The sequence below is a fragment of the Cupressus sempervirens genome, chromosome 10, assembly GCF_028749045.1.
Source record: "Cupressus sempervirens isolate cs-2001-9-10 chromosome 10, ASM2874904v1, whole genome shotgun sequence".
NCBI classification, from domain to species: domain Eukaryota; kingdom Viridiplantae; phylum Streptophyta; class Pinopsida; order Cupressales; family Cupressaceae; genus Cupressus; species Cupressus sempervirens.
The window spans coordinates 813,479,760-813,551,848 of record NC_143127.1 but is presented as its reverse complement, the minus strand read 5'-3'; the positions used below and the strand labels follow the sequence as shown (position 1 = coordinate 813,551,848).

At 35.3% G+C, this 72,089-nt stretch overlaps 2 pseudogenes; both read left to right on the top strand.

The window, feature by feature from the left end:
- The first annotated feature begins 17,596 nt into the window (after positions 1–17,596).
- LOC149536424 (glycine dehydrogenase (decarboxylating), mitochondrial pseudogene) lies at positions 17,597–61,081 on the top strand (annotated as a pseudogene).
- A 1-nt stretch (position 61,082) lies between these two features.
- On the top strand, positions 61,083–61,711 carry LOC149536423 (glycine dehydrogenase (decarboxylating), mitochondrial pseudogene; annotated as a pseudogene).
- The last annotated feature ends 10,378 nt before the right edge of the window (positions 61,712–72,089 follow it).

Genomic DNA, 72,089 nt, shown 5'->3' with positions numbered 1-72,089 from the left:
TGTGATAACTATGAGGGGTCAGAAGTTCTAGAGAAGAAGTGGTCTCGGCCATTGTTTTAGAAAGGGTTTTTTTTTGTGTTTTCTGATATACTGATATAATAACATAAATAAATATCAAAATGCCCCTCACAATGCAATAAACCGAACCCCAACTTACAAATAGATTGCGTAAATGAGATAAGAGCAAAAAAGCTTCAAATACAAATAAAAAATACCTGGTACCAAATACTGGTGAAAAGACTAAGAATCTGGAAAGTGCTCAAAAAGAGCTTTCCGCTGCTTTTTTCGGATAAAAAAATGGAGCTATAACGAAGAAGTTATACCCCCCGGAAGATAGAAGTCATCAACAGAATTCAAATGCCAAAACAAGTATCAATCTGGAAAAAAAATCCAAAAATTCCTTCTACATCATATCTGTTTCTAAATCAGCTTTTTGACACTTTTTTCAAAATTGAAAAAGACCCCCGTATGCGAGAGTTATCGCAAAAAAATGGCAAGGCCCCTCATTGGCAATAAAAAATAATATTATATATATATATTTTAAAATAATTAAAAAAAAACATGCCACCACTGCTGGCGGTGGAGCGGAGCTCGAGTGGCTCAACGCTATGGTGGAGTGGAGCTCAGCCCTGAGCTGAGCGGAGGTGGTGGAAAATGGCGCCGAAAAATGACGCTAGTAAAAATGCCACTGGGTACATGCCGAGAAATAGGTTTGTGAGCCAAAAAATGCCTTCCCCTATCGAAAAATGGGTTTATAGGCCAAAAAACTGCATACAACCATTTTAAAATTTTTTTAAAAAACAAATATCACCTCAAACTACGTGCAAAAGGTCGTACGACCCTGCAAGGCAAAAAAATTTTGCCTGCCGAAGCAACATTGTCCAAATCGGACAAACTTTATATGGAAATAGGGGTTTTGACACCTTTTGGATCCATTTGTGACATCTGTTTTCCCTCAATCTGCTCCAAAAAATAGCAACCCCCTTGTTTTCTCAAAAAATACCCAAAAAATTCTAGATCTATTTTGTCAAACCCTCGTTCTCCTTTTTCTGCAAATAACGAACAAGTTGCAGCAAATCTAGCTCTGATATCATGAAGGATTTTATCAACACAAATCCACAAAGCCTTCAAATACCTGCATGCAAAAACCTGTCACAGAAGAAAAAGACAAGAGAAGGCAAAGGGTTTTGCTCTGAAAAATGTGCTAATGTATTTTTAGAAATGAAAAAGATAATAAAATACAAAGGAGATCAATCCTTATAAAAGGAGATCAAAACCCTAAAAAAGGGTAACCTAAAAGGAAAAGCTATTTAATAATTAATAATCAATTATTAAATAGAGATGCAAAAGGTGCATAAAGTAAAATCTTAAGAAGGGAGTAAAGCAAATTTAATAAATGAAATTAAATCAACACTTTACTCTAACATTAGATTTCTAGCTGTTGGGATTGGCAAGAAAGAAAGAGAAATAGTTTTCTATGATTGCGTGAGACAGCAAAAGGCCATGGCATGTGTTTCACTGTATGGATCACTTTTTGGCAATAGAGATAGTAATATGGTAGAGGATAAGATGTTATTCCATTTTTGGCACACCACGCGAAATTGAGCAATGAACTCCAGTGGTAATGTTGAAAATATTATTTCCAGTATATGATCTGGGCATTCAGACCAAACAGAATCTTCCTCTCTGCTCTCATCGCCAATGAAACCCTCTTCTTTCTCTTCCATCACATTCATCATTAAATCAAACATTTCTCCAATTGTATCTTCTTTCTCAATATCGCCCATGCATTTAGTATCCATTAATCTCAATATGTGATCCCTGGAATGAATAGGTCAGAAAAGATAATCGACACTGATATAGTTGAATCACCTATATTGCCATTCTTTTCTCTTCCCTGAGCCTTAATATAGGTATTCCCGATCATATCTTTCCCTAACCCTAAGTGTCCAGCCACCTCTATTCACCTAATTTGTTTTAAATTGTATTGTAATTAATAAAAATAAGTTGTCAAATTTGTTGAATCAGGTTGGTTGGATAGATATCTATATGTAATTTAGTAATATTTGTTTATTGAAGTATGATTAATATTATACCTCCTTTTAGTTTCTTATGGATAATTTATTCTAAAATTTTAGTAACTAGAGTGTTCTCATAAATTTTGTCTTCATTTTCTTAGAAATTTTATTGGAAATTTCATTTCAAAAGTGATCCATTAGAAACAACCAGTTAATCCAAAACCATAATTTCTTTATTATAATTATATAATCTAATTTACCTTGTAACTTCTAAAATAACTTTTATAATTTATTTTGTTAAAAAAATAACATAGATTTTTTTCTATTAGATATCGTGTACCAAGTAAAATACAATAGCAAGGACATAAAAATGATATATGAAGAAGTACTAGTTCTAGCCATTGTTGCTACTACTCTTGTTAATGGGGTGACCTCATTGATCTCCATAGTAGGAGTCTTCCTCTTGGATACTGTTGTTGTTTTCGATGTTATTGCTCCTATAACTGGGATTATAGGTTCATCTCCATAGAAAGAAAAATCCTCTTGAGTACTATTGAAACCAATGCCATGAGTGTCCCTAGTCAAGTTTGCTTGAGTAACTTGATAATTTTCACTAGATTCTACTACCCACCATCATTATATGAACTAGTAAGTTTGATAGCTGAAAGTCCTTGAAAATGATCATGTACCCTTCTTTGATTAGAGAAAGAGAATCTCTCCTTTGACACTTCCAAAATGGTCATGACCTACAACATTATGTGAAAGAGGGTGTATTTCATAGAAAACTCAGTAAGGTCCCATGACTTCATCTTGAAATACTTTCCCATTCCTTTTCTTTCAGATGAACCACAACACTTCATTAGTAAGGGAAAACCAAAAAGAATTAAGCTTTGAATCGAACTTATCACCAAAACCAACAAGGATTTTATGCCAAGATAGATATTGCTTATGATTCAACTTAACAAGGTTAACAAGAAACAAAAACCAAATCTTGCAAACGAAATTGCACTTAAAAAAATATTCTCAAAAATTCTAGACAATTACATAGAATAAATAATTGGTTGGTTGCCCAAAGGAAAAAGAAAATGACCAATAAGAAGTTTCTCAAGAAGCAACAACCATCTAAATAAACCTTTTTGGGCTCTACATGAAAATGTCAAAACAAATCAAGGTCAAATTGCCTTTTAGTGCATGACCAACTAAAGCGCTAGGCTTGATTGATTCTATTAATGATAGCCACATCATAATTTATCAAGTTATAGTTCTACTTGCAAGAAGAGTATTTTAAAAAATTACCATCATCCACTACACCTGATCAATATATTGACTAGTTTTGAAGATTTTGCAAGGACAGAACTTAACAACAATCTTATTAATTGAAGTATAATTTTTCATTTGAGATGAGCACTTGGTGAAGAAACAAATTTGTGAAGAGGGGGAGAATATAATCTCTTATACACAACATAGTTCAATCACCTATATTACCATTCGTACCCTAAATATATTTGTTCTTTAATATTCCCAGAGACTTAATATAGATATTTCCTATCATATCTTATCCTAACCTAAGTCTCTAGGTGAACCTATTCACCTATTCTATTTATTAATTAAAATCCTTTCTGCCCATAATTTTCTTTTTCCATTTTAAAAAAATAATTAGTTTTTTCCATTTTTTAAATAAGATTTTAGCTTTTAATTTTAAAAGCTTCTTTTACGTTTTACTAGTGTTTTTTTATTTTTATAATTTGTTTGACAAGTTAATCTTTATTTTTTCTTTATTTAAATTTATTTAGTTTATAATTTTTTTAATTAGTTTAATTATTAATTTTCAAATTTTATTTAATTCATAAATTTTCTTCCAAGTTAGACTTGACTAAAAGCCATAATCTAAAGTAATGATAGATATTGAGGTTCCTTACACTTAGATGGACTCTCGACTTTTGATAAGCTCGCAAGATTATTCTCCCATCAATAGAAAAATAAGTTAAAATAGTTTATAAAGAAAACAACAATCATCATACTAATATAGATAATAAATGGAGATTTTTTAAAATAATTATTTTATTCATACAGATTGAATATAAAGTAATAATAGTTTATAGTTTATTAAAAATCATTGTTGTTGACTTTTATTTTATTATTTAAAAATTATTTTATTGACAAGAAATTATATTTGAAAGTAATTTTGTTTATAGATAAGATAAAATAAGTAAATAAATAAAAGTTTACCAAGAGAAACATTTTATAAAAATAGCCACACCACTGAAAAATTTTTAGTCATGTGACTAAATTTGATCACATCCCACTATTTTTTTGATAATTTACAAATATAGGTGACTAAATGAGTGACTAATTTGATCACCCAATAAAATCATAAGATTAAAAAAATAGAAATGAATAAATATACTACCTAGGTATGGCCTTTAAACTAGATATATCTAAACCCTATGATAAGGTCATGTGTGACTTCCTATTTGCTATTCTTGCCAAACTTGGCTTTAATGAGAAGGTTCTTAGAATCATAAAAAATGTTGTGACTTCTATTACTTTCTTAGTGCTTGTTAATGGAGCCCTAGGAAAATTCTTCTCTTCCTCTCAAGGTCTTCATCAAGGTAACCCCCATCCCCCTATCTCTTTATTGTTGTAGAGGAAGTATTAAGCAAAAATTTAGTCTCTTTAACTAACTTTGGTAGAATTCAGGGCAGCAAGCTTGCCTCATGGTGCCTCCCTCAAATTTTATAGTTGTTTATGAATTATACTTTCTTATTTGGCATCTTCTCCTTCCATGAAGCTAGCGAATGGAATGAAACCCTAAATATGTATGCACTATACTTTGGCCAATGCATAAACTACCAATAAAGTAAGGTTTATTTATTTAACACTATTTCTAGTTTTTGGGAAAGGATTACTGGTATCCTTGGGTGCCAGGAGGTGACCCTCCCTGACACCTATCTTGGTCTACTACTCACTGTTAAGGAGGTCCCCAACCATTTCTAGAATGGTCTCATAGAATGCTTATAAAGGAACCTAGCTAGTTGGAAAGGAAAAATATTGAGCAATGCAGCGAAACTCCAACTCCTCTTAGCCTCCCTGCAAGGCATCCCAATGTATTTCCTATCTATTTTCATACTACCAAGTAGATTTAGAGACATCATTGAGAAAATTCAGCATAATTTTCTATGGTTTGGAACTGAAGAAAAGGCTAGAATGAGCTTGGTTAGCTAGAAGAAGGTTTGTAGAACTAAAGCTCATGAAGGTTCAAATTTAAGAAGAAATGGTCACTTGACTAAGGCCTTATTAGCCAAAATTGGCTAGAAGCTAGTCAATTTCCAAAGTAGCTAAAGTAACATCATAATGGGTAATAAAATGTATGACCCTTAGACTTGAAACTTTATCATTGTTAGCAAACAATGAATTACTTTCTAGAACTTTCAGCCAAGGGAGTTGAGTTTAGCTGGGGAACTATCAGAGCTATCACTTGCGTAGAGGATTCCCCTCAACCTAGTTGAGGACTCCTTTGTGTGGAAACTCACATCCTTGGGAGATTTTATAGTCAATTTTTCTTATCTTTGTGCTCCGATGGGGTAGGGGACAAAGACCAATTGGCAAAAAACTTGGCACCTTTGGATACTACCAAAAATAAACTTCTTTTGGTGGTCAACACTGCATGGGTTGATCCTCACTATTGATAAAATCCAGCATCAATGTTGCCAACTTTCCAATTGCTATATTTTATGCCTCGAAGATGTTGAATATATTCTTGACCTACTCATCCACTATCCCTTTGTCATGGAAGTCTAGAGGGAGGTTCTTGCTTTATGGGAGGTTTGTTGGTGTATGGATAATGAGTTGAAGAAAATTGTCCACTGGGATGGTCAGGCTACCCACCCTTACCTCAAAAACCTATGGTTGATTCTCCCACCATAGGTCTCATGGAAAATATGAAAGGAGAGGAAAAATATAATTTTTAGTGAGTAAGCCACAACTAGCTTGGGGGTGGCTCAACAAGTTACCAGGCTCGTAAAAAATTGTAGCAAGATCTGGTGTTGGAAACTCACCCCTCATACCCTGAGTGAAACTAATATGAAATGGGTTTTGGCTTGGAGTGTGGGCTTGATGGTAGCATAGTTTAAAAATTCCAAAATACTGGCAAGAAAGAAGATGATTTTAACCTCAAAATTTAGCTTGATCCAAGACTTTTGATGGTTCAACCATGATGGAAAGCACTGATGTGTGGGCTATCCTTCATAATAGCATGAGAATTTTGGTGGCTTCTTATATGGTGCTCTGTAAAGGGTCTTCTTGGCATGTTTGGATGTTGATTAACATTTATGTCTTGACTACCATGAATATTGATTACCATTGTAAAAGTATGTAGAGGAGGGATTCAATTAGATTTCAAGAATTATCTTGTAATGATCATAAAGATGGATTGGTTAATGCCCACAATTGTTACAACTTGCAATGGTCATTTATAGATGGAAAGGGAATGTCCACACATGTTGTGTTGCGAGATTTTTTGTTTTTGGGAGACTTTGCAACTTTATGATGACTATGTAGTGCCTTTTCATTTTCTACATTGTGGCATTGTATTTTATATGTATCAACACTAAAACCTAGTGCAAGGCTTTATCATCAAAAGAGTTAGCGGTGGACCTAGGTGACGACATGGGCACTAGAGACCAAATTGAGCTACTGAGTGTGGAGGAGTGTATTAGTAGCAGTGCTATAGTGATAGTCTACTTGTCAAAGGGAGGCCTTTTACCTTATATGGAGGGCATGGTTAAACACAATGAGGTCATCTCGATGCAGATCTTTCAAACATGGAAGGACAAAAAGGTTATTGTTAATGTCATGAGCTTTGAAATTTCTAAAGAAACCATTGTGTGGTTGGTTTGTGCGAGATGTCCTTCTTAAGCTATGGGATGTCATCTGATACACGATCATCATATATATTACCTTCAAGGACTTCTATCAGGTACTATACTACTATCATTTTCCTATTCTAAATCATTTCAAAAATATAGACCATATTTCCTTTCTATTTCTATTAATGCATTTGCTAGAGGATATCATTTTTAAGGCTAGAAGGAAACATGAGGAGGGAAAACCTTTCTACCTTATCCACCAAGGCCTCATTAATAAAATTTTCATCCAACACTTAGCTCATAATCCTCCTCTCTTGGTTAACCCCCTCCCCTCTATCACCCCTCAAGTTCCCTTTCATCCTAGCCCTAGCTCCACCATTAAGAGGTCCAAGAAAGTCCATGCCATTGAGGTCAAAATTTACCTAGAGGTTAAATTTAGAATTATTGATTTGGACTCAAGACACTAGGAAAGGCAAGTAGTGTGCTAGGAGAACCAACAAGCACATCTTGTTAGAAATTTAAGACCCCCTTGAAGTACGACTCTAGATCTGACTCCTTTCATAATGAGGATAAACCTGCTAAAAAGAAGAGACTCCACCAGGACATTAAACCTACCCCCAGCTCTATTAGCCCATCCCATGTCTCTGATACCCTAGAAGATACCTTGGCTCACAGTGGGGGAGAAGACATCACCTCTCCTAGGAAGGTAACCCCCAAGGATGGTGGAAAGAAAGGTAAAAATAGCCAGATTAAAGTGCAAATGGAGAGGCTTGAGAAGTCCATGAGGGAAATAGTAGATAACCATACTGCTATCTTCCATAGATTTGAAACCCTGGTTGAGTTCTCCACCAAGGTTATGCACTTTGTAGCCACCACCCTCTACTTTCTATAGGCTAACAAAGAGGAGAAGGACCTAGGAAACACAACTGAGAGAACCCATTCCATCTATAGGTTCCTGGTACAAGATTGGTTGAAAACCATCCTAGATAAACTGATGAAAGTAGAGGAGGAGGATGTGGTGAGGGAAGCACCTAAGGAGAAAAATAATGGTAACCAAGAGAAGGAAGAGGACATCTATCTCGAGGTCTATTTTAAACAAAGGGGCTGGCCCAAAACAAAAAACCTAGTCAACTACTAGTGGAAAACCATCAAAACTAAACTAACCCCTATTGCTACTAGAAACAAAAACAAAGTTCACAACCATAATTAAGAGAGCATCGATAGGATTAAACAAAATGCATGTTATCAAACTTAAGAAACTATAGAAAAATATCAACAAAGGCATAACAACCTTACAACCTAATATGTCTGAAAACTAGCAAATTAATAGCATAAAAAGAAAAAGGAGGGAGGCCTTAAGATTTGTTGGCCTTGTTCCTCCCTAGGAGGATATTCACCCAGTCTTCCACTAGGAAGTCAAATAGCATCTTAGATTCCTCTTCAGATAGGTCCCCATTAGCATCCTTGAGTAGGTACAAAGTGGTGGTAGCCGCACTTGTCACTTTTACCATGAACTTGGTCAATAGGCACATTCTCTCCTCCAACACATGAATTCTCTCCTACACCTCATTACCAACCTTATGCAAACCACTCGGATGGCCATCAGTACCAGTCTTTATAGTATCATGTACATTGAAGGGGTTTGTAGCATTTTTAGAAACAACCTTAACAGGGGAGGAGATCATTATGGGGGAAGGCATCCTATCCACCATATTGGGGAATTGACCCTTTGTTAGGTCCACACACCCCAAATCAACTATCGTTAAAACATGTGACACTTCCTTATTCTCCTTTCCTTCACCCAAATTTTACCTAGAGGATTCCAAAATCTCCTCTTCCAACCCCTCCATACCTCCCACCCCAAAGTTTACCACTTTTTCTTTCATCCTCCATTTGGGGTAGCCCGAATCCTTTGAATCCAACTTCTCCTCCTATGAGACTCTCTCCTTCAACTTCCTCTTAGCATTATATTTTTCTAACCTCCTCCTACCCCCTCTCCCCTCATCCTCTAACTCCACCAACTCCTTCTCCTTCCCTTTATCCTGCCTCCCTCTTTTCCCCATAAGCGAGGGATTCACTGAGGACCCACTAGGTGAAGGTTGTGGGGTAGGGGCGCTGGGACTTCTGATCCTAAGGGGAACCATTTGGGGCTAGGGGTTCAGATGGGTAAGAATGTCAATTTCCACAATCCTAGTGGGGCTAGGGTCAGGTAGAATTGATACAACCTAAAAATTAAACCCTATTATAAAATGGTAAAATTAACCCCTTTTTCATTTTTTCTTTCACATCAACTATAGTATCCTCTTATTCATGCAGTAGGAAGAAAGGAAATCAAATCAAATCTCAGTGGAAAAAATGATTAAGGAGAGGAATATGATAGTAGTAGTAGACTCCATACCTTCCTTCTAGGGTGAGATATTTCATCAAAACCAAACGAACCTCATTCCATGGGTCCACTAGAAAATATTGATCTTTTAGATTAAGTGATTAAACCAAACATTCCCCTAGTCATTAGGTTCAAGGGTTTTGTTAACCATTAATTTGTACGTAGATTTAACTGAGAAATCCCTTATCAAGGTAGCCTTCCAAATGAACTCATAAATTTGGTCCCTTACAAGGATTATGTACTCTTCTAGAAAATAATTAAGCTCATCGATCAACTCCCTATCAACCATAACATTTTGTTATAGCTTCAGCTTTTTCCACTTTCTTCCCTGGTAAATACCATTCCACCCCTTGGTCCTATAGGTAATACTGAAGAGACCCAAAATTTGTTTTTATTAAAGTTTTATCTATAATCCATGGATCCTCCTAGAAATTAATCCAGTTACCATTCCCCACAAGCTACATAACACCCTCCTTCAAAAGGGTTCTATTTCTCATAATATTTCCCTAGATTTTAGAGCCCATAGGAAGATCATTTCTCCATGAGCAGTGAGAGAACATCAGATTTACAAGGTACTTAGCTCTCATAATAATACACCAATTAGATTCTTCCTTCATCAAGTTCCACCAAATCTTACTGAGAAGCACATTGTTTAGATCAATTATCTTCCTTTCTCCCAAACCTCCTTTCTGCTTTGGTTTACAAACAATTTCCTAGCTAACCAAACTTATTCTAATCTTCTTGCTCCCTCTAGACCAAAGGAAATTACATTAAATTTTCTCCATTTTATTAGCCATACACTAAGTAATTTTAAATATGGATAGGAAGTACATCAATAATCATTAGAGGGAGGAAATCAGTAGTTGTAGCTTGCTCGCACTACTCAGGGTTTTACCTTTCCATCTAATCAGCTTTTTCTCCATTCTTTCCAGAACCCCATTGCAAAAGTTGTTACTCATGTCTTTTCTAATTAATGGGAGACCTAGATAAGTATCTAGTAACTTAGCAATGTTGCAGTCTAAAATATTAACATCCTTCACTATAGGTCAGGAAGGATACTAATGAAGAATACCTTGCTTTTATCGAAATTGAACTTTTGACCTGCATTCACTACATATATCTCTAGCATTGACTTCCAAGCTTTGACTTCACCCACCAAGGACTCCCCACTAAGAAAGGTGTCATCCACAAACTATTGAATCACTTTAGGAGGTAGTGTGGAAGTAGTTTTAATGCCTTTGATTTCCCCCCTCCAAATTTCTCATGAATGTTCTTCCCAGGACTTGAGAAACCATAATAAATAGGTAAGGAGAGATAGGATCACCCTGCCTAAGTCCTCTCTCCCCTCGAAAATTTCCCCAAGATGACCCATTAACTATCAAAAAATAGCTAACAATTTCCACCATCAACTTCACCAATCTAATAACCTTCTAACTAAGGTCTATCCTTTCTATAACTTTATACAAGAAACTCCAATTAATCCTATCATAAGCTTTAGAGGTGTCAAGTTTCAAGGCCATACTAGTATTATCACTTTTCTCCATAGAATGCAAGACTTCATGCATTGTTATAGCAGCATCTAGGATTTGTTACCCTAGGACAAACGCACTCTGGGTTTTCCCTATGAACTTATGCAGTAGCAGCTTCAACCTATTCACTAGAATTTTAGAGAAAATCTTGAAAGTAGTGTTACATAGACTGATCGGCATAAATTTGGAAAGGACCTCTCAGTCTTTCACCTTGGGAATTAGTACAATGGAAGTTTTATTGAGCTATTTAAGAAGCTTCCCAATTTTGAAAAAATCATAGGTAGTCTGAAGGAGGTCCAACTTGATAACCTCCCAGAAGTACTGAAAGAATGCCGACAAGAAACTATCTAGTCTAAGGGATTTATAAGGCTTCATAGAGAACACTATTCTATGAACTTCCTCCTTGGTCACCATTTGCACTAACTCCTCATTCTCTTCAACCAAAATAACCATGGGCATAAAATCAAATAGCCATTTCCTATCCTCCTCTCCAAAGTTTCTTTGCTCTTCCAGGTAAGAGTTTCTGAAATAAGCCATTGCCCAGTTCCTTATCTCCTTTGGCCTAAATAACTTCACATTGTTGTCATCTTTGATTTTATCAATTGTGTTTCTCTATTTATGAATTGAGTTAAATCTATGAAAAAATGTAGTATTCCTATCACCCACCTTTAGCCATAACACCTTGGATCTCTACTTCAAGTAAGTCTCCTCCCTAATCATCATTTTCTTCCACACATTTTATTTATTTATTCTCCTTTGGATAATGTTATCCATGGGTATGCCTCCCCCCATAGTATTTTGGAGCTTGACTAAATTCCCTTCCACCTCTACCTTTGTCTTAAAGATATTACCAAAATATTTTTTCTTCTAGGGCAAGACATTTTGTCTTATATTCTCTATCTTAATAGAGAGGCTATACATTGTTGTCCCTTCAATCCTAATCCCCCACCACTCAACCACCCTAGAGGTGAAGTAAGGATGATATTACCACATTATTTCATATCTAAAAGGTCTTGGGGGCCCCAAGGAATCTTCCTTCCAGATAAAAAGGATAGGGGTGTGGTCTAAGACCATCTTGGGTAGTCTCATAAGAGAGGAGGAAGTTAATCCTTTCCATCCTATCAGGACCAAAAGTCTATCTAGTTTGACTTGAATAAGGTCAACACCCTTCCTAAGGACTATTGTCAATGAAAATTTGGCTCTAAACATATTATGTTTTTTTATGTTTAAAGTAGGTATAGGTTAGATAACACGGAGGTAACCTCTAGCTGAATTCTTAGCCTTTTTGTACTCTAGGGCTTATTCCCTTTCTTTTCGGCTACTATTAACTACTTCAAAAACATGACTCATAGTTAGTTACTAATAATTAGTCATACAATCCTATATGCACAAAACATATAATACATTGTACAATTATCTAGATTTATGAAAGGCATATATAATACATAGAAGATATTTAAAATATATTTTTACAACCTTGTAAGTAATCAAGTTCTAAAAGGGGATAGTGATTCACTTGCAAGTACATAATCTTAATTTTAGAGAGAAACATAGTCTTACAAAGATACAAATGTATAAGCTCTCTTTCATTAAATTACAAAATGAAGTTACCATATTAAATAAGAATTTGAACTTGAATTATTCAAAATTGTCTCAATTGAAATACATTGTAAAGATCAATAGACTTGGAGTAATTACATGTTCAACCTAACTTATGATCAAAACTATTTGAATTATATTTAAACTTAAAAGAAATAAAAATAAAATATAATGCCAATGTCTATATAATATGCATCACCTAAATTATATTATTTATTATTATAAATACTAATTAACTAAAAATTAAAATTATTTAATTATAATTAATTAATTAATCAATAGCTATAATATAATGAACTGTATTATTTAACTAACTATGAGTCAAGTCCTTCTGACTATGAATCGAGTTGCACTAGCTCCAACTCAGGTCCTTTTAGAGATTTTGGGGACCTAGGAGGTGATGTCTATTGAATTCCAACTGTGTTCTATTTTACATTAGGCAATGTATCAGGTTCAAAGTAAACAAAACTTTTGTAGTTTTCAGGTTCTTCATTGCTCTCTTCTTCACTCTTTTTTGTAAACTTATCAATCTTTATATGTGCACTTTCTATTATCTTATGAGTAAATAAATTTAAACATTTTTATTCTTTGCTTCTGTTGGAGTAACCTAGGAATATACCTTCATCACTCTTGACATCAAATTTACCATTCCTTGTCTACTTCAAGATATAACATTTGCTAACAAATACTTTGAAATAACCTACATTAGGTTTATAGCCATACCATAGTTCATAAGGAGTTTGATTTGAGTCTTTCTTTAGTTGTACTCTATTCAAGGTATGCACTATTTTACTGATTGCTTCCTTCCTATATTTGATTTCAACATTCTTCTCTATCATCAAGGTTCTTGCACAATCCATGATAGATCTATTCCTTCTCTCTTCTATACCATTTTGCTGAGGTATACTAGGGGTTAATACTTTTCTCTTGATTCTTCTTTTAGTGTTGAATTCATTGAATTCATTTGGCATGAATTCACCTCCTATATCTGACCTTAAACATTTTAGTTTCTTCCCTCTTTCTTGTTCAACTCTAGCTAGATAACCTTTGAAATTTTTAAAAGCTTCAAACCTATATGTTAAATACATTACTATCATCATTCTATAATAATCATCAACAAATAAAATGAAATACTTATCCCCATTGTAGCTTTCTATGCCAATAGGTCAACAAAGGTCAGTATGAACCGGCTCCAAGACTTCTTCAAAAAAATAGTTTTTTCTTTTGAAACCTATCTTTCTCATCTTTGCAATTTGACAATTCCTGCACATGCCCATATTAGGTTTCCTCAAACTAGGAATACCTCTCACTCTTTTATTCTTTCTTATTTTGATCAAGTTATCAAAATTCATATGACACATTCTTTTATTCTTGTTTCCTTGATATCAATCCCTTATATATTTCAAGATTCTAGGGTTTGAATCAAAGCACAGGAGATGTCATATATGTATTTTGTCTAGGTTTCCATTGGGGTTTCTTCTGTCATCTTTCCCTCTGAGTTGTCTAGGTGGGAATAAAAGAAAAATGTAATGGATTCAATCAAACTAGGCATCTATGATTTGGGAGGGAAAGTTTTTGCATATCTTAGATGAGAAGGAGAAATAGTCATATTCATAAAAACTCTAACTCTAAGATCTATTCAGATTGAATGGAGGAGATCATACTCATATATGGAGAAAATATAGTAGAGACACATCAAAGACTAAGACTAAGGATTGATATACGAATTGTAAAAATAAGATAGAAGTGAAATCAGTTGGATACAATACAAAAAAAATGTAGAAATAGTGAAAGAACCAAGCCAAAGGTGGAAAATATGGAAGTTGGACTCAATTTAATGAATCTAATGCATCTAATTATCCACATAGCTAAGTTGAAAATTCAATTGAATGAAAGAGGGCATGTTATTGGCTAGTTGAAAGTCAGATGATTACTTATCATATTGGGTCCTATTCAAATATTAAATGCAAGTTAGATGCCTTTAGTTGTTAGATCAAAGAAGATTTGTGGAGATCATTAGGTTGTTATATAAAGATGCTCAATCATTATTTTATGTGACATAGCAACATGAAGGCACGTGTCCAATGGGTCATTAGTTTTTATGAAGCACAGTCAGAATCTAGTCATGAGGTGCCATGGAGTAAAGAGGTTCAACATCATAATTTCTAAGTAATAAAGTAATGCCACCTCTCTGCCACATGGAGGCCATGGTGTACATAGCTAGAAAGAGGGACCCACACCATGAAATAAAGAGACCTAACATCATTTTGTTATCACCATCATATCTGAAAGAGATTGTCACTATCTCACTATGTGAAGTTGCTCAATCATTATTCTATGCAACATAGCGATGATTCAACATGTGGAACTGTGGGGGTAAACTTAGTTTGTGAGCCACAAAAGGTAAATTGATTATAGATTGGTATACTATAATTAGATAGATTCTCTAACAGTGACAGAGGTGGGTTAGTTTTGCAAGCATCCTGAGATCTTAAAAGATCAACACTTCTCCCTATGTCACTATGGAGAGATGCATAGAAATTAGTCTTAGTGACAAAGCAACAAGAAGACATGTGTACTCAATGGACCCATGGTAGAAAATATAAAGGAAAATTTCAATCATGATCATTAATTTGATATTGAGGGCCAAAATTTGAAAACATAGTGACTGTTGTAATATGAAATATATGTATTTGGCATGCAACAATAGAAGATGAGGAAAACAATGTTATCATAGGTTTTTTTGAAGATTGCAACAAGCTAAAAAGTCATCAAGTGTTTTCAAGAATATCTCTAATTCAAAATCATTGATTGACAAGATGTCACTTGGCCATATTATTGAATAATATAATATTTTGTCCTTGTTTTATTTTCTATTTATGACTATTGCTCTGCCAAAATTAGAAAGGATAACAACTAGCTATAAATGTAACCTCATTTGATAATTCAAAGGTCGCCAAACTTGATGGTGAATGAGTTTGTAATTCCATTTACTTTTTCTTTACTGGTTATGTTTCATTGCCCATTCTTAGCTTAGTTCTATATAACGATTTGAAGGGCAATTGTATGTGAACCTATGATAATTAGGTGGATTCCATTTCATTTTAATGTTTGTAGAGAAAGTGATTCCATTTACTTTCCTCATCTATGATTTTTCTTCCTCTCTTATTCATTTTATATCACGTTAGATAGTTTCATCGGGAAATGAAAGATAAATGTATATGAATCTAGTATTTATTGGTTGGATTCCATTTCATTCAAGGATAATGGTGAAATAAATTCCATTTACCCTCATTTTCTTATCTCTTCATTCCTCTTTTTCATTTAGATGGTAAATATGCACTTAGAAGTAGGAGTAGATGTTAGAAGAACTTCAAAGTAGCTTGTGATATCCATTCTATTGGGTGTTATAAGTTGCACAAATCTATTTATGTCTAGAGTGTTTGTACTTATGAACATCCTAGTTTATCCTTTCCTGCTCTCAGTTTAGGAGCATACCCCATATCCCAATGATCTATTAGAAACATAATTCATTGCATATATTGCATATAGGGACCCGTACCTTACAATTCAGAGGGAAATGATTTAACACATACACTGACCCATTTATTGGTAACATACTTTTGTTTCCTCACATTTTGGGCATCTACAGTCAAAGTAAAGCCAAGTTAGCAAGAGCAAAAAATTGTTAACCAACAATGCCATAACCAACTTTCTTCTACTTGATCTATGAAACTATTACCACATTTTGTTTTCCCCGCCAAATTTCAAAATTCAAATGTTACCCCGCCCAACGGTCACCTCCCCAATTAGTAATATTTTAATGCCCATGGAAATATTGAAAAATACCAAGTTCCAAACCTTATAACATATTTTTTGCAACCTGTAAGCTCTCTGTCATTAGATCAAAGGAGATCAACGGATGGCACCATCACGCTATGGAAAAGATGCACGATATTTACGATAGCGAGATGGCGCCCTAATGACACGTTACCATGGTGGGTCCACATTCAGCGAACAGGTTACAATGAAGGGCGGATCAAAAAATTTTTGTGACATCGTAGGCGCTATGTCGCTATCGCGTGTTAACTGGGAAATCTTCAAAGCGACATAGCGCCTGATGGAAAGTCCAAATGGCGGGAAGGTCGCATCGTCAAAAAAGTTATGCTATGGAAAAGATGCACGATCACACTATGGAAAAGTTCTGCTATGGCACCATCACGCTATGGAAAAGATGCACGATATTTATGATAGCAAGATGGTGCCCTAATGACACGTTACCATGGTGGGTCCACATTCAGTGAACAGGTTAGCATGAAGGGCAGATCAGAAAAGTTTTGCGACACCGTAGGCGCTATGTCGCTATCGCGTGTGTTGGCTAGGAAATCTTCAAAGCGACATAGCGCCTGATGGAAAGTCCAAATGGTGGGAAGGTCACATCGTCAAAAAAGTTCTGCGATGGGTGGTTAGTTTTACGGTGGGCCGAAAAGTCCAAACGGTGGGCAGGTCGCATCGTCGAAAAAGTTTTACGGTGGGCAATTAGTTTTACGGTGGGTCGAAAAGTCCAAAAGGTGACAAGGCGCCATGTCACCATCAAAAAACTAATGAGTTTTCTAATAGCGACATAGCACCTGGTCAATCGAAGGTTATTTCTATGGTGATTCCTAGTGTCAGTGGCAAGGTTGGCAGCAACGGAAGAGATCAACGACGAGAGCTTCAAGCAAGTGGTTGGGTCCCATTTCATACCTCATCTGCCCAGTTGGCAGAGTTCGATGCCATGATGGAATCAGAGGGAGCCATGTGCAAGAGAGAGGACATGTCATTAGTTGGGCGCTCTGGCCCTATGGGAATTTGACCTCAATTTTCTCATAGCGACATGGCGCCTAGTCGACACGTGGTCGCTTCGTGGGGTCAAGTCTTGAGTCTTCCAGGGTGGTGCTTCATTGGACCAATGAGGAATGACCACCTATGCCAAGTCAGAACATAGATGTGTCATGGGACCAGATCTTCAACATGGCCAGCGCAGTCAATGGTTAAGTCTGCCACCGTCAAATCTGCAGAGATCAAGGGCAGGCACCATCGTGCTATGAGAAACTACTCGAGAGATAACATTGGTGACATAGCGCTCGAGCACCACGTGTCCTAGTAGGACAATATTTTCATGAAGCTAGCGCAGTAAATAAGGATAGATCGTTCATGGCCGTTAGATCAAGTCAGATCGATGGCATGCGCCATCACGCTATGGAGAAGTTGCACAGGATTTACAATAGCGAGTTGGTGCCTGGTGGACACGTGTCCTCGTGGGACCAGGTCTCGCCAAAGAATGTATGTTAAAGATGGTTAGGTGTCGTTCAAGCATGATGTGGTTGCTGAGGTGACGCTAGGTATGAGGGGCCTAGGGTAAGAAGCAAGTACGACACATGACGAGTCTTCATGATCATCAGATCTACAGAGATCAATGAACGGCGCTGTATCACTGTGAATAAGTTGCACGATGTATATGTTGGCGACATAGCGCCCTAGTGACATGTGTCTCACTGGCCTGGTCGAGATTAACGGTCGGTGACTGGCAGTTAGTGTAACCGTCACAGTTAGTATTAATATTTGAAGGGTGGGGCCATTAGTTCAATAAAGGTGGTCAACCGCCGGAGGACTTCCAGGGTGGCAAAAAAAAAAAAGAGTATCATTGGCCCACATGGCCTAGTTGGCTTGTATAGCCTGGTTGACTGTTTAACTTCGACAGATTAATGAGACTAGGAATGATAAGAGATCAAAGTTTTGCCGCAAATCTGATCGTGTGATTAATTGCCACCAACTCAGAATGAATACCAGGTGCAGAAAGAAACTCCATCCATCCAGTTGATCTATTTACTATGTCAGGAATGTTGGGGCACCGTTTCTATCTTCTCCAGGCTCTTTCTTAGAGAAATATTAGATTTTTTGGTATGCAAACCATTTTTAAAATCAGATCTTTGATTGGATTCCCAGGGTGAGAAGTTAATGCCAGTAGATGAGAAGTAAATGTAATGCAAAAATCCTCAGTTATGCCTGAACTATAAAGGCAATTTTGTGATTATTTTCTAGGGTCGACTCCTTTCTTGATTTCTCTTCTACTACTCGCAGGTCTGCAGTGTAAAATTCCCTTTGTCTCTAAGTTGTATAACATTTTGTATCATCTCCTTCAGCCATCAATGTGTATGTGCATTCGTCTTGCTTCTCATTGGTGTATTGTTCAGATCTATGAATGGCATATTGTATCTATTTTTGGCCTACTAGATAATATATAAGTGAAATCCTTTCCTTGTGTTATTCAGTTTGGTTCCCTGATCTGTATGTGGTTACTAATTGATATAAGTCTGGGTGTGTGTGTCTTTTGAATGTTATCTTGGTTCAGTAGTGCATATATGGGCAGAAATAAGTTTGAACACTCTATTTTGGTGCATCACCTCCTTAGATTAGACTAGGTAGATTTGCTTTCATGCTCTTCTTCTCCCTTTTCCTCTCCAAGAATAGATAGGTGTGCCCTGATAGTAAGAGGAAGTCGGCCTTCTCTGGAGACTCAAACTCGCAGTTCAAGTCCCACAGCTTGGAGGTTGTTTCCATGTTTCACTAGGTTTTCCTCGCGCATAGGCCTTGGACAAGGGTGCAAACCTAAGTGACAATAGTTTTTGGCATGCCCGGTGGGACTCTTTTTCAAAAAAAATTTAAAGTCTACAGGTGTCAAGAAGAAAAAGTTTCAGAGATTAATGCTAAAGAGGTAGTGTTGGCTTCAGTATTCAATCCTTTAAGAGGCTGATCCTTTAAAGTACTTGGTGACTCTGAACATCAACAAATCTGGTTCCAGGCCAAAGTTGCAACAATTCATGCCCAGAGCTGAAACAAGGGCATCTTCTAGAGGTAAATTTCAATATCAAGAGCTTTCTCTTTCAAACCCTAGAAGAAGGAGGACTAGAACTTCATTATCACTAGTTAGGGGTGTAATAACAGTTAATATACCTGTAAGATCTATCTCTACTCCTCTTGTAGCTCAAACTTAGCCCAGATTGCCATCAACACTCATCAATTGAACACTTGTTTACATGGCACAGCCAAGAGTTCATGCTGTTGCCACGTTTAATGGTGAAGTCCTCTATTTTTAGCCCAAAGACATGATATGCCAGTATCTGCACTAAAAAGTATACCTGATTTCACTGGTGAAAATTCCATCTCCCCTTTAGAGAATATCTAAGAAGTAGCAAATGTCTGTAATATTCATGGTATCACAGAGGATGATGTTGTTGTCAGACTTCTAGCCTCATCTTTAAAAGGAAAAGAATTACAGTGGTATAGAGGCTTAGCTCATGGTTCTATAACTGATTGGGATGGACTAGGATCAGGATTATGCAAACATTTTGAGGATAAGAGTGACCATTTGTCACTTTTAGAGCAGCTGACTACAATAAAAAGAGCCCCCCATGAATGTATGACTGATTTTAATTATAGACTTCAAAAGACATGGGATGGAATACCCACTACAGTGAAACCTACCCCTAGTAATGCCTTCTTGCATTACCTTAGAGCTTTTAACAATGATATTGCCACTACAATCCAAACTATGGGAGGAGATACCTTGCCTAATGCTTATGAGATAGCCATAAAAGTTGAGAAGATCCTGATACAAGGAGGAAAGTTGGCTCCAAGGCCCCCTATGCCTTTCTTTCCTGATGTTCCCAACCACCAACCAGCAATAGCCCCTCTTCCTACAACTTCTACATCACAAGCCCTTACTCCAATTCCCCAAGCTTCTACATCCTTAAATGGGATAGATGAACTCAAAGAAATGCTCCAAGGTCTAGTGTTGAATACAGATAAAAGAGAGAAGACCCTAGATAAAAAATTGGAAGAGCAGGGGAGAGAGTTGAAGGACCAAGGGAAGAAATTAGAGGATAGTTTCTCTATGATACAAAAAATGAGTAACAAGGAGGTGGCCTTAGAAAGGTAGAAAGCTCAAGGTGGCAAGCCTCCCCAATTTCACTATCAAGCTCCAAATGGTGGTAGGCCTCCTAATTAGTGGAATAGCTCTTTTGATCAGGGTAGGAAAAATTGTCATGCCTCTGCTTCAAGCTCAAATCAGAACAGAGCTATAGTCCCTCAAAATAACTTGGCCCAAGATCAAGATTTATGTCCTTCTTGCAACTATTCTTATACCTATTGCATGTGCTAGAAGGCAGAATCTTATTTGGCCCTGACTGACCAAGAACCTGTAGCAAAGAAACCATACAAGGAAGATCATCCCAAGGAGGCCTCATATATTCAAGGATGTGATGATTGCTCTTTCATGAATCATCAGATTGGGGAGCATTGTAATGTAAACTAGGATTCTGTTGCTCATAACACAGGAAGTAAGAAGAGAGCTATGGAACATGCTGCCCCTCCTTCTCCTAAGCAGGCCTCAACTTCAAGTGCTACACCTCATGCACATGCAGAAAATGAACAAAAAAGTACTTCACAACAGCAAAAGCAAGATTCTAGAAAGAAAGATGCAAGTGATCCTTATGTTGCTCCATCTCAACCTCTCATAAGTGCAGCTCCCAAAGCCTCTACCAAATTTCCTAATACACCTTTCAGTGTGGTAGAGCAAATGAAGAAGACCAATGTGAATATTTCTATGTGGGATGCTGTTGCTACCATACCAATGCAGAAGAGGATGTTGCAGCAAGAGTTAGAGAAGATTGAACCCAAGGATCAACCATCTACCATAGAGAGTGCCACAAGTCTAGTACAACCAGTAGGAGATGTGGAGACAAATAAAAAAGGTTAGACCTCCTCCATTCTATGTTTCTCTTATTATAGGGGGCAAATTAGTCCACAATTGCATGATAGATTCAGGGGCTAGTAGCTCAATAATGCCAAGGTGTGTTGATGATGCTTTAGGAATGAAATATGAGCCATTGTTAGGGATGTGTTACAATTAGATGGTAGTAATATCAAATTTGTAGGTATCCTTAGGAATGTGGAAATGGCCCTACATGCATACCCTGGTTGCACTGTGGTTCAAGACATATCTGTTGTTGAAGTCAAGCCTTATTTTGCCATCTGTCTTTCAAGAGACTTCACTGCTCAAATTGGTGGATTCATATCTACTGATTGGTCATATATGTCATTTAAGACTAGATATGGAGCCAATGCCTCAATCAGAGCAAAACCTCAAGCCCTTCATCACATTGAATCTTACACCCCCAATCCCATCGACATGAATTGCCTTATTCTAGAGATGGATGAAAATGACCTAGTAAATGAGCCTGTCACTTCCATAGTAGAGATTCCTGATTTCTTCTTGGATGAGTGGGAAAATGCATATCAGTTTAAGCCTATGTCAGAAACTCTTGAGACAGGTCTTAGTACATATTGCATAATAGGGAAAGATGCTCAAGTTCCTGATCTTGTTGGGACTAATGATGATATAAATGGAACATGGAGTATGTACCTTGATGGCTCAAGGAATAGAAATGGAGCAGGGGCTAGTGTGATGCTGATCTCTCCTACAAAAATAAGATACTACTTCTCCTTTAGACTCCAATTTAGTTGCACCAATAATGTGGCCGAGTATGAATCCTTGATTCAAGGTCTCCTACTTTCCCAAAAGAGAGGAATTCAAACCATGAGAGTATATGGGGATAGTGAGTTGGTAGTTAATCCAGTGAGAAATTAGAATGTCACCACAAATGGCCTGCTCAAGTCTTACAAACACAGAGTCTGGGATTTTCTTGAGGGTTTTAATGCATTTAATATTCAGAGCATTCCTAGGAAAGAAAATAAACATGCTGATAGACTTGCAACAGTGGGTGAATCTTATGATGTACCAAGGAATCTTGAGGAAGAGAAGAAGAAACAAATAAGGGTGGTAGTGAGGCCTACCATCCCTGATAACAACACTCATTGGTAGGTGTTTGATTCTAATGAGCAAATTGTGAGTTTCTTGCAGAATGAGGTAGAATTCTCAGATAGAAACTAGTCAAGACTGCAAGATTAGTATGGTGATCAGATCATTCATCTCAGTTCTAACAAGTTGCCTAGGGGTCTCATTACCTTGGAGAGTGTCTTTAGTCCTGATGATCAAACAAGAGGCAAAGGAATGAATCTAGCTGCAGAAAAGGATGATTATGCCCCAGTTACAATTGCTGATGGAAAATCTCTAAATATGGGGAAGATATGTTCTGAAACTGAGCAAGAAAACTTCATTCATTTATGTCAAGAATTTAATGATGTATTTTCTTGGACATATGATGACTTAAAAGGGTTTGACATTAGTTTGTTTTAGCATACCATAGATTTAATTGATAAGGCCAAACCAATAAGGAAAAAATAGAGGCCAGTGAATCCTAAGATTGAGCCCCTAATGAGAAAAGAGCTATCCAAGTTGATAGAAGCTAATATAATATTTCCTATCAAACACTCATCATGGGTAGCTAACCTTGTCCCTGTAAGGAAGAAAAATGGAGAAATCAGACTGTGTGTGGACTTTAGAGACCTCAACCAAGCTTCTCTTAAAGATCACCATCCTCTCCCTTCCATGGAGAAAATTTTGTCCAAGGTCAGTGGTTCAAGGAGATTCTCTTTCCTTGATGGATTCTCTGGTTATAATCAAGTGTTGGTTAAAGAATCTAACATATATAAGACTGCATTTACTACTAAGTGGGGCACCTATGCTTATTGCAAGATGCCATTTGGACTAACAAATGCATGTGCCACATTTCAGAAGGCAATGGAGATGGCCTTCAAAAAATTAATTGACAAGTTTGTCTTGGTATACCTTGATGATATAACTATATATTCAAAAAATGTAGAAGATCATTTTAATCATCTAAGGTAGGTATTTCTAAGATGTAGAGAGTTTGGGGTTTCCCTTAACCCAACCAAGTGTGTCTTTGCTACAAGCCAAGGAAAATTATTGGGACACATTGTATCTAAGGATGGGTTGACCATTGATCCAGAAAGGACAAAGGCAATACTTTCCCTTACTCTTCCTAAACACAAGAAGGGGCTGCAAAGTTTCCTTGGTAGGATAAATTTTGTAAGAAGGCTTATTCCTAACCTTGCTACCATGGTGAAACCTCTTACAACTATGCTTAAGAAAGGTATGGTCTTCTCATGGACCAAGGAAGGAAAGGAGAGTTTTGAAGAGATCAAGGTAGCCATAGCCTCGGCCCCTACTCTCATGAACCCAAATTTTGAGAAAGATTTCATCCTCTACACTCTAGGTGGTGAGTCAAGTATCTCTGCTGTCTTGACTCAAACAAATGACAGGGATGAGGAGTATCCCATAGCCTTCTTTAGTGAAGGGCTCAAGGAATATGAGGATAAGTATAGCTTTGTAGAGAAGCAAGCCCTTACAGTCATCAGAGCCTTGAAGAAACTCGAGCACCTCTTATCCCACAATAGGATCCATTTGTTGGTGCCTCATGCCAGTGTAAAAGACTTCCTGTTAAGCAAGGATATTAGTGAAAAGAGAGCTAGATGAATCACTAAGGTAATGGAGTATGATGTTGATATTTAGATTACCAAGCTGGTAAGAGGGAGAGGATTGTGCAAAGAAATGTTATCAGGCCAGGATTCAGATGAAGAGGCTGCTATGGTAATAATAGAGCAGCAGGGGGAAGGAAGTGCTAATGGTCTAAGGAGCTGGATAAATGATATCAAGAGCTTCTTATCAGGGGATGGATACCCTCAGGGATTGGACAAAACCAAAAGGAGACAATATAGACTCTAGTCCATTCCCTATGTTGTAATTGATAGTATCCTATTCAGGAGTGATTTTAATGGGATCCTATTGAGATGCATTAAGGAGGATCAGGCTAAGAGGATGATTAAGGAACTTCATGATGGCCCTGATGGTGGCCATTTCTCTACAAGAACAACTGCATGAAGATCATGAGGGCTGGTTATTATTGGCCATCTCTGTTCCATGATTTTTATAGATATGTTAGAAAATGTGATAAATGTGCTTTCTTTTCAGGCAAACAAAGGCTTGCAGCTCTCCCCCTTTATCCTATTTAGGTGGATCAACCCTTTACCTAGTGGGGGTTGGATTTTATAGGCCCCATTAATCCTCCATCTAGTGCAGGTCATAAATGGATTTTGGTTGCTACGGATTATTTCACTAGATGGACAGAGGTAGTTGCCTTGAAGGATGCCACAGAACCATTAGTTGTTGAATTCCTTGATGGAATTGTATCTAGATTTGGTGTTTCTTTGAGTATCATTTCGGACAATGCCAAGTCTTTTGTTGGAACCCAGATTTGTGCATGGGAAATGAATCACAATATCTACCTGAGCACATCATCAAATTACTATCCCTAGGGTAATGGTTTGGCTGAGTCTTCCAACAAGAATCTGATCAAAATCATGAAGAGGACAATAGAAGACAATCAAAGGGTATGGCATAAGAAATTAAGAACTGCTTTGTGGGCTGATAGGATAACACCCAAGAGATCTATTGGGAATTCACCTTTTGTGCTGGTATATGGTAGGGAGGCCAGACTCCCAATTTCATTAGAATTCCCATCCTTGGAGTTGGCTCATTAGCTGGAATTGATTGAAGATAATGCCATGTTAGTAAGAATGGCAGAGCTAATTGAACTAGAAGAAAAGAGAAATAAGGCTATGCAAACCCTAGAGATACATCAGTAGTAGACAAAGAGGAGTTTTGACAAGAAGGCTAGGGTTAGGACCTTCAGAGAAGGAGATTTAGTTCTAAAGTGGGATTCTGATAGAGCAAAACTAGGAAGACATTCCAAGTTTGACCCACTATGGCCCTTATCTGATTCTTAGATTCGTACCTTCCAGATCCATTTTTTGACTCCATAGCCCAATGGATTTTTTCACAGGCACTGGTCTGATGCATAGCAAGCTTGCATCCCCTGTGAGTCACTAGAATGTTACCACATTTTGTTTGCCTTGCCAAATTTCAAAATTCAAATGTTACCCCGCCCAATGGCACCTCCCCAATTAGTAATATTTTAATGCCCATGGAAATATTGAAAAATACCAAGTTCCAAACCTTATAACATATTTTTTGCAACCTGTAAGCTCTCTGCCGTTAGATCAAAGGAGATCAATAGATGGCACCATCGCGCTATGGAAAAGATGCACGATATTTACGATAGCAAGATGGTACCCTGATGACATATTGCCATGGTGGGTCCACATTTAGCGAATAGGTTACAATGAAGGGCGGGTCAGAAAAGTTCTACATCACCGTAGGCACTATGTCGCTATCGCGTATTAGCTAGGAAATCTTCATAGCGACATAGCGCTCGATGGAAAGTCCAAACGGTGGGCAGGTCACATCGTCAAAAAAGTTTTGCGACAGGCGGTTAGTTTTATGGTGGGCTTGAAAGTCCAAACGACGGGTAGGTCACGTCGTCGGAGAAGTTTTGCAGCAGGCGGTTAGTTTTACGGTGGGCCAAAAAGTCCAAAAGGCAGCAAGGTGCCATGTTGCCATCGAAAAAATCACAAGTTTTCTGATAGTGACATAGCACCCGGTCGGCCAGAGGTTATTTCTACGGTGAGTCCTAGTGTCAGCGACAAGGTTGGCGGCAACGGAAGAGATCAACAGTGAGAGCTTCAGGCAAGTGGTTGGGTCCCATTTCATACCTCATCTCCCCAATTGGCAGAGTTCGGTGCCATGGTGGTGAATCAAAGGGAGCCACGTGCAATAGAGAGGACATGTCATCAGTTGGGCGCTATGGCCTATGGGAATTTGACCTTGATTTTCTCATAGCGACATGGCACTTAGTCGACATGTGGCCGCTTCGTGGGGTCAAGTCTTGAGTCTGCCAAGGTGGTGCTTCATTAGACCAATGAGGAACTGCCACCTATACCAAGTCAAAAAAAAGATGTGTCGTGGGATCAGATCTTCAACGCGGCCATCACAGTCAAGGGTTAAGTCCTCCACTGTCAGATCTACAAAGATCAAGGGCAGGCGCCATCGCGCTATGAGAAACTGCTCGGGAGATAACATTGGCAACATAGTGCTCGAGTGGCACATGTCTCGATGGGACCATATTTTCATGCAGCCAATGTAGTAAAGAGGGGCAAATCATTCATGGCCATCAAATCAAGTTAGATCGACGGCAAGCGCCATTGCGCTATGGAGAAGTTGCACGGGATTTACAATAGCGAGTTGGCACCTGGTGGACACGTGTCCTCGTGGGACTAGGTCTTGCCAAAGAATGTACGCTAAAGATGGCCAGGTGTCATTTGAGCATGGTGCAGTTGCTGAGGTGGCACCAGGTATGAGGGGCCCAGGGTAAGAAGCAAGTATGACACATGACGAGTCTTCATGATCGTCAGATCTGCAGAGATCAACGAACGACACTGTATCACTATGAAGAAGCTACATGATGTATATGTTGGTGACATAGCACCCTGATGACACGTGTCTCACTGGCCTGGTCGAGATTGATGGTCAAAAACTGGCAGTTAGTGTAACCATCACAGTTAGTATTAATATTTGAAGGGTGGCGCCGTTAGTTCAATAAAGGTGGTCAACCACCGGAGGACTTCTAGGGTGGCAAAAAAAAAAAAAAAGAGTATCATTGGCCTGCATGGCCTAGCTGGCTTGTATAGCTTGGTTGACTATTTAACTTCGACAGATTCATGAGACTAGGAATGATAAGAGATCAAAGTTTTGTCGCGAATCTGATCATGTGATTAATTGCCACCAACTCAGAATGAATACCAGGTGTAGAAAGACACTCCATCCATCCAGTCGATCTATTTACTATGTCAGGAATGTTGGGGCATCATTTCTGTCTTCTTCAGGCTCTTTCTTAGAGAAATATTAGATTTTTTGGTACGCAAACCATTTTTCAAATTAGATCTTTGATTGGATTCCCAGGGTGAGAAGTTAATGCCAGTAGGTGAGAAGTAAATGTAATGCAAAAATCCTCAGTTATGCCTGAACTATAAAGACAATTTTGTGATCTTTTTCTAGGGTCGACTCCTTTCCTGATTTCTCTGCTACTACTCATAGGTCTATAGTGTAAAATTCCCTTTGTCTCTGAGCTGTATAACATTCTGTATCATCTCCTTCAGCCATTAATGTGTATGTGCATTCATCTTGCCTCTCATTGGTGTATTGTCCAGATCTGTGACTGGCATACTGTATCTATTTTTTGCCTACTGGATAATATATAAGTGAAATCCTTTCCTTGTGTTATTCAGTTTGGTTTCCTGATCTGTATGTGGTTACTGATTGATATAAGTCTGGGTGTGTATGTCTTTTGAATGTTATCTTGGTTCAATAGTGCATATATGGGCAGAAATAAGTCTGAACACTTTATTTTGGTGCATCACCTCCTTAGATTAGACTAGGTAGATTTGCTTTCATGCTCTTCTTCTCCCTTTTCCTCTCCAAGAATAGATAGGTGCACCCTAATAGTAAGAGGAAGCCGGCCTTCTTTGGAGACTCAACCTCGCAGTTCAAGTCCCATAGCTTGGAGTTTGTTTCCATGTTTCACTAGGTTATCCTCGCGCATAGGCCTTGGACAAGGGTGCAAACCTAAGTGACAACAGAAACAGGAACTTTCACTTAGATCTAAGTAGAATAGATTACCTTTTTTTTAATTGCTAGATACAATTAGATTTCATTTTCCTTTCAATAGCTTGGCCTTCCCATTCATGAATTCTACCTTGAATGCAATGTTATTCAACTAAGCCACATTTAGTAGATTATCCTTTAGTCCTTCATCCCAATAGGATTTGTCACATCTAAGTTCAATGTTTAGTGCAATACAACCTTTTCCTTTTTTACAACATGGTTCGTTATTTCTAAATCTGACATTCCCACCATCATAGTGTTCCATGGGTTCAAACTTTTTTTTTTATCACTAGTCATATGGTGAGACCAACCATTATCAACAACCCATGTATCTTTTCTACTAACATGATAAATAAGTGTCATTTTATCATCTTATTATCTTCACCATCTTTAATAGTAATATAAATCATTTCATCATTATCACTACTATCTAAATCTCGAGCCATGTAACATGAATTCTTGCATTTATTCTTGTAGTCCTTGTAGTTTTTGAAATCCTTCTTGTGTTATTACTTGATGTTCTTTTCTTCTTTTTTTCCTTCTTTTTTTGGACACCTTGTAGTAATGTGACCAACTTCTTCACAAGAAAAATAGATTAGAGGAATTTTACCTATTTATTTTCCTTTTCCTTAAGGGTATTTTTTGTAAGAAGGGCTTCAATGACTTCAAGATCACTATCAAAACTACTATGTTCGATTTCAAATTGTTTGCCTTTATATATTCCATCTTTCTTTTTGAGTCAAATATTGGCTTGAAATGTAGATGCAATTCTTGTGGAATTAGGAATATAGTTGTCATAGTTATCTTACTCAAAGGTTGTCAACCTTCTCACTAGTGCATCCAAAGTTATATCATTCTTGGGATGACATCTCATTTATTGAATAGATGAAACTTTAATTCAATAGATAGGAAGAAGAGTTTTGAGTACCTTGCTGACCACTATTACATCATCAATTTTTCCTCTAGAGGTTGTGATTGCACTAACACTTGCTTTGATTCTTTCATGGTAGTTTGGTATGTTTTCATCATCTCTCTTCTTCGTCTAATCAAAATGACCTCTAAGACTTTCTACCTTGGCTCTCCTCATATTTTCATCTCCTCCATATATATCCTTCCGCTTGACCCACATTTCATGAGAAGTTCCACAATTTTTGACTTCATCAAATTTAGCACAATTAAGAGTAGAAGAAATGTCAATCATCATTATGTTATGATTCTTCTTTTTAGCTATTTCTTCCACAAAAAAAGTTCTAGAAGGTGCCTTATACTGGTTGTTCAAATATTTTAGGCTTGAGTCACTGATAGTTATCGAATACAATTTCATAAGTTCCTTCCATGCCTCGAAGTTATCTTTGTTCAATTTGAGAATTTCGCTTCTATAAGACATCTTGATCTTTAGCTCAGGTCCTTGAAACCTTCTCTACAAGTACCAAAAGCTCTGATACCAATTGTTGGAAATATAAGAGTAGTAAAAAAGAGGGGAGGAGTTAATTAGTTACTATAAAGATAAATCATAGATCCCTTCGATGTTAATACAAATCAAAATCAAAACACTCCTAAAATTAAAATACTATTGAAACTCAATTAACACAAAATAACTTAGTTAATACTAATAATTTATTCTCACTTGGCAAGTACTAAAATATCAACTTTTACTTGGTTAATACTAAACATGTAGATCTTAAGATATTAATTATTATTAACCTTAAATATCTTAGTTGCATACACATAAAGAAAATAACATGAACACAAGAGACACCAAGATTTACCATGCAAATCCAATTTTGGAAAACCACCAATTGCAACTAGTTACTATTTTTCACTCTTTTGAAGTGAGCACTATTATGAGAAAATCCTATTAAAGGTTACAAAACATACTCTTAGGTGTGACCTTGTCAAAGGATTTAATCACCCTGTTTGGAGTGGCATTGTTAGAGGCCTTTAGATACTTCAATCCAAAAATTCCACTTTGTTAGAGGTTTTACAAAATAGCTATTAGGCTAATTTTGTTAAGAGATTTTATTCACTGCTACAATGGTTAAAGAGTAACAGTGACTTGACCTAATTACTAATACAACTCTTTGTTGATTTAGATCTCAATTCTGGCTTGAATACTATATCCTTATAATTGATCAATTATTATCAACACATTTCTTAACTCAACATTGAGTATGATAAAAAAGTGATCATTTGTTTGTATTTTTTATAATCATGATTAACATTTACTCAATAAATTACTAGTGTAAAATAGTGTAAAGGTTTGCATTGGGTTTCAATATAAATATGTAGTTTTTTATGCAACCTTAATTGTTTATTCATAAAATTTTGATTTATCAAGTGATTGATTAGTTTGCTTCATATGTTTCTTAATAAACTAATTTGTTCAATTTTTACATTTGGCTAGGGAGAAAAGTGAAAATGGTGTTTCAATTATTTGGTTATTGATTTAAGTTATTTCTAAACTAAGAAAACTTAATATGTATGAAAGATTTTATTTTAGATATTTGAGGCAAAATGATGGACAATTTAAATCTATTTCACTTTGCAGTAAAAAATAAAAATAAAAATATTGTGTTAACTATGAATGTTTGTTTATTTTGTCTAGTATTAGCATCTATATTTAGTTTCAATTTTAAAGGAATGTCCCCTTCTAATTTAAATATTTTTTTATAGCACATCAAGTTACATTTTGTGGCCTCTTGCAAGAGACTGATTAAAATAATTCTTAGTTTTTGGCACCCATCATTGGGTAGGTGAAGAGAATTAAGTAATTTCTCAAATACAACCATAGATCATTGTGGTCCTTATTATATTTTACTACAACTTAACTCAAAATTAATTGCATGAGATTAGAATGATATACTTCTTTTAAATGCATAATAATAAGTTATTTAATAGTAAAGTAAAGAAATTAAAATTACAACAAGAAAGTCAAGTTTTACTTCCATTGTGTCAAAGTTAGCCTAGCAAAAGAAACTTACACACTTTCTTTTGGAAGCATGAATTCTGATGATATTCCTAAGGGGGACTATTGTAGACATTTTGTCATGATGATATGTTACATTCATGATTGCATTTGTCATTGATGTCAACATAGTAGTTTTATGTGGTATTTGACAAAAGAACAATAGAAAGATCAAGTTAGTATGGACAGATTGTTGAGTACTTTTAGTAGAAAGGTTAAATAGAGATACTACTAAGTTTCTAGTATATGTAGGTAACCTTGAAAGCATAAGATATTAAGTCTAGAAGAAGTTATGCAATTTTTGGTGAAGACTATTCTGAGATAGAGTTTACAGAGACATGTTCTAGTAATCTTGTTATATCTCTTAGCAGAGTTATTATTCTAAGAAGCTAAATTTAAAGATGTAAAGAAGACATGTTGGTGATGATGTGGTTAATTTTTCTCATCATAATGTTATGTGTATGGAATTTTATCGAAGTTGCAAGGAGAAATATTAATGTTATCACTAAGTGTAACATATTCTTAATGTTGTCCTATAATGATTAATTGAGGAGGTGTAGTAGCCAACTCAAGGAATTTTTTTATGGATTTGGTATAAAGGAAGGAAATTTTCCATTACCATGTATATAGAAGAGAAGTGATTACAAGTAGCACAAAGAGATGAATGTGAAGTTAAGTAATGCAAAGTAGAAGTGAAGGAAACTTTATTGCCGAGGTTTTATTATGTGATCTAAAGTTGGATAATTGGATATGAGGTTCATGACTAGTCTAGAAGGTTTGATAGTAATTGATCCAATTGAAAGGATGGAGAAAAGAAGTTACATTATAGTACATGCATAATTATTTTGTAAGGAATAGTTGAGAGATTAGTTAGATAGTGAGTTCATTGGTCTTGTCCCAGAAATTGTTTGGACAATGGGTTCTTCTATCTTCTAGAACACCTAACAGGGTTGGCACAACTCCTAACAGGGATTCAAAGTCTCCTAATATGGACTCATATGTACTAATTTTTGTAATAGACTCCTAACAGAGTCCATCCTCTAATAGGGAATATTTATATTAGTACATCATCTTATGGACATCATTTCCACTAGGGTTTTTCCTCTAATCAAGGGTTTCCCTAATTAACATATCTGGTGTAATTATATATGTGCATCTTATTATTGTTGTTGTTTACTTTGGTTGAATGGGTAAGATTTTTTAAGGTTGATAAATGTTTTAATTATTGGATAACTGATTCAACCCCCCACCCCTCTCAATTATCTTGGTGAAATATTGTTTTTAACAATTGGTATTAGAGTGTCAATTCCTTGAAGATAAAGTTTAACAACTTTAGGAGATCCATGGAAAGCATATTTAGGAAAGATAGTTCTACATCTAACAGAATAAATTTTGACACCCGAATGGTAGAAATTCTTGGTGAGTTATCAAATTTGTGTAAAGAACAAAACATTGAGTTTTCGGATGTAGAATCCTTCTATTGTATACAAAAAAATAGAAGCTCAAGAAAAGATAGATCTAGATCCAAAGAATACATAACAATAGAGGAAGGTATTGATCTACTTATGAAAAGAGAGCTAGAAGGTATGAAAAATTTTGTTTGTCAAACATGTAAAGAATTTGGTCATTTTTCATCTAGATGTCCCAAGAGAGTAACAAAAACTAGAAAGTGTTTACTTTTTTATCAAGTTGATGAATTTAAAGAAAGTATGGAAAGATTCTTGAATGACTATGATAATAAGCCTAGATTGGTTAATGAAGATGAAAAATTTAGGATAAAAGAAAGGGTAGTTTATTACAATTCAAATGATGATGTTGTTAATAAACCAAGGAATGATGAAGTATTCCTTGAAACTAACAATGATTTGTAGAATAAAGGAGATTCAAGGCAAGAGTAAAGCTCAAAACCTTCAACAAAATCAAGAGTTGAGATAATAACTCATGCTTTGGGTAAGAATATGACAAATAATTATCCACCCAAAGAGATCATTGGAAGTAGAGGTGAAGGTGTGATGACAAGAAGAAAATTCAATGAAGAACTATGTTTGATATCGCCAGTTAAACCTAAGAATGTGGATTTATAATGTAAAGATGACTATTGAAAACAAGCTATAAAAGTGTAATTGGATCATATAGTTAATAATGAGACATGGGAATTAGTCCCTACATTACCAGACAACAATGTGATAGGAACTAAATGGGTATTCAAAAACAAGATGAATGATCAAGGGAAAGTTGTAAGGAATAAGGAAATATTGGTATGTAAAGGTTACTCATAGCAAGAAGGAATAGACTATGATGAGATCTATAATCATGTGACTAGAATTGAAGTAGTAAGGTTAGTCTTAGCATATGCAACATATAAGAAATTCAAAGTGTATCAAATGAATGTCTACAAATCAACATTTCTGAATGGGGAACTTGAAGAAGAGGTGTACATAGAGCAGACTGAAGGTTTTCCTTTGATAGATGACAAGGACATAGTATGCAAACTGAAGAAACCATTGTATGGCTTGAAGCAAGCACCCAAAACCTAGTATGCAAGGTTGGACAAGCATTTGACAAAGCTTGGATATAGAAAAGGTATAATAGATAGTAATCTATATTAGAAAGAAATTGATGATGGATTAATGATCTTGCTAATATTTTTTGATGATATCATATTTGGAGGAAATGATGATAAAAGTGACAAGTTTGTAGAAGAAATGAAGAAAGAATTTGAAATGACTATGATAGGAGAAATGAAATATTTTCTAGGATTACAAATTGTACAAGATAAAGAATGAAACATTATTTCTTAGACTAAGTATTTGAAGGATTTACTAAAAAGGTTTGGTTTGAAAAAATGTAAACCTTTTTGAATAGCTATGGTAACTAGACACAAGTTATCTAAAAAGGATGATACACCTACTATTGAGTAGAAAAAGTACAGATCTATGATTGGAGGATTGCAATATATGACTCAAACAAGGTCAACTATAGCAAATATAGTTGGAATTTTTGCAAGATTCCAAGATGATCCCAAAGAAGCACATTATGCAATAGTTTAAAGGATATATAGATACCTAAAAGGAACACCAGAATTTGGATTGTGGTATGATAACTCTAATAACTTTACTTTTTGTGCTTATATTGATATTGATTGGGTAGGAAATATGGATGATAGAGAGAGCACTAGTGGTGGAGCCTTCTTTCTTGGAGGTAGATTGGTTTCTTGGCTAAGCAAGAAGCAAGATTGTACCTCACAATGTACAACAAAAGAAGAATTAGTTGCAGCAACAAACAATTGTAATCAAGTCGTTTGGATGAAGCAGATACTAAAATATATAAGGATAGAATTTAGTGAAGCTATTGTCATACATTATGACAACACAACCATAGTAAATATGTTTAAGAATTCAATGTTGCATTCTAAGACCAAGCACATTTCTATCAAGTATCACATGTTGAGAGAGAAAGTTGTAGATAAGGAAATTAGATTAGAGTATGTGAGCATTAAAGAGAAGATTGCAAATATTTTTACTAAGCCTCTTCCCAAAGAGGCTTTGAGTATTTGGAAGGTATCCTAGGAATTATGCCCCTTCCTACATTAGAGTAGATAATGCAATAGTGCATCAGTCTAATGTAACAGAGCAGTATAGTTTTTCTGGATTCAATGTTGATGCTTCTTGTATGGGGGGGTATCTTTGATGGATAGAGTCATCTAGGACTCTTATTGGATGTTGTTTTTTAACAATATAATTGGACACTTGAGCTAAGTAAGGATCATTTATTGTAGAGTTTTGATGGTGTCTGAAACCTTTAACATTGATGTCAATGGGGGAAAAGTTGCATGAAAAACCAATATAGGTTGGAAAACATGGAAAAAAAGTTTGATGTAAAGCACATTGAGGTATATAAATGGGGGATAAGTATGTCATGGGATAATGATTGATGAAAGGGATTTGAAAAGAAAGATCAACAATCTTTTGCAATTGGTATTCTTGGAACTAGAAGTTTTTCATCTACGTTGCCATCAATGCTAAAGGGGGATATTGTTGGAAGAATCAATGGTGATGATATTTATATGTGGGAGTATTGTAGATATGTTATCATGATGATATGTTATATTCATGATTGTCTTTTTCATTGATTTCAACATAGTAGTTTTCAGTGGTATCTACTAGAAGAATTTTAGAAAGACCAAGTTAGTATGGACAAATCATTGAGTAATTTCAATAGAAAGGTTAAATGGAGATACTACTAAGTGCCCAATATATGTAGGTAACCTTAGAATCATAAGATATTAAGTTTGGAAGAAGTTCTGCAAGTTTCGATGAACACTATTTTGAGATAGAGTTTACAACTCGACATGTTTTGGTAAACTTGTTATCTCTTAGAAAAGTTGTTATTTTGAGAAGCCAAAGTTAAAGATGTGAATAAGACATGTTGATGATGATATGGTTAAATTTTCTATCCTAATGTTATGTGTACATAAATTTATTCAAATTGTAAGGTGAAAGATTAATGTTATCACTAAGTGTAACTTGTTAATGCGGTCCTATAATAATTAATTGAAAAGGTGTAGTAGTCACTCAGGGAATTATTTTATGGATTTAGTATAAAGGAAGGAATTTTTCCTTTATCATGTATATTGAAGGGAAGTGATTACAAGAAACACAAAGAGCTGAATGCAAAGTTAAGCAATGCAAAGTGGAAGTGAAGGAAACTTCATTGTCGAGGTTTTATTATGTGATCCAAAGTTATGTACTTGGATTCGAGGTTGGTGACTTAGTCTACAAGGTCTGAAAATGATTGGTTTGGTTGAAAGGATAGAGGAAATAAATTATAGTATAGTACACACAATTATTTTACAAAGAATAGTTAAGAGATCAATTGGACAGTGAATTTAGTGGTCTTTCCTCAAAAGCTATTTGGACAGTGGATCCTTCTATCTTCTACAACTCCTAATAGGGTTGGTACAACTCCTAATAGTGTTAGAATCTTCTAACGAGGATTCAAATTCTCCTAATAGGGACTCATATGTACTAAATATTGTAATAGACCCTAACATGGTCCATCCTCTAACAAGAAATATTTATATCAGTACATCAACTTGTGAGCATCATTCCCACTGGGGTTTTCCCTTTGATCAAGGATTTCCCTAGTTAACATATCTAGTGTAATTGTCTATGTGCATCTTGTTAAGTTTTTTGTTTACATTGGTTGAATGGATAATATTTTTTAAGGTGTTGGAATTTACAAGTGGGAAGATTTACTTTTGAGAGGGGGGGTGAATTAGAAGTAACTAACTTTAACCTCTTTAAAATCTTTTAGCTGATACCATTCACATGCATCTAATTCATTTAATGAACATAAAAGTAAAGACATGCATGAAAATAGATAACACAAGATTTGGTAACCTAGAAACCCTCCAAAATGAGAAGCCAAAACTGGGGTGGGGATGACAGCCACAAAATATCACTACAACAATATTTAACTTGTTCAAGGTTACAAATTTTGACCACTTGCAATGGTTTTCCCTGTGAAAGGCCTATCCTATTAAAGAATTTTACACCCTATTAAAAGTGACCTGGTTAAAGGATTTACAAACATTCACTTGGAATGCTACCCTCCTAAAGGATTTACAATCCTATTAAGGATCTACAATATAGCTATTAAACCAATATGGCTGCTAGACCAACCTATCATCATAGGATTTTCATTCTCACAATACAATGGCTAGAAAGCATAGAAGAATGTATTGACCTGATGAATTGGAATCCTCAATTGTTGATTCCAGATCCTTGTTCTACTCTAACTACTCTGATCCTTGCTTGATCTAATATGTCACTCTTCCAAGTTTTGATACTCTATTATTGATCAACTAGATTCTACAATGTTGCTTTGTTCTTCACTAAGTCTTTTCACCCTTTTATACTTCACTATAATTCACCCATACACTTATCTCACGTGTATACACAACAGAGTTTCATCCTCCTTTGAAAGATTTCAAAGACTTAGGGTTAGGTATGAATCTACAATCCACATTCACTCTTCATTTCTTGCTTAATTCTTGCACTTTTCCTATTGGTTGAATGCCTTCTCCATTTTTCTTATTGGTTGCATGCTGATTACATAGGTAAAGCAAAAGATTCAATCTTATCTTCAAGATCCTCCAAGATTCATCCTATGTTAGCTCCAAAAATGGTTTACATTTGAGTTTGTGAAGATACAAATTCATATACTGATTCTATGTTACTCAACACTTACTAATTGCTGATGCTCGACACATATAGGAATTTTGTCTCACTTGGCCCCTATAGTATTTTTTTCTCACTTGGCATCTATACTCTTCTTGGAACCTATAGTAACTCGGCATCACTTATCACTCGGCACTTGAACTTCACTCGGCACTTGAAAATCACTCAGCACCTGAAGTTCACTTGGCACCTATTTAATTCTCTAGCTTGACACACACTATAGCTTGGGTTCTATATTATACTTGGCATCATCTTGAGAATTTGGTTAAGTGTGTTAACACTCAAATATCAAAACCAATCTGAGACCAACAATCTCCCCATTTGACATGACTCGCAAAAACACTTAACTAAACATTGTGAATCTGATCTTTATGAGCTTACTATATATTTTATTCGGCATATTTACAAGACTTCAAAAACTTGTTCAAAATTCTATATACCTTAAAATATTGTAACTCCTCATAAGCTGATGTGCCATTTTTGTAACCAAAACTCTTGTGTTGAATTTGTCTCATGTTGTTGTAACTGATACTCTTTTCCTTGCCTGCCTTATCATTCTTTTGCCTTTGTTTTTGTGTACTCTATTTCTGCTTTGATTGGACTCTGCCTTTGTTTTTGCTCCCCTTTTCAAATCTTCTTGCAATTTTGCATCCATTTGGCTTTATTCCCTTATTACTTCCACTTCCTCAAAATTTGAATTTGAATATCTCCCCCTTTGGATATTCATCATTACTTCCATCAAAGAATGTATTATCTCCCATTCTTATTCACATCTCCCCCAGAACATTATATCTCCCCCTTTTTGACACTTATGTCAAAGGGTCCTAAAAATGAATAGAATATTTAGCCAAAAATGTTTTATTTATCTCCATAATCATCTTTAGAGAAGCAGCCCATTTGTCTAAGTAAATTTCCAATGATTTGTGTTGGATGGCTATCTCAGCTACAAGATGTACAAGGCCTTCTAAAGTAGAAATATTAGGATCTTTCTTTAGAACATTTTCTACATAAGCATGTTCCTTATGGAGTACTTCCAGATGTGGGGTAATGGAGGATTGAATTTATATCAATTTGGCCCTGATATTGGGCTCTTCTACTATCAATACAACTAACTCTTTCTATGTGTGAAGCATAGTTGCAAAATGCTTCTCACTCAAAGCTGGATCTTTGGGTAACTATGTGCTAAAAATCTTGAGGTTTTGTTCCAAGCTTAGTATCCTTTGGCTAGTTTCTTGTGTGAAATATGATGAATCACACAACTTGGAGTATAATGAGAATACATTCTCAAGTACTATTTTTTCCTTTTCAATCTTCTTAGCCAATTCAACTTGTGAAAGTGCTATTTCACTAGATATCTTTTCATTGAATTTCATCTAAAACTTCTTTTATGATCATTCTAATAATTTAACATTAGTGTCAAGGTCTTCATTCTATACCTAGTCCACTATGTTGGACAATTTCTCCATGATGGGTTGGGTTTCATCATGTACTTGCAAGCTGAATGAGTCAAGAAATATGTCTTTTATTTCCACAAGTGCTTGCTTTTGTCTATACTCATTTCTAAGTATCTCTTATTTCTTCCTTCTCTCAAGTTCCTCTTGCACTTCATTTATCTATGCTAAATTCATTTTTTTGGAGTCATAACTAGCTATAACTATTTCATCATCAAGTGTAGGGTCTCCATAGTGAAGTACCCTTGCAACCTTGGTGGAGCTCAAGCCTGGTGCTAAAATCTGCAATGGTACTACATCAATGTTTGGCTTCTTAGTAGGAGTCCCCGAGGTAGAAAAGTTCACCAATGTCTATATTGCCTCCTGCTCCTTAAGGGTTTTCTCCTCCTCCTTCTCCTCTTCTCTACTATCCTAATCAATCATGATGATTTGAGGAGGTGCACCTTGGCTTTGTGTAGTAGGAACATCTTGTCCTATTTGTTCCTTTGCTAGCTCCTCAGCAGTAGTTGTTGTTGTGACTATATGATCAACCTTAGAAATTATATCTTATGCCTCTTGTTCTTTAGGTTGATCTATTGTAGTTGTGGGAGGTTGTGAATGTGGTTCTTGTGTGTTCACCTTCTCCTTTTTAATTTCTACTATAGCCTTCTACAACTCATCCACACTCACCAAAATAGGATTTGTGCATAACTGTGATTGCAATGTTGTTTGGTGAAGAATCTTTTTGAGATTCTCTACAATGAGTGGATTGATGTTTTGAGCTAAAGTGTTAGGAACATCCTTAAAAATTATAGTCTGTATAGGTGTTGTATGTGGAGGACTTGGTGGTGGTAGTTGGGTGTCTTGGACACTCTATTTTGGTTGCTGCTCTTCAGCTATTGCCTCTTCACCATGTGTCTTCTCCACTATTTCTTCTTCTTTTTCTTTTTCTACCTCTTCATCTTTCTCATTTTCCTCTTCTTATTCATCATTTCTCCCTTCAAAGGGGTCTTCCTACCCTTCCTTTACTATTTTCAATCCATAGATTAGTTTCTACATTTATGTGGACTTTTGCACAACATCTTCAATCTGATTTTGTAGAATTCTAAAGGCTTTATATTTGAGTGTGAATTTGATCCCACATTTCTTGTTAGCCTTAGTTATTTGACCTTTTCTAAGGTCTGGCATTACATGAGCCAATGTAGACTCTCTTATTTATTTCTCCATTTTGAGATAGTAATGCCATTTATTTTCAACTAATGAGCTAGCTCCTTAGGCATTGAATTGTCTAGTTCAAGTGGGGTGGTCTTGAACTTAGCCATCATAGTGTAGATGGACTCTTCCACTATGTTCTATTGTTCTTTTGAAAACTTATTAAAATCAATGGTCTTCAACCCAGTTAAATCAACAATATCTCTAATATTATTGCAACTATTTTTGAATTTAGATGTGGTAGAATGTCTTACCAATCTGAATTTCTCTTCATCAAACTCTATCCTTTCTTCATCTGATTCAAGAGATGCAACATACTTTTTTCTCTTCTTCTACTCTAGAAGCCCTCCTTATTCTATTGCCTTCTTCTTCTCTTGCTCTTTAAACACCTGAGTTGTAGCCCTAGTATTTTCCCTTGTAGTTGGCTTGGCTAGGCTTGCCTTTGTTTCCTTCTTCTTCCCTTTGGTTGTGCTACTAGCTATTTTTGAGCTTTTCTTTTCTTGGGTTCTAGCTTTGGTGCTTCCTACCTAGCTCCTTCATTCTCTTTAGCATCCGCCCCCATTCCTTGGGTTAAGGTGAGTGGCCCTGACCTTGTTCCTCCTCATCATCCTCGGCTTCTTCACCTTCTTCTTCTTCTACTTCTGTAGTGTCCTCACCAAATTTGGCCTTTAGCTTCTTAACAAGTTTATCCTTCTTTTTCAGAGTGGAGGTAACCTTTAATTCCACATCCACTTTTGATCTCATCATGTTGTAGGTTCCAAAATGTGGTGCATCCTTGTCTATATCCTCTACTAATAATGTAGTTATTGTTGTTGATGCTTTATCTATGTTAATTTCATAGCCAAGAGGTCTTAACCATCTCACTCTTGGTATGGAAGCTTGAATATATGTATAGTCAATATCTACAAGAAAACATACATCATTTACATGTTTCCCTACTAAAGAAATTGGAATTATTAGCCTTTGCTTCATTGACTTCTTGAAGTCTTCAAAATAGCTAGTCATTAATGTCTCAAAATTAGCTCCCATCTACTCTATGTATTCATTAACTTGAGCTATTATTGACCTATTGGTTCTCCATGCAACTTTGTCAAAAGAAGGAAACTCATTCTACACATAAAATAATATACAAATCAAAATAGCACCAAATTTGCATTAGGCTCCCTTGGTTCTCCTGATAGCTACTAAATTCTCATTAATCTATTGCAGTTGTAGTTCTACAAAATCATAGGTATGATCCTTTTTCACCAATTTATAGCCTACATCCACTAAAATGCATGGCACACTATTAAGTCTACTAGATTGGTAGAATTTGTGTGCAATAACTCTGACAGTAAAATCAACAAGAGGGTCTTGAATGGTATCAATTGTCATCGCTCTCTTATTCCACTTAGCACCAATATTTTTTTCAATTGCTTCCTTTGCATCACTCCTAAGTGTTTTTGGTCGATCTAGGGTTGGCTACCTTGTCACTCTATGTAAAATTCTCTTTGTGATTTTTATTGGGCCATCCTCCAACCATAACCTTCCATCATGAATTCAGCTTAGCACTAGTCTGATCCATTTAGTTTTGAAAATGGTGGGGAATTCTAGGGCACATGTTAAACCCTTATTTTCAACAATCTGATATTCATCCTTCAACACTCTATTTTTACACAAGTTCTCATAGGCTTCCCTCATTTCCATGTCACCTATGGCTCCAATCTTGCAATTGTAGCATCTCCTAATATCTTGAAGCATAAATACTTTATGGGGTATGATGGATAGAGCTCTATCTAGGTCATTCTTATATGCTACCTCTGGTATTAGGTGGAAATCAAGTTGTTTGACTTTATTGGACACTAGTTGGACCTCAAAAAGTTCTTTCTCTTGAGTTTTCCTAGAGCTAGAAGCCATTTTTGCAATCTAGGGTTTGTACACAAAAAAATATGAAATTGTGTAGCTTAGTATAGATATAAATACCTTGAAATCAATGAAATCATGCTAAAATGTTGTTGAAATTTTCTTAGACATTGGATTCTCTACATTGGACTCACTCTGCACTCTTTCCCATCTTTTCTCTTTTCTCACAATGAGGAAAAATGATTCAAAACTCGATAATATACCCTATTGTCATTGCATTTAATACTTAGTGTAGTTACATTTATGCACTCGGCTTCTAAAGGATTTCTACATTACTTTGCTTCCATTGGCTTCTCACTGCTCAACATCCTTAGGAGTATTACTTACTCGGCCTCAATTAAATTTTCCTCTTTACTCAGCTTCCATTACCAACTCAACTCCAACTATTCATTTAGCTTCTATTATTTTCATCAATCAACTCAGCATGTATTGGGATTTTCCTCGACATCTAAGGTAAACTTGGCAACACTAATGAAATTTTGAAATTTAGCTTTGCATCTCTGTTCATGCCGATCTCTTCTTTTTAGTACTTTCTTGTTTAGGAATTAATGTATGATAAAGCTTTTTAAATTAGTCCCTTATGCTTTCTCTTTTCTTAGTTTGATGAAGTGTAATCACTTGACCTATCAAGTGAAGTGATCCCTTCATTTGATGAGTTTCTCCCATCTTTCTTCTATCATGTCTTCTTCATTTCTCCTTTGATGTGTTCAACATCTACCTTCTCTTTTCCTTTATTGTTCTTTGAATTGGGTGCCTTTGACCTTGTCGGGAAATTCTTGCTAATATGACCAACCCTCAAGCAACTGAAACATGTGGTTTGGCTCAACCATCTACTGTAGTTTCCTTTAAAATGTGTCCTTATGCAATTTTTAGGAATGTGCTCATATTCTTGACAGTAATGAGAGTGATACCTAGTGTTTTAGTCCCAATTTTAGTGATGTCCACGGTTATTTTCCCTTGCTAGCTAATTGGGTGTCCACATAGGCTTTGATTTGAAATCAAAAGCTCTATTTCCATACTTCTTGAAATTGTAGTAGTGACCTTCAAATCTTGGTGTTCTAATAGTCCTAGTCCTATAGTCATGTGCTTGATGTCCTTGCTTTTTTCACTTATGACAATAACTTGAATTCTTAGGTTTGTCATGTTGACGGACTTTCTTGCTCCTAAAAACATTAGAGGTATGTCCCTTTTTTACCACAAAAATGACAAGTAGGTTTAGTGTTCTTACCTTTGTTACTCATTTCTTCTGTGGTCTTGGATGACTCTTCTTTTTCAGTGCTAGTGTATCCTAGTCCTGAAGTATCATTGCTAGTCCTTGGTGATTTCAATTGTTGCTCAAAGTACTTGATGGCCTCATTTGGTTTGTTGAAGCTCTCTACAATATCTTTTTCTCTTTTCAAGTCATTTTGCAGTTGTTCATTTTGCATCTTCAATGTGTAGATCTCAATATCCTTAATATTTAGTTCATGATGTGCATTCATCATCTGACTCAAGGTGTCTAGCTGCATGTTTGAGATTCTTACAAGCTCAGTTGACTTTTCTTCTAGTCTATTGGCAAGGTTTTTCTTGTCTATTTCTAACATAGCCTTGTCTTCAATGGCTCTTTTCTTCTATTTAGTCACCTCACAAAGCATCATAGCTTGTGATTCTTATTCAAGCTTGAATATTCTAATTTTTTCTGTTTGAGCTCTATTCTTCTCCATTAGGTCTACTATTATTGCATCAAACTCTTTAGAATCTCCATTTGTAAAGAGATTTGAGGTTTTAATCTCCTTGTATTGTGTATCATTCTCAGCTATGGCAATTTCTCTTCTTCTCTTAAAAGATTTTCTCAGTTCTTCTCTAGGTTCCTCAAAAACATGTAAAGAAAATTGTATATCAATTGCTTGATTCTCTATGATTTAACCAATTTTTTAGACTTCCATTTCTAGATCTTTCCTCCAAGCTGTAAGGCTTCACCTTGTGAGAACTTGGCTTTGATACCAATTGTTGGAATTTACAAGTGGGAAGATTTACTTCTGAGAGGGGGGGTGAATCAGAAGTAACTAACTTTAACCTCTTTAAATTCTTTTAGCTGATACCATTCACATGCATCTAATTCATCTAATGAACATAAAAATAAAAACATGCATGAAAATAGATAACACAAGATTTAGTAACCTAGAAACCCTCCAAAATGAGAAACTAAAACTGGGGTGGGGATGCCACCCACAAAGTATCACTATAGAAATATGTAACTTGTTCAAGGTTACAAAGTCTAACCACTTCTAATGGTCTACCCTGTGAAAGACTTTTCCTATTAAAGACTTTTACACCCTATTAAAAGTGACTTGGTTAAAGGATTTACAAACATTCACTTGGAATGCTACCCTACTAAAGGATTTACAATCTTGTTAAGGATCTGCAATATGGCTATTAAACCAATATGTCTACTATACCAACCTATCATCATAGGATTTTTATTCTCACAATACAATTGTTAGAAAGTATAGAACAATGTCTTGACCTGATGACTTGCAACTCTCAATTGTTGATTCCAAATTCTTCTTCTGCTTTGACTACTCTATTCCTTGCTTGATCTAATATGTCACTCTTCAAAGTTCTGAAACTCTATTCTTGATCAACTAGATTTTGCAATGCTACTATGTTCTTTACTACGTATTTTCACCCTTCTACAATTCACTATAATTCACCCTTACACTTCTCTCATGCACATACACAATGGGGTTTCATTCTCCTTTTAAAGATTTTGAAGACTTAGGGTTAGGTATGAATCTACAATCCATATTCACTCTTCATTTCCCACTTCATTCTTGCACTTTTCCTATTTGTTTCATGCCTTCTCCATTTTTCTTATTGGTTGCATGTTGATTACATAGGTAATGCAAAAAAAATGATCTTATCTTCAAGATCCTTCGAGATTCAACCTATGTCAGCTCCAAAAATGGTTTACATCTAAGTTTGTGAAGATACAAACTCATATGTTGATTCTTTTTCACTTGGCACTTACTAATTACTAATGCTCGGCACATATAGGAATTATGTCTCACTCAGCTCCTATAACAATTCTATCTTGCTTGGCATCTATACTCTTCTTAGCACCTATAGTAACTCGACATCACTTATCACTCGGCACTTGAACTTCACTCGGAACCTAAAGATCACTCAGCACCTAAAGTTCACTCGACACCTATTGAATTCTCTGGCTTGACACACACTATAGCTTGGGTTCTATATTATACTTGGTATCATCTTGAGAATTTGGTTAAGTGTGTTGACACTCAAATGCCAAAACCAATTTGAGACCAACATAAGGTTGATAAAGGTTTTAATTATTAGATAACTGAGTTCACTATTTCGCTAGTCTAGGCGTATCTCAAATGAAAGAGCTATCTGCTTTCTTTAATCACTACCCTTGAGAAGAAAGCATATCACCACTCCCAAATTTGAACCAAAAATTGGCCTTTTACATGTAGAGGAAGTGGAATTGTGCAAAAGTTAATAAAAAAATATAATGGTAGAATTTTTCTTCATTTGTTGGGGCAAGAATGATAACTTCAAGTGGTAGAAAAATAGAAGGATTTATAGGAATTTCATTCATCTCTCGTACTTCTTGGATTTAATCTTCAAGTGAGTGATTTTTTTCCCTCCCTTTCCTCAAGAATTGATTGTTAATTTTATGATATTCACTATCATTTTTACTATTAGATTATGTCTTTTACATTTCTTATTTATCATTGTATCGTGATGGTACAATAGTGTTGTTCAATAGTTTTCAATTTCAAACTAGATGATGGTTGAAACTATAGGGTTAAGCACAAAATGTGAAGGGGATTATATTTGAAATGGGGGAATATACATTGAATCATCCATAGGTAGATATTGAAAATGTTAAAAACAACTTGAGAAAGGTTTCAAATTTAATGTTTGAATTACAATAGATCCACCCAAGATTGAGGCTGAAAAGGTTAAATGGAACTTAACAAAGGTATAAAATCAAATAATGCATGTTGTATCATAAAATTATCTTGATGTAGAAGTTGAGATACCCAAGCACATCTTTAGAAAGGTTCCATCTCCAACATTGAATGCTACATTATTTAAAACTAGCATATAGACTACATTGCTTAACTCAACATTGAGTATGATAAAAAGTGATCATTTTCTTCTATGTTTATGATCATCATGTTTAACATTTACTCAATGAATTACAAGTGTATAATAGTGTAAATGTTTGTATTGGATTTTATAAAGATGTTTTCTATACAACCTTAATTCTATATTCATAAATTGTTGATTTATCATGTGATTGATTAGTTTTCCTCATATGTTTTGTAAATTAAAAGTTTAGATTACAATACTTGGTGTAGAACCTATGGTAATGTGATTTAATTGAAAACCAGTAAAATGCCACAACAGATGTTTTGCAAGCCAAAAGTGATCAATTCCATTCGAAAAATAAAGTTTATACAAGTATGATAGATCCCAAGGATCATTACTATCCCTTGGGAATGAAATTGAAGAGTCCACAAGATAATTAATTACAAACTAAATTCTAACAACTATAAAAACTAGTTAAATCTATATTAAAAATCATGTCTACTTATAGAAGTCATAACTTTCTACTCATAGTTCAAAATCATGAATCATCACAATTTATAGAAAGATGTTCTAAATTTCTCCATTTAGTGTTTGAAGTATTACGCATAGCCACGTCTTCTTTTCCTTGTTGAAGCCCAAAAATGCCTTTGAGGCCTCTGAAAATCCAAAATAGTAAAACATAGAAAATATTGAAAAAATAGATTTTGGTATTTTCTCATTTTTGCTTGTGCCAACATCCTCTGCATCTTCCAAGACTATGTTTTGATCATTCATTTCTCCTTGAGAGGAAATAAGCCCCATTTCATCCACACTTTTCATCATAATGAAGTTGGATTTATTTACATGTAAGCCACTTTCCATGTTGAACAAATTATCTTTCTTTTACCACATGGTATAAATAGATTATCTAGTTTCTCAAATTCTTCATAAGGACCTCCATAATTCAGTCACTTTGGAGTGGATTAACTTCTAGATTCAACTCTATATGATTAGTTTCTTTAGAAACATCTACAATGTCTAGTGAATGAGGGAAACATGGCTTCAATAGTTCTATATTGAAGGTTGGGTTTAAATGGAGGCAAGTTGAGTTTAAATGTATTTTCCCCAACTTTCTTGACGATCTTATACGGAACATAGTGAAGAGGATAAATCTTCCTATGAGGGCCTTGTAAACATTACTTTTGTAAATGCAACCATACCTTATCTCCAACCTAAAAATTATGAGTTTGAGGTTGATCATGGATTTCTTTATACTTCTTAGCGATCTGCTCCAAAATTTCATGAACTTGTTGCTACAAATGATGAATTTTATCAATGAACTTCATAGCTTTGTCCTTCTCCGTATCCAAGCATGGTACCAAGTTAGATTGCATAATTGTGATATAAACATTTATTGGTGTTAAGGGTTGATATCTGAGACAAAATTCAAATGGGTTTTGGCCAATTGAACTATGAGTTTCCTTGTTGTAGCTATGTTGTACATATAAAAGGCTCTCATTCCATGTATGAGGATGTTTGGAGTGATACATATGCAAGATTTGAATAACCATTCAATTAAAAACCTTTTTTTGACCATCTATTTGAGGATGGAATGTAGCAGACTTTATTAGTTTTATATCCATCATTGACCATAATGAAGACAAAAATATACTATGAAACTGTCTATTGCTATCTGAAATAATAGTTTTTGGTAGCCCAAAATAAAATCAAACATGCTAAAAAAAGCATTTTAAAGTTTCTTCTACAAAGATTTCCTTTATACATGCCACCAAGATTGTAATATTTGATAATCTATCTATTACAACATATACAAAATCATGCCCATGTTTAGTGGTAGGAAGACTAGACATAAAATTCATTGAAATTGAATCCCAATGTTTATCTAGAATAGGAAGTGGATAATATATAAACCCAACTTACAATTTGTAGGCTTTGCAATGGCACATGTTATATATGCTTGAATTTATTCTATCACCTCATTTTTCATTTTTGGCTAGTAAAAATATTTTTACAATATAGTGGTAGCCTTACCTATTCCAAAATGACCAGCAACCTTACTATAGTGAACTTTCCATATTATCTTCTTATGTTCTTCCTCAGAAACATAAATCTAGAAAAAAGTGGAAAAGTATTCCATGTTGCAAGTAATAATCATTCACATGTTTACCTTCCACAAGCTAAGTATAAGCAACAGAAAATTCATTATCCTATCGATACAAGTGGGCCCAATTTTCTATTTGGTGACCACATGATTCTAATAGCATACTTATTCTTGCAATTGGTGACCTACTGAGACAATATGCTACCTCATTGGTGCTTACTTTCTTATGATGAATGTTGAGATAAAATTATTGAAGATAAGATTACCACCTTTGATGCTTTTCATTCTATAAATTTCCTTATGTTTGCAAACAATGAAGGGGTTTGTGATCTATTTGGATGATAGTCTCTTTCCCAATATATAATATTTGTTTTAACTCCTCAAATGCTTGTTGTTGAGCACTTTTCCACTTGAATTTTTCTTTCATACCTCCTCATAATGATTGATTCAAAGGCCATGACAAATGTGAAAATCCAAACACAAATTTGTGATAAACATTAGCTCGCCCCAAGAAGCTACATAACTCTATGAGATTACTTCAGCAAGACAATCTTTAATTACTTGAATCTTTTTAGGATCAACATGAACACCTTCACTATCAATAACATATACCAAATACTTAATAATTTTTATATCAAAATAAATTTTTTCCTTATTTGTATAGGGTCCATGGTCTTGCAATGCAGAAAATATATGTTCCACATGTTGTAGATGTTCCTCCAAAGTTTTATTGAAAATTACAATATCATCTAGATATACAAAAACAAAAGAGTTAATGAATGGCCTAAGTGCAGCATTCATCATCCTCAAAATATGGTTAGGGAATTTGTGAGGCCAAAAAGAATGACCAGCCATTCAAATAATCCCTCTTTAGATTTAAAAGAAATCTTCCATACATCAATTGGATTAGTTGGTACTTGATGGTACCCTAAGTTCAAGTCAATTTTAGTGAAGAATTTTGCCCCTTTAAGCTAGTCTAAGGGATCATCTATCTGAGGAATTGGATATCTATTTTTTATAGTGATATATAATTAATACAGAGCCTCCATGTACCATCCTTTTTCTTTGCAAGAACAATTGTACTACCACAGGGTACCCATATTGGTAACTCAAACACATTCTAATATTTTGCTAAAATATGACCCATTGATCTTTTTTGTTTTTTTGTGATGGACACCATGGAATGGGAATTACACACATTTTTCTTTTGTTCCTTAGATGAATCATCGATAACACAAATGTACCAATTTGGGCTATTAATTTTCTACATTGTTTTTCACTAATCAAAGGTGTAGTGTGTAGGAGTCACCTTTGGAATCCAATACTTTTGTCCACCTAAATTGATTGTTACATTTTGTGGCCTAGACTCATACACCCCATGACATTGATACATGTATGGGTTCCCTAAAAAAGTATCATACACATCAAGAGGAGCTACATTATAGATCAAATCATATTTGAATGGTTTAATAGAATATGACAAATGACATTGCTTATTTACTTGAATATCTCTCCCTTGACTCACCTATGACATAGAATATGGTTGCAAGTGTGATGTTGTCTTTAGATCCAATCTTTTCATAGTCTCAGCAGATATCCAATTCTTTTGACTACCACTATCAACAATAAAATGCAAATTTTTTCCTACTACATACATTTGTGAATGGAATGGTCTCTCTTCGTCATCTTGAGAAAATACCTTTGCAGTGGCCACTATGTCATATGGATCAGCCTCAATGATTTTTTCATCCTCCTTTTGTTTTCCAAAATCTGTCACCTCAGGTGCAATATCTTCTTTATGGATTTCCATCATTAAATTATTTAGTGTTGAGGCCATGAATAGAGCTGAATGTTCTCTAGACCATTTGGTCTATATTTAGACCAAAGATTCTTATGACTTACCAATATATATATATATACTAGATGAAATAGAGACTCTTATTACCTACAACTATGTATATACCATATGTAATAGAGATTCTTATGACCTACAAGTATATATATCAGATGTAATAGACTTGTCACCATGGGGCTCTGTTAAGAGCCTTTTTGTTTTTATGTATGTGCATTAAGTCATTGGAATTCATCATACATCACTAGTAAATTTTCATCTAATTTTTGACGAATTTTGGTCAAAATTTTGACTCATGTTGGTTGAAAGTGCAACCAAGCAATACGTCACAATTTTTCATGTCAAAATTTCAACCAATGCTTTGGTTGAAAATTTGTTATTTCTTCTAAGCCTATTTTGTCATTATTGGTCAAAATTTTGACCAAATCTTGGTGGAAAATTTCGAAGAATTGGTTAAAATTTTCACCAATTCTAGCCCATCCCATGCCTAGGATGCCATGGCCATGACCAAAGGATTGGTTGAAAATTTGACCAATTCTTGGTTGAAAAATTTCAAGAATTGGTCAAAATTTCATCCAGTTTTGGCCCATCCCATGACTAGGATGCCATTGTCATGACCAAAGGATTGGTCAAAATTTTGACCAATTCTTGGTGGAAAATATTTAAGAATTGGTCAAATTTTTGACCAGTTCTCGCTAATCCCATGACCAAATCTTGGTGGAAAATCTTGATGAGTTGATCAAAATTTTGACCAGACTAATTTTTTTTTTTTAAAAATACATTGGGTTGCAATGATATTGATTACCATCAATATGCTATGTATCTACTATAAAATTTTTCTATGTGCATGAATCCCCTAATGAATTCCTACGCATGGACTCTCTCTTAGATCATCTTCTTCAATCATTGGACCAACACAATATCAAAAGAGGCTTAGTAGCAGTTGCTATTCTATAGCACATATGTTCAACAATTTTGAAGTTGATCTAACAATGAGGCCCAATCTAGCATTAGGTGGTTGCTTGGTGCTCTAGCAATTTGTTATGAACCTATCATGGCTAATGGGGGATTTGATAATGAAAGCTCCCAATGACCCTCTAATAGAATCAATGTCAATGTTCAAGAAAGACATTTTTAGATTTCAAATATTGGCATTAGCATCCTTTCTATTTTAGGGCCGCAAAACATCCCAATTGCTATGTGAGGGCTCCCTAATGTTGTCTCTATGCAACTTCATTGGCACAATTTGAAAAATGGTTTGGCAATAGTTATCATTCCAGCATGTCATTGTGGTTTCTTGGAAAGCAATCTAAAGGGCAAGTCATTGTCTAGTAGTTGTGCTACTTATCATGAGTCACGAGGGAGCTTTTTTTATTGGAAGCTCCTTGTGGCTATCAAATGGATCCATTTCCAAGAATGATCAAAGGATAAATGTAGTACTAGATTCCAAATGAAATTAATGACATCAGATCTATAAGAGCATAATGAAGTAGCAACCCATTTTCATTGTGCGGCCCCTTGAAGATGTTTTTTTTTCTCACTCTATTGGCACAAATTTGAGAGTGTGGTTCAATAGTAATTGTTGTTCCAATGTATCATTGTGGTGTTTTGGAAAGTGTTGCTAAGGGTGAATCTTGCATCTAGCACTTGGGATGTTTGTGAAAGCAAGTAGGGGAGCTTATATTTTGCAAGCTTGGTCAAATGGAGTAGAGCTATTGATACCATCACCAACCACAAATGAATCATCAAGAGCATAGTCTAAATCCATGAGCCATTAGGGGCATCAAGTTTGATATTCTCAAGGAGGCCCTTCAAAGAATCAACCACCATGAGGGTGCACATGAAGATCTTCCATGAAAACAAGGTTTCAGCATAAATGGAATCATTTTTGTGACAATTTCCAAAATTCAAACTCTCATTGGATCACTGCATCCATAAGTCAAGTGTATTCATTGGATTGATGTATTTGCAAGACATGTGTCTTCATGGGACTATTGTGCTCATAGGTTGTAGGATTTCACTTGATTATGATAAGATCTCATCTTGTTGACATTTAAGGTGCATTATAATGGTAATAATTTATCATGCTAGCATTTAAGAAGTTCATTACAATGATTTACAATAAAGCATTTTCTTCCTATTGATAGATGCTTCCTAATTACTTCCCTAAGGCATTGCAAATGAACATAATAGAACCTTACCTCTTTCCTACTGGAAAAGCATGGAAACAACTAATAAGGAATCATATCAATAGAACTTGGAATGAGACTAAATAAAACTTTCCTAAACTAGATATGCCCAACTAATATCAGACGAATGCTACCAATGAAATCCAAAAAATGCAATAAAAAAATAATGATACTATCAACATCTATTATTTTCCCATACTACCATAGTCCAAATGATTTTTCACCAAGAAAAGCTTCTTCAAAAGAATGAGTCCCAGCTGAGATTAAAATACCCTTCTCAAAAAATTATATATAACAAAATCTAATAATATTATAAGAAGTTTATAAAGTGCTTCTAGAACAATGTGAACTGAATGTCATTGTCTTTCTAGTAACCCAACAAAATCAAATTCAGAATAATAAGGACTACAAGGCATAAAGATTAAGGACTATTGTATAGACCATGAGATAGAATCTAAGATATAACATAATTGATAATACCATTGAAGCTAGGAAACTTAATGTTTATATCTACACATATGGTTTTGAAAGAAAAATTTGGTGCAACTAATGTGAACATTTGCAAAAAAATTGGACATGTACTTAATGTTTATATCTACACATATGGTTTTGAAAGAAAATTTTGGTGTAACTAAGATGTATATCTGCAAAAAAAAATGGACATGTTGTACTTAATGTTTATATCTACACATATCATTTTGAAAGAAAGATTTGGTGTAACTAATGTGTATATATGAAATAAAATTGTACATGTTGTACTTAATGTTTATATCTCCACATATGGTTTTAAAAGAAAAAATTGGCGTAACTAATGTGTATATCTACAAAAAAATTGGCATTTTATACTTAATGTTTGTATCTGCACATATGGTTTTGAAAGAAAAATTTGGTGTCATCAAGAGTTGAATTGTTCTATAAAAGTCCTATTTTATTCATACTTGTCCAAAAATTGTAAACTTTCTATAATATGTTTTGATGGATTGGTGCTTACATTAAAACTCAACCCTTTCCCTCTACATGATTTAGTTTGTGACATAGATCTTTTGGACTAAAGTTTATTCTTGGAGTGAGAACTTTTATCCATCCATAAATAGCACCATCAACCTCCTCTATGTTATATCAGTGGCCAATATTGATAACTTTGAAAATCAGCAATGTAGGTGTCCACTGAACAACATTATTCAAACTAAGCCAACTTCTTAAAATGATGTTTAGGGTAAAAAATTTCAATATGCCTCTTAGTGAACACTTCATAAGATGTACTCTAATCACACTAGTACATTTGATCCCATTTTTAGACCAAAATTTTTGACCATCTAATAGAATGGGGTCAAATTGGTCATTTTATGCAAGGCAACGTATATAATTTTTTTAACTAGAAGCCCGTGTTGGTCAAAATTTTGACCAACATGAACTTACACTATGTCAAAATCCAAAAAAAGCTCTTTGTCGCACCCTAATTTCAATCTTGCCGCACGACCGAAAGAAAGGTTGTGGATGTGCGGTTAATATTTATCGTTTATTGCATTTTGTGGTGCCAACAGAGGAAGGGTTTGAAGATTACGTGCCAACAACATTTTACTTCCAGTGCCAATAGCATTTGACAACTTCAGTGCAACCTCCGTCGGAACAGTAAGGAAACTTTCAGTAATCAAAACTATATTTGCATTGCTTAATGTGTATGTTTCATATTGCTTCCGCATTGTGTACCATAGCGTTGTATAAAATTTTAAGGAAAAAAATAGTTATAACTTAATAGATTAATTTTTGTCGGCTACCTGAGAGAGGTGTCACAATAGCTGGATCATAGTGTTGCTTAGTTTCAATACATTATGTGCAAATATGAACAGTGACGTGCTTATCAAGAAGACATAGTGTAAATTCTTCCTCATAAATTTTGAGTCAATGTGAATCAATAATCATAAGAAAAGTGTTGATTGAAGTGATAACCGAGTGTAGATCATACTATGCTAAGCTACTTCAGAAAATGATATCTTTTTCAATATGTACCTAGAGAAGCTTCATAAATGAAGGGAAGAGAATAGTAGAATGTACATTTATTTGGGTATTCTCATTATCTTCAAGGCGATATTCATGCATAATCCATTCTACTTTCTGGCAATGAGGGGCTCTCCTAGTGTAGAAGACTAAGGTCTTTCTCATTCCAATCCTCTTGAAGTTCATATAAATGGCCTTATCATGGCCAGTTGCCTTCCAAAACCCTATAGTTGTTGCTCTATTTGTGCAGGTGCCTGTTGGGTACTTCTTGTCTTTATGACTGAAAAAGTACCACTCATTTTGTGGAGAAGAACCTATCTTGCATCTCTCTGGTTCATTTCAAAATAACAATTAGGGGAAAAAGTCACAAAGATAACAAGTCTTAAAGAAAATTATATTAAGAAGAAATCAATCCATACCATGGAGGTCCCAAGTTTCAAGCTCATTAAGATCAACATCAAGGTCAATGATCTCATAGGACACATTTTTCTTCAAATAATAGTGTAAAAGTTCTTCATTCATTGGATGAAACCTGAACCCTAGTGGTATGCATGAGGATTGCCCATTGTTGATAAACCCATCCTTGTAGTACAAGAAAACATACATATGTGCATCAATCATACACTTTATTTCACCTCCAAGAGTCATAACAATTAGCAATACCAAGAAGGAAAAGAGAAGAATCAATAAGTCCATTCAAATGGCAGAAGAACATATATATCATCTTCTCAAACTACTTAGTGTTCTTTTTTCAAAAGTCCTACAATGAATTTTTTTTTTTTCTCAGAACTATTTTGAAATGAACAATATAAATTCATCTTGCTTATCTTGGTCTGATGGAGTATGATACAAAATATCCTGAAATATAATTCAAGATATCAAAAGTATCATGAAATATAATCCAAAAGATATTGAAAAATATTCTAAATATGATGAAATATGATCCAAATTCCTCAATATTCTAAGGAATTATCTAAATATATATACCAATTGAAGTTATCATGGATAGTATAAATGTTATATTAGGGTCTACTATGTTTGGTGGTGCCTACACCCATCTCTACTACAAGAGTTAGGTAGCTCACATACTAGTAGACCACCAAACACGCTAGGATGTTGTAACATAATACATATATATAGCAATAGCAAACTCTACACTTTGCTATATGTTTTCTTCTTGGAAGAGGACAGAAACTACTAAAATCTTTTTAGAAAGACAAAAGAATGATACATCAAGCAAACAGAGCTTGATTGCATGATAAGCTTATAGTTCTAAAGTAGTCCCCAGAAGGACAAGCCTCTTCCAAGCCAACATGAAGACCCTGGAACATGTGTTATACAAAAATTGGCTACTCAAAGAAACACAACCATGTGGCCTAAAGATGAAAAACTAAAATCAATTCCCAAACACAAAATTATACAAGTTTGAATCTTTCTTCTACATAATTCCATGCCCATGTTTTTGATCCTACAAATTAATATCAAAACCAATTCCACTAACCATAAATTTAGGCTCATATCTAATCAACACTTAAACCCAAACCCAACCCCTACAAATACAAACATCTCAACTCTACAAAACATGAAATCTACTTATAAATCTTGATGACTACCTACAAAGTTTTAGTTTTAGATTAGATCAGCATGTGGGTATCAACCAAAAGTGGTGAATTTGAGCTCCTCCCTCTGGATTCTTTATATCAAGAAACCCAATCAATTTGAATCCACCTAGTCAACAATAGAGTGGAGTCTTTTAGACCTTTCTAAAGAATAAAAAAGGCCAAAAGACTACAAGATTAGTGCATGAAGGTTGCAAGGTGTTGCAGATTGTATAGAAAAAATGAATGTTATAAAAAGATAACACATCTGAAAATGAAAATAGAGCTATTAAAACTGACGGTTGCAAGATTTAGATTTTTAGAAGATGAATGATTGAGATAATAAAATTACTGTTAGGCTACCATAGCTACTTTAGGACTTGCTGAATCAATATTTGAGATCACTTTGTAACATCGCTCACAAAGTGTGGATGATCCACAAATGAGCCAACTACTTGAGAGTAGATCCAACATCTTTTGCATTTGGCACCATCTACATGAGATACCCCAATCCACAATTCACCAACTCTTGGTGAAGAATAGATTCTAGTGTAAGCTACACCAGTACTAGATGCGTGTTCCATTGAAGCTAGAACTTCAACCTGAGAAGTTATAAAAATCCTATGTAACTTGTCTGTGTCATCACCTCGCATAGACATCTCATGGAATCTTTGAAGCAGGTTTACATTAGAGCTACATAAATAAACCTTAGCATCTAAACTTGCACCTATTAGCCTTGCACCTCTGGCCATCTCCAAGACTTTGTTTACTTCTGTTCTCATCTCAAGGACTTTTTCCCAGTACTCAACATTAGGTTTCATCATTAATCCTTGGCCATTGTGCTTAAAAAATAAACTCTGATGTTGAGCCATCTTCCTTGAAATGTGTATATGGCATATGCTGCCATGCATCCTTGGCCATGTGAGGTAGAATTGGAGCTATAGCCCACACAATGCAAAGTAGATGAGCTGCACGAATAGTTTGACAACCCCTCCTTGTTTGGCTCACTACTACATTTGACCTTTTTTTTGACCTAAATTTTTGACCATCAATTAAAAAGGTTTACATTGGTTGGATTGGAGAAGGAAAAAATCCTCTTTTTTAAAATCTAAGCCCGTGTTGGTCAAAATTTTGACCAACATAGGCTTAACTTCAATATGAAAAAACATTTTTGATTTCATTGATTTTTGAGTGTGCAAAGGAGCTAGAGCTGTGTAAGGGTTTTCTTCTAGATTGTTTTCTTTTGTGTAACACTTGAATCCTCAGTCAGTGCTTGGGCCAATGATTTCTCTAAGAATAAAAATTCTTTGTGGATTGAAATTTTCTTTCCCTCTCTCCTCACACTGATTTTGGGAGGTTCCTTTACTTGGATTGCATGGGTGGTGTTCGACAGTGACAAGTTAAAGGAGTGGGGAAAAACTAAATACACATGGCCTCCAGTAGCCCTTGTAATAATCGTGTGGACTCTAACAAAGTCAGCAATGGGCATTTCAAATCCTGTAAGTACTCAACTAATATAGTATGTGACATTCTCAGCTCATATAGAAAAATATATCCAGGTTTCCATGTTGAAAGGAAGAGTAAATATTGTTGGTGGCACACCAAGTAGGTATTATGGTAATTGTAACTCTGATGCAATTATATTGGAGTTTAGGTTATGAGAAGACTTTTTGAGTCTTGATAGTAAGATTCAGCTAGGAAAAATGAGCAGGAGACAGGAAAACAATTAAAAAACTAAAGCCAAAAGGCTAAGACACTAAAAGACACCTTTACAACTCTAATTTGCCATTTAAGGATACTTCTTCTTTTTGTTTTAATGCCATGGATTTTATACTCCACAAGCTTTTATACCCAAACACTCGCGGGAGTATATATAGGAAAATGTTGTTTCCCGAAACTCAAATCTTCTTTGGTACTGATTCAATGTAGCTTCTATTTGATTATTTTATTATGTCGTTAAAGTTGGTTAAATGAGGGTTGCATAGTAAAAGACTCAATTTCTTATAAAATATTTTTATTTCATTGTTTTATCAATATTTTGAGTTTGAATGTCAAGCCTGAGTCTTGTAACTAAGCTTTGATGCTTTTTTTGTAGAAAAAAAGATAAGGAAAAATGGAAATACATTACTAAAAGACCAGGTTACAATATATGATGACCCACTAGGCCAATTCAACAGTTAAAAGACTAATTTGCCAAAAATTCAATACAAAGAGAAGAGCTTATGCTAGAAAGAATCCACCACGGGAATCACCACAAAAGGCCCAGGGAATAAAGAGACAGCAAAAAAAATCTACATCATTGACTGTCCATGTTCACAAAGTTTTAATTTAAGCTACATACAAATTAACTTCTATGTTCCTAAGCTGATATTGCTAAATGATTATAAATATTCTAGTCCACCCTGTAGTTCTGATCCATTCTAAATGTGTCCTCCAAACCTAATGCCAACCCTGGAATGGAGTGATGCCACCCTGGACGAGGTACGGCTAGCCATGGAAGCTAAGGGAAAGTTTGAAAATTTCTCCTTTGATCACTGATCTACATACTGGAGTACTCATTATGCCTGATACAATCCAACTCAATGATTGACCCATTTGAACTTCCTATTTGAGCTCATGCACTTGTGATTGTTGTCCACTATGGTCCATGCAACCATTATCAAACATTGATTTATTTTCTATCCAGTTGGAGGCATTGTCCTAGATTACTGTAGTGTTGTAGAGGATAAAAGTGCATGCTTAGCACTTCTTTCGACTTCTCTTATACACCCTTCAGCCATTTCATTAAATGTGCCATTCTATTTGATTCAATGGATTTTAGCATTTAATTGTATTCAACCTCTTCCTAATCCTTTTATTTATTTTTCCACTGTGGTCAGAAATGTGGATATGACTAATATTGTAGACACAAATTTGTGCAACTAATCCACATTCTAGTTGAACTTTGCTTGAGTTGGCTTTCCTCCAAAATTGGTTTGTTGCTTGTTTTCTTACCTGTATAATCTGAGAGGACCACTTTTTTTAATAGATCTAGTTGAAGAAAATGGGGAACATGTTAATGAGGAACAACCTTCAATCTTTCAAGTAAATACTGATTTGGTTTCTGCAAGTGTCCATGTTTTTCTTATGTATGGAAATTGACATAGTTTCTTTCTCTTTTGTTTTTAGGAGGCTTTGTTTGGAGGCTCTGATTGGAGCACATCTGGTGGGAGGTGGTGTAAATGTAGCTATTGAGTTAATGCAGTGGATGAATATGGAAGTTGGCATTGAAGTCAAATCAGTAGACATTGCATCCCAATGCTCTTTCAACTATCCAAGTGTCTTGGACACAAATTTGGATGAATTGGAATCGTACCTAAATTACCACTTTGTTAATTGATGTCTTTTAGTAGAAGCACTCACACATGGTTCACTTACTGAAGCTGAGGGACCTTCCTATTAGGTACATTTTGTTTCACCTTACCTTGAAAAATCCGTATATTACTTTGGTAGTAGTTAATTTAAAATTCTTTTAGTGTGCTGATTTTAAATGTGTAAATTATAATTATGAGGTTCAAATCTTACCTACACCACCACTCACACCTTTGCAATATGAAAACATCAAACAAATGGGTACCATTTGCAATCAAACATTAAATCTCTCCTTACAATAGGGTTGTCTAGATTTTTATTGAAGAAGACAATAAAAAGTTTGTGTGGTGCTCAATTTATGCTCCCATTGCACATTACGAGAGAAATGAGCTATGGAAATGGATATATGGGCTTCAATACATCCCTTGGATTGTAGGAGCTAACTTTAACATGGTTGAGAGTAGGGAGGAAAAATCTATAGGAAGTTAATAATAATTGACTTAACAATGGCGATAAAAGTTCAAAACTCTTCTTCAGATGTATGAAAGTTAAGAATGTCTGAGAACAAGTTGACTATATATGAGCTGATAATAAATTGCTAAGTGATCTTAAAGAGATAGATAAGAACTTTTACTATTCTATAAGATAATTTTCTCATTTCAAGGACATAGTGCAAGAGATCTAAGCAAAAATATAATTCACAATAAGATTACAGATGATATTGCAGAAATAATTAATATTTAAATTGTATCAGAATAAGAAACAGTAAATGCAATTCAAAAGCTGAATGATGAAAAGACCCCAGTAGCAGATAGTCTCCCAATTGAATACTATAAAGAGAACTTAGATTGGTTTGGAGATGACCTGCTTCAAGTCTCTACTGAAGCCATTAGATAAAGGTTGTAATTTATTTATTTGCTTGATGTTTTCATATTTCTAATCATTTCCTTGTTTTCTTCTACAAGGTTGATGAATTATATGAATGAATGTAATCTTTTATGACTGAAGTGTGTGTGGTGTGTGTGTGGATGCAAGCCATACATCAATGATCTTGTAAACAGGAATGAGTGGAATCCAATGAGCTTCAATGAAATTGAACATGCATGAAGAGGATGATATCAAGCACTTTGTGAACTATGAGTTGTTGTCCATATATGTAAGGTAGTAAGACATTTTTTTAATTGAGCAGTGAGCTCTAGGCATTGTGCCTAAATGCAAGTGCATCCCTATTTGTAATAAGTTAATAATTTTAATAGAGTATAATTTATCGTAGGTTTCAGCCCCATCGTCATCCCTTGTCCCCTCCTAACATGGTTTCCATTATATACTAGAATCTTTTTTGAGTGACTAGAACATGATATTAGATCTTACTAGGCTCCCGTGTCAAATGATTTTATTTTGGACGAGGTCACTACTAGTTTTGAGGCTATTGTGATATGTAATGATATAACCAAAGATAATTAGAAGACTTCTATCATTTTTAGTAACTCTCATCCTTAGAAATTTGATGTGTACCATATAAGGGTAGGTTGATTGGGGTGGAATGTCATGAAATTTGATCTAAAGTACTTTGATTATAGTTCCAAGGATGTTTGTGGGGTGCTTGTTCAGCACCCTAGGATAGAGAGGGAAGTTATTGATTACTCTTATTTTGTTAAGAATGTTCATGCTAATGGTGTGAAGGTTGTCATGGCCTCTGATTTTTCTACACTAACAATGCTGAAGCCTCCTGAGGAATTTGGGGTGGATATCATCTTTGGGTCTTCTAAAAGATTTGGTGTCCCCCTAGACTATGGGGGCCCCTCATTTATATTGCTTGGTTACATGTTAAGAGTAAAAATGAATGATTCCTGGTAGGATTATTGGAGTTAATGTGGATTCCCATAGGAATCCTATGCTAAGGATGGAAATGTAGACAAGGGAGCAACACATCAGGCAAGATAATGCCACTAGAAATATCTACATGATACAAGCATTAATTACAATATATCTTCTATGTATGCAATCTATCATGGTCTGGCAGGATTGAAAAAAAATGTAGAATGTGTACATGATTTGGCGGGAGCATTTATTAGTGGATTAAAGAAATTAGGCACTATTAATGTTGAGGATGCTCCATTCCTTGATATTGTAAAGGTTATATGCTTATCGTTAAGCAAGGGGAGATGGGCATCAAAACTTCTATCATTACTGTCTCAACTCATGGAATGAATCCTACAAGTGCTACAATGTGTGGAATGAAAATTGTTGTTGTTTGAACTGTTGCTAAAGAAAATGAAGGATGTAGAGGAAAATAAGGAAACCTTGTAGCACTTATGATTACCTATCCTTCAATGCATGGTGTATATGAGGAGGGTATTAAATAAGATATGCTAAATCATTCATGACAATGATAGTCAAGTGTACATGGATGGTGCAAACATGAATGTGCAGGTTGGACTAACTAGCTCGAGTTGAATTGGAGTGGATGTATGCCATCTCAATCTTTAGAAGACATTCTACATTCTACATTCTGGTATAGGGCCTATAGGAGTAAAGAAGCATTTGGCACCATTTTTACCATCACAAGCTCTGGTACCAATAAATGGAATTACTACTCCTGAAGGGAATCAACGACCACTTGATATGATATCAACAGCACCATGGGGCTCAACCATGATTCTACCAATATCAATAAAAAGGGAGATTATGGAAATTGAGAAAGGGAAAATGGACATTAAACATACTAGTTTGATGGCAGATAATGTGTATAGAGAAAAAATTATAAATCCTTATGTTTTGGAATGACAAGCAGGGTAGATAGAGTTGAATGAAGGCTCTGACAGGAATAAAAAGAAACACAAGGCAATCAATAGTTGTAGATAGTTCAAGAATTGACTTATTCCTAATATAGAAAATAGTGCAAAACTTAAAGAGAGATTAACATTTATCAAGTGGATTTGATCATCTCGGGGTCAGATAAACTTCTATTAGTCAAGAATAAAATAGAAGATACAACTCCATTGTAAAATAAACAATTTGTAAGACAATATTATCACACCCCAATTCTTGAGTAAATTAGGAACCAAATCTTGACAAAATATCCTCACAACCCTATTCAAGAGAAAATTTTGACTAACAACCATTGAAATGATCCCACAACTTAATTTTGGAGTTACCTACAGATATTTCAAATGCATTGTCAGGGGAGCTTCCACAAATTAGAGTGGACAGTCCATTTCATGTATGTCTATTTCTTTTATTGGAAAATATCTAGAATCATAGAATGACTTGTCTGTCTTGGGTTTAACTGTAGCACTAATTATATTTTTATTAAAATTTTTTTTTTTCTTTCAAATGATTTCATCCCTTTGACTTGAAGAAAATAATAGCCTAGTTCCAAACACTACATGGTTTTCTTAGCCTTTGATGATTAGTTGCTGATGCACAATGAATTATGGAAAATAGATGTCTGACACCAAAATTATTAGTTGGGCCTGTATAATAAATTTTCTTGTCTATTCATTTACTCTTTTATTTTTGATTAATAACTTACTCATTAAAAATTATCTAGATCTTTCAGCCCCACATTTTAGCCCTCTTGTGATCTGTCTTGCAAAAGTGCCTTCGAGTTGTCGAGTCAAGTTCCAAAAGTCAGAAGTTTTCCCACCGGACAATGATTTCATTCTATGTGGCCAGTGTGATGAACTTTCTTTTGCAGGCTCAAGTGTGTATCTGTTCTTCCTCATATAGTTCATTCTGAGTTTGAAGTCAGATCCTTATGTTGACAAGTGGATATTTCCTCTCACAGGCTAATTCAAGGTCATTATCTTTCACAATTGTGACTACTTTGCTTCCAAAAATCAATCAAGTATATCAATCCAATCATGGTTCAGAAGATTTTCTTTGTGAATGGAGTCCATTGAGAAGTTTGCTTCATTTTTCTCAAGGCATATTATCCAAAGAGCAAGTGAGATCCAGTTTGGAATCAATAGATACTCACTTTTTTGGAAAAGGCAATCCTACTATTCAACGATCTCTTTCCCAAGTGCTGTCACTTGTAGAGAATATAGATTGTGAGAGGAAATCTGGTGCAACAACTGCATTTGCATCCTCCATAGTATTTTCAATGCCAAAGGAAATAGTGGAAAACTTTCCTTCCCTTGTTACGTTATGCCATAAAGTGTTTGGAAAGAACTTTTCTGTCTTGTTGGCTTTGTTGTGTGCACACAGAGATCTTTTTGGTAGAATTGTTGAGGCCTAAGATGATTATTTCTTATTGGGTCTGAAGCTTGCTAGATATTTTTATCAGACAAGTAGAGATAATGGTAATCTCCAAGTACATCATGTTGATAAGCAAGACTCTTCTTTGGATGATGGGTTCAAATTTTATCAAATTTTATCAAATTTTATTAAATTTAGAGAAATAGATCAAGACTTGCTCCAGATATTATTTAATCATTTGTGCTTGGTGAATGCATTTTATGCCCAACCTGAAATTAAAATGGAATTTATCCTTGGCTTAGACTGTGCGAGTTTTCCTTTTTCACATATATGCCAAAATGATTTTTTTTCGTTAATTGTAATTTTAATTCTATGAACCTCCTCTTCTTTTCCCTTCAAGATCTCGTGTCTTACTGTCTGATGTTTCTAAATAGTGGGCATATTCTTATGTATCTTTCCTATGTTTGTGGCAGTAGTAACACTATAAACAGAAAAATCGTCATTGATTTTGGAGCTATAGTTTTATTTTAGACTTGCAGAACCTCTTCATCTAGAAGTAGAACAACCCTTATCCAAACTTGGCAGAAAGTGTACGTTTCATTTTACACATGTTCTGGAAGGTTACTTTTCAAACAATTTTATCTCAAGTTACACTTTTCTTAATGGATAGAATGCACTATGAACCTTTTAAATTGGTAGTTTCATGAATCTTGATTTTGTTTTAAAATAGGATAACAATTCAGTGGATGTCTTGTTTGAGATTAAAATGGTGGGTATATGTTTAATCTAGTTCTGTACCGTATTGCCTACCAGCTTTCTTCAGCACACTGAAAAAGTTCTTTAAATGGCATTCTCTACTTTTTGTTTTCTACATGTTTTGAGTTTTTTATTTTTGGTGAATTGCTGTGAAAGGAGATTCCTCCCATTATATTGAAACAAAGTAATTTGATTACAATGACTTCCTGTAATTTGGCTAAGATCATGATGTGAATGCCTTGAGTGATGTCTTGCGGTCTTTTGATTTGATCAGGAGAAAATAGATTTCATTGAAGTTTATAAAATAAGCATATGTTTGCATGTTATTCGTTGCCAATCTTTTCATCAGAGTGATGCATGCATCATGTCTTCGCTCTTGCTTGTTGTTGAAATGCATCCTCAACTAGGCCTCCTTTTGAATCTCTTCTCAAACCAACAAGTGTCGTCAATGCCACAAACCTATAAACTCGATTCACTGTATTGTTGATCACTCTTCTACCACATTAAAATTTGTTGAGTGATTTGTATTTTGTTTAGTAGATGTATTCCTATTTTAAGCTGTAGAAAACGAATCAGAAATAGAATTGGTGAATGTACTTCAATTGTCAGCTTGGTGAGTTGACTTGGGGAGCTGACCTGGCGATCTAACATGGTGAGTGGGCTTAAAGTGGCAACTTGGTGGGGCAAGTTGACGAGCTGACTTAGCGAGGCCACTTAGAGATGCGACATGGTGAGCTGACTTGGTGAGCAAGCTCAATGAGAGGACTTAAAGACTAACCTTGATGAGGCACTTTGGTGGGGTGACTTGATGACCAAACTCAAAGAGTCAACTTGGCAAGCATACTTGAATAGTCGACTTGGTGGGCAAGTTGGTGAGCTGACTTAGCGAGTCCACTTGGTGAGGTGAGAGGTGAGTCAACTTGGCAAGCTGACTTGGTGAGCAAACTTAAAGACTGACCTTGATGACGTGCTTTGGTGGGGTGACTTGATGAGTGAACTTAAAGAGTCAACTTTGTGAGCGTACTTGAACAATCGACTTGGTGACATGACTTGGTGGGCTGGCTTGGCGAGCTGACCTGGCTTGCATACTTGAATAGTAGACTTGGTGAGCCGACTGAAAGAGTCAACTCATTGAGGTGACTGGGTGAGAGTGACTTGGTGAGATGACCTAGAGAGTTGACCTAGGGGATGGGCTTGGTGAGAAAACTTAAAGAGTTGACTTGGTGAGCACACTTGAATTGTGGGCTTGGCGAGTAGACTTGGGGACTTGGTGGGACATGTGGGCGAGCCGACTTGGTGAGGCAACTTGGTGACATGAATTGGTGGGCTAGCTTGGCGAGCTAACCTTAAAGAGTCAACTTTGTGAGTGTACTTGAACAATTGACTTGGTGACATGACTTGGTGGGCTTGGCGAGCTAACCTGGCGTGCGTACTTGAACATTAGACTTGGTGAGCTGACTTAAAGAGTCAACTCATTGAGGTGACTCAGTGGGGGTGACTTGGTGGGCTAACCTAGAGAGTTGACCTAGGGGGCAGACTTGGTGAGTGAACTTAAAGAGTTGACTTGGTGAGCGTACTTGAATTGTTAGCTTGGTGAGCTAACTATGGGAGTCAACCTGGCAAGCTGATATGGCAAGTCGACTTAAAGTGGCGACTTGGTGGTGCAAGTTAGTGAGCTAACTTATTGAGGCCACTTGGTGAGGTGACTTTGCAAAGCGACTTGGTGAGCTGACCTACTAAGTGTACTTAAAGACTAGACCTTGATGAGGCACTTTGGTTCGGTGACTTGATGAGAAAACTTAAAGTGTCAACTTGGTGTGCTGACCAAGTGAGTTTACATGGTGAGCGAGCTTAGAGAAGCAACTCTATGGAGCAACTTCATAAGCACACTGAGTGAGCCCACTTACTAGGGCAAGGTGGTAAAACCACTAAGTGAATCAACTTCGTGAGCTAACTTAATGAGTCAACTCATTAAGGTGACTGGGTGGGGGTGACTTGGTGAGCTGACCTGGAGAGTTGGCCTAGGGGGCAGACTTGGTGAGCGAACTTAGAGAGTCAACTTGGTGAGCGTACTTTAATTGTTAGCTTGGCGAGCTGACTTGGGGAGTTGGCCTGGCGATCTAACATGGTGAGTGGGCTTAAAGTGGAAACTTGGTGGGGCAAGTTGGCAAGCTGACTTAGCGAGGCCACTTAGAGACATGACATGGCGAGCTAACTTGGTGAACAAGCTCAATGAGCAGACCTAAAGATTGACCTTAATGAGGCACCTTGGTGGGCTGACTTGATGACCAAACTCAAAGAGTCAACTTGGCGAGCATACTTGCACTAGTGCATTTGGGTTCATTTTTTGACCTTCATTGATCAAATTTTTGACCCAATTTTTGACCAAATTTGACCAACCCATTGGTCAAAATTTATCTAGTCAAAATTTTGACCAACTCACTGGTACATGATTTGTCTCAATCATATAACTAATTATATATTTTTCATATTAGTTACTATCAGTGTTTTTCAAGCATTCTATAAAATAGTTCACATGGCTTGCGTATGATATGACATTTTGCATGCATCCTGCACTCTCTCTCATCCGGCTAATGATGGATTACGTAGAGTGATCTAAAACAATGATGCTAAAAAACACACAATCAAATCCAAAATGAACTTGCACTACAAATGGATTGTGGAATCCTGTTATTGGTAAAATTGCATGCATGTCTACGAAGACAATCACAACTTAAACATATATTTGTCCTGGTAGACATGCATGCAAAATTAACAATATTAGATTTCCACAATCCATTTGTAATGAAAGTTCATTTTGGATTTGATTGTGTGTGTTTTTTAGCATCATGGTTTCAGATCACTCTCTGTAATCCATCATTAGCTGGATGAGAGAGTGCAGGATGCATGCAAAATGTCATATCATATGCAAGGCATGTGACTGTTTTATAGAATGCCTGAAAAAAAATTTACACCTACCTGTTGGTAGAAATTTCTACCTTCATTGGTCAAAATTTCTACCTTCATTGGTCAAAATTTTTGACCTTCATTAGTCAAAATTTTTTACCTTCATTGGTCAAAATTTCTACCTTCATTGGTCAAAATTTTGACCAATTCCTAGCAGAACTTGCACCATGGCTATGGAGGTTTTTTGACCAACGTATTGGTCAAAATTTTGACCAACCAGAAGGTTGGTCAAAATTTCGACCAAAAAAATTCCAACCAATGGGTTGGTCGAAGTTGGTCGAATTTTGGTCAAAAATTGGGTTGAATTTTCGACCAATAATGGTCGAAAAATGGTCTCAAATGTACTAGTGTCATGTCCCATTATGATCATTTTGTGGTGCCACCAATCATGAGCAATAACAACCAAGTGAATAGAAGTGCATATTTAAATGGCCTCACCTTCTAGCATGGGGATAAACCAAAAATAGGTATATATTTTAGAACCCATGTTCTTGGCATTGTCTTGCTAGACACATCATAGTAGAAGAGGATCAATTTTCCAACCTTTTTTTGCAAGTCATTTTCATAAGGTCTTCAACTCTATAAATTAGTCAATGGTCCTTATAATCTCTTAAAGATGTCTCAGATTAGACCTACACTTGACTAATTTATTTTAGTCTTGCATGAATTGATCCTGCAAACCATTTTATGTAGATTCATTTTTAGCTTGTGGTTGGATTCTAGGAGAAATATACCTACATGAGAGGTCTACTATTAGTTATTCTAACATATTGATTTGCAGTGTTGTTATTTAGTGAATTGGTCCCCTTGGCCATTATTGCTAGCACTATTATTTTATTATTACTATTGCTATTCTCCCCCAATGAGCCACCATATCCATGTACAAAAACTAGATTCCAAATTAGCAACTTAGATGAAAATTTAAGCATAATTTAGATACTCCATTTGAGTTGCAAAAAGTAGCATAAAGGCTTCAAGATCAAAAATTAATCACCAATATGTAACTAAAGTAAAAGGATGATGAAAATTTCCAACTCACAAGCTTACAAAATATTAACATTCTCTCCAAGAAGTTTTTCGAACACCCCAAAGGTCAAGAAGTTTGTCGAGCAACCATTAAGACTGGCAACCAAAATGTTGTGCACAGTCCATATAGTAATTTCTCCAATTTTCCAACCCATTGAAAAGGTTTTCCTCATACTTTTAAAGGTTCCCCATTGGTTTAATAATTTTTCTAAATAGTTAGAGCATTACAAACACAAATTTGCAAAATCTTGCAAAAAAGTTTCTCTCAACAAGAAAATGTTGTCATGACAATATTTTAGCAACTTTTTTCCAAATTGGATTTAGACCTCCAAAATTGTTACAAAGACCAAGTGGGCATATAATATGCATTAAAGGACCTCAAATAGCATATCCAAGGCCATGGGAACCTTAGTATACCATTTTACCATTTCTAGAACCTAAGTCATCTAGTTGACAACATTTTGCACTTTCTAGCAACTTGGCCATTTTGGGTCTTCCCAACTCTCCTAAACAAAACTAAGGACCAAATAGGACCTCTTATTAGAATATTGATGTGGCTAATCATCACTAAAAACCATAAAATAAGGAAGCCCTAGGTTTCATACTAGCCTACCTAGGTGCTCCTGCACCACCTATTTATATTGGTTATGCTTGCATTGTTAACCTTTTCTATGTTTTCAGCAAGAAATTACAACTGACAATTATTATGATTCTTCCTCTATCTACCCACTATTATTGAAGAGAAAAAAAAAATTATAACAACAAATAGAGAAGATTTACAATAACATAAAAGATAATGCAGCCAGTTCCAAATATGAATTGTCCATATTGATATCCTTATTGATAAAAGCATCTTAATTTTTCTTATCTTCCCCCAACTCCTTGTAATCCACTACATCTTTCAAAATTTTATATATTATCAAGACATAGCTCAAAATGTGAAGTTAGGTCTAATTACCCTAAAGGGTCCTTTCCTTGTTGCAATTCCTAGAAGAGTGATTTACCTTATGTTCCTGAAACAACAGTTGTTTGTATAAAGTAATGTGTGTTTAGAAAACATGTGATTCAAATAAAGACAACACATTATGCTTTTCTATGCTACTCTTTATCTGATAATCCACCACAAGGGATTGGCAATCACCCATTTTCAATGTTGCTGATCTGAAATTATAAAAAGGGGACAATAACATCATAGATTCTTATGATAGTAGCAAGGCAGATACTAAAGTTGATTGGATAAAGGATCTTCCATGAAAAAAACCATTAAAGCTAGAATGCATTTTAGATACCAAGATAGTCAAGAAGACTATGAACAAGACATACAAAGTGTATTTGGTGAAATAGCAGGGTTTGCCTGAAGTAGGAGCATCATGGATGATCGAAGAAGACATCATCAAGCATGGCACAAACTTTTAGCAAATAGGAACTCAAGGGACTTGAATTTCTCAAATGAGAGGAGTATGATGTAGGGGCCCTAGGTCCTCATTAAGATAGTTAAACACAAAGGAGAAGAGTGTGAAGGTCAATAAATGTCCAAGTTGACACAATTTAGTTTTGATTTTCTTTTTGTGGATTGTTTACATCTATATTGTATAATTTCTAAATTTTATAGCAAAGTTAAGGGGTGGTCAATGGGTGGTCAAACATGGGAGTTGACCAAAAATCATCAATTTTATGTTTCATAAACTTTTTTCATATTTTGGGTGTAGTTAGATGACCTTGGTAAAGTTCTTGTGTTATGTTTTTGAAAAAAATGTAAATTTACACAAAATTGCAAAAAAGGTTGCCATGCAACTTTTTTACAACTTTTCTTGCAAAATATGGAGGCTCAACTGTTAGAGACTTATCTGATGAGATTTGTGGTAGCTGAAGTTGAAAAGAGAGGGGAAGAATTTAAATATTTCTTTATCTCCTACCTTAAAATATTAATGACATCTTTTATAGATTTGTGAATGGAAAATGGAATTTTTTTTATAGCAACATTATGCACAGTCAGCAATATTATTTCTAAACTTGGAGTATTGTGTTAGTAAGTAATTGTTTTCATGTTTTAGAAAGTTGAATATATATATTGTGAAGAGTTAATATGATGTTGGTTCAAATAAGGAATGTTACTTTTTTAAGTTTAAGATTTGTTCATACTTGTTGTTTACCCTAAGTCTGGATTGAGGGTTTAGAGGCAAAAAAAAAAACCTTTGATTCTCAAGATCAAAATTTCTTGGTACCTAGTGCATAGTTGGATTGGAAGGTGGAGATAGTATATAGGATGAGGATATTGGGATTTTTAATTAGATGGAGATGCAACACTAAATTCCATGACTGTGACTACAAGTTTAACATGTTGATTGCTATGAATCATAACACAAAAGGTGTTCTAGGACATAAAGGAAAAATCTTCCATGGAAAGGATGAAAATTCCATGCCAATGATTTTTGTGGAAGAATTTTCTTCATGGGTTTCGTGGGAATGAGCCTATATGGCCAAACAACATTTTTAAGCCTAAAAGGCCTAGGAACTAGGGCTCAATGGAAAAGAGCTGAAAACTTGTGATCTTAAACCAATATTAGAGATTTAGATATGGTTTTACACCTACTAAGAGAATATGTAAATATTTTTGGTGGTTGTGTATAATTTTATGAAGTATAGAGTAAATTTGGCAAAAACAAGGCTACTAGGAATGAGCCCCTTTAGGCCTTAGTACAACTTTTGAATTTGGAATATTTAGAAGGGCTAGACTAGTCAGTTGGCCAGTAAACCCTGTAGAAGGTTTGAGAATGAGATGTTAAGGTGTATGGTGACTTAATATCCTAGAGGATGTAGGTGAAGAGAGGTGACTCAATTACACAGTATTTATTGTATTAAAGAAGGAGGTGGGTTATTAAATCTATTAGAGATTTGTAGCTTTATTTAGATTACTCTAACCGATGCAATCAAATGTATAAGTGGCATGTTGGCCTTTAACATTTGATCTCTATCCTTTACCTTATCATAATTAATCTCTATGATATATATGATTAATAATCGATGAATTAATAATCACCAATTTTGTATATGTATTTAATAGGAGTATTGCAGCATATATAATCAATCATGATTGTGATAATGATATCACTAAGGGTAATCAAATAGTTGTTAACGGTAACAAATAATAAGTTCATAAATGACATTTCTCACGTAGAGACATGTCTGTATGTGAGATGTGGCTCTATGTTACCTTATTTATTGAAGTCATTCTAATACTTAGAAATTACACAAATCATTTTAAGTGCAAAGAAAAAAAAGTATACAACCATTCAACTAATTATATCTTAGTAACATTAGAGTCACAACAAATCAATATTGATAAACTTATCTTGGTGAGATTATCATGAATTGAAAACAATAGTCATTGGCAATTATAGAGCTGTATAAGGCTTGATATATATCTCATTTCTTATTACCTATTCATTCGACCAAAATAACCATTGTATATTGGTATGATTCAATATCTTCAACATAAGCCAGTATCTTATGAATTTCTTATAAACTACACTTTCAACAATGATAAGTTGTGTTGAAAGTTGTGAGCTTCTTATCTAAGAAGTATTAATTTTGAATCTATTCAAACTTAACAAATGATAATAATTAATATAAGCTTTGTTAATAGTGAGGGCACTTGGGATACTTTGAACATCAACCCAATTTCAATCCTTTCTAATAATAATTTCCCCAGTCCAATTTAGCATCTTGGGTGTATCCTAATTTTATTCCATAGCCAATAGGGCTCCTAGCTTATTCATTTCTATGAAATTCCTTTTCCTCCATGAAAAGATTGAAAAAGTATTTGCCCAATTCTTGTATTTCAGAATTCAAAGAGTGTGGGATTCTATGATTGATGATCTGAAAGAGACCCTAGTTTTGTGTGGCTTTAGAGATTGTTGCAATGATCTCCATTTGAAGATGTGGAGAGCCCAAGTCATGCCAATCAATGACTAGAATCTAGGTGTTATGTGTGTCTTGGAGGGGAACTATTTTAATCCCACTCTATGATAATGTCTGAGCTCTTGGTAGACTACCCAATTCATCCATTATCAATGCATTCAATCTTCACAAATTGAGAGAGTTTGTGTGTACAATCAAAAACTTTTGTCTTATCAATGAGGGAATTATTTTTTCTTCTAATTCTTTCTGAGATTTAGAGGACATTTTAGAAATTTAAATCCTATTATATTAA